This window comes from Argiope bruennichi, chromosome 8 (assembly GCF_947563725.1).
Source record: "Argiope bruennichi chromosome 8, qqArgBrue1.1, whole genome shotgun sequence".
NCBI lineage: Eukaryota > Metazoa > Arthropoda > Arachnida > Araneae > Araneidae > Argiope > Argiope bruennichi.
The window spans coordinates 2344936-2417024 of NC_079158.1; the positions used below are offsets into that span (position 1 = coordinate 2344936).

Sequence of the window (72089 nt, forward strand, 5' to 3'; positions counted from 1 at the left end):
TGCCACATCATTTGTGTAACTACAGATGGCAGAATTGGCCAAAAGTAATAAATTAACGGTCTTGGGAAGGCCGTATCTGAGGTTTCACAATCACTTGAACACACATTTAATTCTTCAACTCTACTATCTATTATTTCTAAACATCTCCTGGACACTGCTGATTATTTAGATGGTTCTCTTATAGAATTCTCTTTGGACGGGAGTTCTTTTAATGTTAGTTGCTTTTTAAATATAAATATTACATTCCTTGAATCCTCAAAGACAGAAATTGATGTTGATGTGAAATTCAGTGAGAAGAGTGGAGGGATACTCCATTCTCGTCATTTGTTTTTCTCAGATAATGATAGTAATTCAGAGACACTTAAAACTAAAATTCTTCATCTGCCATCTCAGCATTTGTGTGCAACTTAATGCTTCATTCACTGCGGTTTTTTCAAGAAAAACAGTAATTATAAGATATGCAATGCACTTTAGATCAAACAGTGTTTTCTGGCATGTATAAATGATGTCTTTATTTATTTATGAAAACACTAGAGTTATTTGGGGACGGACCTCATAATATAGAACTGTGGTCAAATGATAAGGATGACATCTGAGCTGATATCCTCTATTAAAACTTCCACATCATCAAGAGAACATTTGGCCCCGACAGATTTAACGTGCACAAGACACGCTCATACAACGGTTTTTCGATGAAATTGGTCTTGAACCTGGAATCCTCGAGTCCCAAACAGGAAACCTTACCATCAAGCCATCACGACTTTCATTACAGTGGGTGCATTTCACCCATTGAGGTAGACTATATGTCGTTTAATCAGTCCTATATGCACTTCCAATCTTCACTGAGATCGAATAATGATTTTGTGATACTCTAAAGCCAAAATATAAACATCAAGCCATCATAATCTCGATGTTTATATTATTATACAAAAAATTGCTTTAATCCTATTGACACAAAGTAAAATTTTCGGTGGAACTAAACCATTTTACCAGGAAATATTCTTATAAATCAAGAAAAATCAAACCTGTATTAAAAAATGAAACCTCATCAATTTACTTGGTCTCCATGAAATAAACTAAAAATCGAATTCAATCTTAACTCATAAATCAGTAACAACTGTTCTTGAAAGATATTTTGATTTAATTCTTTCAATCGATTTATGGATCAGTTTATTGACAGGTCTAAATTTTTTTTCTTAACAGCTTAAATATAAATCCTTTTATTCTGAAAAAATACTGATATGACATCGCATTTTTTTCATTTGCTGTTAGTTTCATATAATTCACAAATTGTCAAACTTAACGATTTAGAGGAAATTTTCTAAAAAGAGGAAATTTCCAAACTAACATTAGTTTCTCTTTAGAAATAAAATTATTTTTATTTATACACGATTGGCAATTATCATTAAATATTTTCTAAATTGATAAACTTGTATTCTGTATAAAAGAAAATTTCAATGGTTATATAATAAACAAATTTAATAAAAATAATTTTTATAAACCAACACTAATGAAAAGTTATACAATTTAGTACACTAATAACAAAGTAATTTTTTAAAGTACATTAATAAAAAAAAATTATTATTGTACTGAATTGTAGATTTTTATATTTTTATTAGTTATTCTTTTTCCAACATCAAATCCATGTATATAAAAAGTAAAATCAAATATTTTATGGATGTTCAACTAAAATGTATTAAAATTATCAGTTTGTCTATAATTTAATTCTTGGTATATTAAAGTAATGTAATGTCGTCGACATAAAATGTAGTATTCCAGGACATAAAATGTAGTATTCATAGTATATAGGAAGAAAATGGAAAATTATTGAAAAATGACGACTTTATAATCGGCAAAAAGTCAGTTAAATAATTAGTGGGAATGTCATTTTTCTATGTCATTAATTAACACTTAGAAATAGCTTGTTCCATAACAAAAACATACACAGTGGTGGCCAAAATTGTGGACACTTTTCAAAATTTTTAAGTTTTTTAACTTTGTATGCTTATATAAAATATAACGTTCCACAAAATGCAAACTCTTATATCTCATTTTAAAGAGAATTTATTACTGATTTCAATACAAAAAGCAAAATTCAAATATTTACAATACAAAAAAGTTGAGCGGCAATAATTATCAAGATACATTAGATGTTGATGACTGCAGTGAGTTATCAGTACTTAGTAGGGTAGCCTTTATTTTTTATTACAGCTCCACACTGTTTTATTGAGCTGACAAGAGGTTTAAGCTCTTCCTTCGTTATTGCATGATGTCAGGAAAAAATTATACACTCAATTAATTCTGTTTTATTTAATGAATGCTTCATATGTACAAGAGTTTTCAAACGGTGCCATAATTTCTCAATAATTTTGATTTCAGGTCGGTTTCCTGGCCATGAGGATAATTCATTGCTCTCTGTACTAAACCACGCTTTCGATATATTTGCTGTGTGGCAAGAAGTTGAATTCTGCTGAAAAATAAATGATGTGTTGTTGGGAAAGAGATCACCGACGAAAGGTATAAGTTTTGGCTCTAGAATAGTGTCAATGCATTTTCTTGCATTTAATGTCCCATAGATAATATGAAAGAGACCACTACCGTCTGCTGACATGCATGACCAAGTCATAACACTAATTGAGTTCTTCATAGGTGTTTGAATGCAGTCAGGATGTAGCTCTTCGCCTATTCTACGTCCTACATATTTTCACTACCGAATAACAATATTTTTGTTTCATCACTCCGTATAACTTGAGATCAATGATCATTGGTACAATTAATGCGTTCCTTTTCCCACTGTAATCTTTTTATACGCTGCTATGAATTGAGATAATTTTTTTCATTGAATTCTACCTCTTAGTTCAAAATCAAATAATCTCCCGATTGTTCTTGAACTGACATAAATGCCAGCATCATTCAATTGACTTCTGATCGCCGCTGATGGCTATCTTGGAGACAGTCATTTTATTCTTCTATCATCAGCAGATGCGGTGCACCTTTTTCAGCCATTTCCTGCTTTGTTTTTAATTGAATTTGTCTCCTGATATCGTAAGCAAAACTTTCGGACTCCTGATATAGTCACTGATCCACCCACATGTCTTGCAATTTCAGCATAGAAAAGACCACTTTCATGTAATACAATAATCTTAGTTCTCTTTCTAGGTGTCCAATTTATTTGATGTCATCACTTCTTAACTAAATATTATAAATATTTACAAAAATTATAACTATATATTATAAAGTTTAACAAAATTTCTAACTTGCAATTTGATTACATAAAAAACAATCTTATACAGAAAAAAGCACAATAATGACTTGTTCCAACATTAAACATGATGTCAGCTTTTGCCAGCAGTTATTAACATTTGATTGGTTCCCGGAACGAGAACAGTGATTTGTCAGGAAAGTTAGAAATTACAATCCATTTCATCACTGTGTTTGTTATTCAGATTAAAGTAAGAATAACTTTTTCTGCTTTCTGTATTGGAATTAGCATTAAATTCCCTATAAAATGGTATGTAAGAGTTGGCATTTTGTGAAATGTAACATTTTCATTAAGCATACAAAGTTAAAATACATAGCCATTTTCAAAAGTGTCCACAATTTTGGCCACCACTGCACATCAGTTAAAGCATATATTCTTTTATATATTTTTAAGCTTTTCGCGATTAATTAGTTAATACGACCAAAAAAACATTCTCGCGCTCTCGCGCGCGAGCGCGCGCGTGTGTGTGTGTGTGTGTGTGTGTGTGTGTGTGTTTGTGTGTTTGTGTGTGTGTGTGTGTGTGTGTGTGTGTGTACGCTGATAAAATCGTTTATCCTGAAGATCACTTGGTCATCTTGTCCATCATTATTCTAGTCGAAGTTGCAACTAATAACATCTTATAGAAATGTGAATACGGCAAAATAACAATTAATGGGCGGCACATTTGATAGAAACGGATACTTCCATCAATTTCAGCATATTTGTGCCTTAACAAAGAACCGTTGAAACGTGAGCGTCAAAGCTGTCACTAAATTCAGTCGAGCATTATTAACTTTGTGTTGAATATTGGTTTGAAACCATTCAATTTAGTGTCGAAAATGTAAGCATACTATATGGAGCGTAATATATGTTACAGGCATTGTTGCTGCCATTAGCATCATCTGTCGCCAAATATTTAATATACGTATGCCATCTCAATATTAGTCCTCACATCAATCCTGAATTTGCTTGTGTCTTAGAATGGAATAATAATGGTTGAATTGTTCGATTCATATGAGGCCAAATATCGTCGTCTATTCCCTAAGTAAAAGTGTTTGCTTGGGATACATAAAGAACTTTTTAAGTTTGATGTAACCCATTCCCATCACATTGTGCAATATTGGTTTAAAATTTTATGAAATAATATATACTTTAAAGAAGTATATATACTTGTTTTATACTTCTTTATGTTAAGCATTTTTTTCTTTTTTCTAGTGTCGAATTTACAGAAATTTGAAAAAATATCAGATCACATAAACCTTTTTAAATGACAGTGAAGTGGTATTAGGAAAAGATTTCATATGAAAGTGAGGAGAAATATCTGAATTGAAAGATTTTGATGAATTATTTGAGATAATCGTCAACCAAAAAGTAGGTACTCCCACCCTGCTGTATCATCCAGGGTGTCTCCATTATTATGTAGCTCGTACGTTCATCGCCCACAAAAATGTTTCGACCCAACAACGGAATGGAGATAATTCAACACTACATCATTTTTATATCCACCTAGGAAGAGCGAATATCTTACCTATATGGAACTTCCTCATTTCCGTATCTGAGATGTTCCCAGTGTGACTTTATTTGGGATATCTTTACTAAAAGTGACGGTTATAAAATTTTCATTAATAAATAATGCGTGATTTTTTTTTTCAAAATAGAATCTATTTAAACTAAAATTTGCAAAAAAAAAAAAATATTTCAAAAATGTAGGTTTATTATATACTATTAATATCAGAAGCAAAACCAAACATTCTATAAAAACAAACTATTTGGGAAAATTGATCACGTTTCAAAGAAATTAAATATTATTGTTTTTCTCATGAAGTCATATCAAAAATTTATTGAATGTGCAAAAAAAAAAAAAAAAAAAAAAAAAAAAAGCCCTTTGAAAAAAAAAAAATGCTTATAATCTAAAATTTCTACGTGAAGTTTCTTTATAAAATTCGCATTTCACTATATTCGCATAATAAAATATTATATTTATGTAATTTGAATTATAATAAATATAATTTAAAACAAAATTGAACTTCGCCTGCATATGTCTAATCCATAGATGGTGGAATTTCTTTTTCTTTTAAAACATGATTCCAGAAAGAGAATGTTATACTGAAAATTCCTCGTAAAAATGTTGACTGGAATATTTTCCGGAAAAAATTACTGTGTATAGTGTATTTTTAGCGCTTCAATGGGAGAGGCAGGAGAAAATTAAATTTCTGGCACTACTGAAAAGAAAAATCGACACCATTTACCTAGATGTCACGACATGTCTGAACAAACAAAAGCTGAGCTGTCTCCAGCTTTATTTGAAAGTCATGAAGGTAGGAGAAATCCTGTCACGTTCTTCCAATAGGCTGATTGACGTTGGTAAAAAGTTAAGTTGCATCACAAGGAACTAAGACTTACTAAAATCGTTGGCAATGGTCAAATGCTGAACTGAATAAATAACTTCTTTTTAATCCAAGGATAACCTAACAATACCATTAAATAAATAAGTCATAATAGTTTTCTATATCTTTTATAGTGTCATGTTTTATTTTTCAAGTTATTACACTTTTTTTCAATGAGATATTTCTTTTTTTGTGGGGGGAGGGGAAGGAAGGATATGATTTATATATGGGAATAAACTTGTAATACTTATAATACATGACGATTTAGTAATACTGAATTGTTGACCAAAACTTAAATGGGTTGAAAATTCTTTGTTTAAATATTTTAGATACTGGGTTAGATAATTTAAATTCCTGATCTTTAAATAGGGAACTAAATAAATAATTCCTTTTTAATCCATGGATAATATCATGATACCATTAAAGAAGTCAGCCATATTAGTTTTCTTTATTTTTTATAGTGTCATGATTTTTTACAAGTTCTTAAACTTTTTTCAATGAGATATTTGGGGGGGGGGGTTGTGTGGGGGACGAGAATAGGATATGATTTATATGTGGGACTGAACTGGTAATACTTTTAATTGCAAGAGGGTTTAGTAATACTGAATCGGTGACCATATATGGTATACATGGTTTAATATATATATATATATATATTTGTATTTTAGATACTATATTAGAAAGTTTAATCTTATGATCTTTACAGTTAAAATTTTTCACCATTTGATTTGAATATTATTAAAATAAGGTAAGAAAATTTTGCTGGTAAATTAGATAATGAATGTAATAATAAGCAAAATATAACAAATAAAACTATAAAAATTTACTGAAAACAATTTCTAAGGAATAATAATAATTGTTATTAAATCATTAGAGATAAATGAATTCCTTTACATCCATGGTGTGATGATAACTCCTTTTCTAGATACCTTGCTCTTTTTCTTCCATTTTTAATTTTAAAAGATAAATTCTTCATTACTAGCTTTTTTCAATTTATTTATAAATAGCCTTTTTTCAGGTATAAAAACTTTTAGTTATTTTTTTAATTATATCTTCAATGAAAAGAAAGAATTGTGACCATAATTTTATCAGAATATATTGAATTCACTTAATTTGAAAGAAAAATAAAAAAACATAATGAGAAAACAACAATGCACAAAACGAGTAAATTATTTAATGTTAATTAAAGTGCCTGTCTTATATAAACATTCCTGTGTTCTAATAATTTGATTTAATCATTATAACTAATTGATGTTCATATATTCATTTCTTCATCCCAAAAGCGCTAATTATTTTCTTTCATTTCTTTTAAGGGAATGCTAATTTCCTTTTGATGGTTCTTATCCATCAGAATATTTAATTAAATATATTTAGGTTGTAAATTATCAAATTTATTGTAACATGACTCCTAAGATTTTTTAAAACTTAATATTAATTAAATGTTTGTGTTCTTAATTGAAGACGAAAAATAATGAAACTCTATCTAAATGAAAAATAGTTCATTGGGCTTGGGTTCATAACAAATTTAACAAAAAATAACAAATGGAGATTTCATTATTGTTGTAGAATATTTGTATCTCCTACTAAATAAAAAAAGATACAAAACATTTCAACTGCATATTTTTTAAGAAAATTGCCTTTTTTTACCCCCATTTACTTTGTTTTGTGTCCTTTGTCTCTCAGAGTTTCAAATTTTTCGACCTGAAATTCAGAAAATATTTTGATTTTTACATTTTTCTTCAAATTTGTTTTGTAATAAAAAGGTTTTGAATGATCTTTTTTCTGTTTAAAAGTGTATTTGATTTGTATTTTGCAAATTTATTTATTTTTACAAAAGAATTAACTGTTGAAAATTTATATTTATTGACCAAACAGAGAATGAAAATAGTCTTTAGTGACATAAAAAAGATCCATTAGTGAGAACTAAATTAATCAACTTTTTTATGCTTCGTCAAAACTTCAATAATTTGTATGTCCTTACCGGCCTATTTATCCTAAGTGTGCTTTAAAGATTGACATAGAAAATTTCTGACTGTTTTTATTTCATATATTTTACAATGCTTTATATAATTGCTATGACATTCTTACGATAATGCACTTCGTGGTTATATTTTGCTTAAAAGTGATTTGTATACTTATTTATCTTCATAAAAAAAGATGACTGTTAAAAGTTTCTATTTTTATCGAATAAAGAGAAAGTATAATTTAGCTTAAACATAGTTTACCGCATGTATACATCTAAAATTTTCTTATTAGATTGTAAAATATATCACTTATTAAATTTTACTTAGAAATATATGATTAAATTTGCCACTTACAACAACTATATAAGTTTTTAATCAAATGAAAGCACTAAATCCGTTAACCTCTCTTGGAGAAGAAACTGCTGTTCATCTAACATATAACCTGGAGGTGATCGAAATTGTGTCTTTCAAAATAAAAGACTTCTTTCTCAAAGAGAAAAAACTGACACTTTGTTCTCAAACCTTTTGTCTAAAAATTTTCGCTTGTCATGAAAAGACGACAAAATGAAAACTTCTAAAGCTTTTGTCACTCGCATAGATGACAAAGTTCAACTGAAAACCATCAAAAATGAGAAAACGAATACAGTGCTTGTCTCTTGTTCTTAAAGATGTCATTTAGAGACTAGTGTTTGATCATATTAAAATAATGCGAGGAAATTATTTCTAAAACAAAATATAATCATTTTAATTGATGTAAATATTTCTGAAGACTGTTACATCTGGAAAGATTTTTTTTTCCTTCACATGATTAAAACTAGCAATTTACGTTCTTATTTCTATTATAGTCTATTATCCTATATTTTTTTTTATAAAATCAGTTTTAACTTTAGTTTTCATTATCTATATATAGAAAGATAGAGAAACTTAATTTAAAAAAAGAAAAAGTAGAATTTCAGGCAAAGTGATCCACGGCGTGAAAGGGCCATGTACATTCAATCACAATGTTGCCTACATTGTTAGTTGTCTTGTTTCAGTCAATTTTCAAATGCAGTTAAGAGGAAAAGGGCCAATTCTTAAATGAGCTTCCTTAATATTTTTTTTTAAAGTTTAAGCACAATTAGGGTTTAAAGCTGTGGCACTTGACAACTTTTCTTTTCTGATTTTGTATAGGATAATTTAGAAACATACATGTCGTAAAAAAATTTCAAGTAGCCGTTTTTGTTGCCGTTCTGCTTGACAAATTGAGTTTTATTATTAGCTATTTCAAACTTATTTGTCAGTATTTGCACTTCTTTTATTCGTTAGTCCATAGCTCATCTTTACTAATATGTTTACAAACACTTCTACCTAAAACTTTTCGTTTTCAAAAAGATATTTTTCCTGTGTTTATAGCATTATATTTAAATTTCTCTTAACTTCTTAAAACCTGTCAAATGCCTAGTTAATATTGCAAAAATTTAAACATTTTTATACGACTCAATTAAAATTTTCTTTTTTTTTCTTTTGAAATCACAGATTTACTTCTCATTTTATAGCTTTATGTCACTATTTTAACCTCTTTATTCCTTTCATTCAATGACATTATATTATAATCTGCAAAAAATACAGTAGTTTCTATTCTTTTTTTTTTTTTTTTTTTTTTTTTTTTTGCATCAGTGTTCCATGATTCAAGATGTACTTATGATTCATAGTGCAGATGTGATAGTTTTATATTTTTCAATCTGGTAATCTTTAATATGACATTTTTAATGTGGAAACCTTTGTAGTTCGAATTTACAAATCGCATGCAATCTTACTTATTAACTTATATTGTACATAAAAGAATAAGTGAGAATCTTAAATCAATTATTGAAATTGACAAATAAGAAATATATAATTCTCCAAACATTTTATACTTTTATATAAAAACAATTTAACTATTAAATTGCTTAAAGCACTTGAATGTTAAATGTTGACTAATTTTTTTTCAGACGAAACACATTAATCAAACTGGTGGCCGCTTCGTAAATGTTTTGATATGATCAGTGACAGAACCACATTGTAGTCTTAAGCCTAGCCAATGATTATTACTAATAGAGGGTTAGCAAAAAAAAAAAAAAAAATTATGCGCAATTAATGATTTTCCTTAGTGCTGCATTCTTCAAAGGAAATTCTGTTGAACTATCGAATTTATTCGCTTTTGAATTCTGAATAATTCTATTAATATGTTCAAGACTCTTTCTGCTCAAATAAATATAGGCAAAATCATTGCAAATTTTATAAACCTCTACAATTTTAATGCAAAGACTATACGGCAGAGTTCATTCATTTAACTTATTGCATTCTCTAATCATCACTTTCACATATCCGCGAACAGATAAAAAGTTCTGCCGCTGATAATTTTTTACAGTAAAAAATCTGCTATAGATTTAAAATTTTGACTGTAAAAAAAAACCCCGCTCAACAGTAAAATTGTTGGTTTTATTCCATTTTTATGATCTTCTATTGTCTTCTTTTTATTATTCAAAAAGTTCTGAAAGAAGAGAATTTTCTAACAATCTCGAGACTGAACATTTTTGACAAATATAAAATTTAATAGAAGAAATTAAGAGTTTCTGAAATTCAAAAGTCTTTGAGGAAGAAAAGGAATTCAATCTTTCAGTTCAACCCTCTATTGTATTATTTATTGATATTTTCCAAATGAAGTAACTTTTGTTTATCTAAAATAAAGAAAAGACCCAACACCGACCCTGAACCAAACCCGTACAGTAATTCGAATTCATATATTCATATAATTTCTGTTTCAATAATGATTCATTATTATTAGAAATATCAATTATTATTATTATTAGATTTCTATATAAAAAACATATTGTTTTCAGGCTTATTAATCAATGAGAAATCAGTGTCGTATCAAAGGTAATCGACATTCGAAGGATTATATAATCCCCCCCCCCGTTGTTATTAGAACTTTAATAAGAATATGGCACCTCCTGGAACATAGCACCACTTTTTCGCATTTTCATGACATTTCATTTTAAAAAGCGCGCTAATGTTTAGTTTCCATATTTCCTCATAAAACTAACACCCAGGACATCTATAGCCCACTTGCACTCTGATCACTACGTCTCTGCTCAAAATACGATTTTAAATCGTATTACAAATTTACATTTGCACACTAGACCTCAGTTAGTCAGCAACCATGAACATTTTAATATTTCATTACATTTAAGATTTAAGTAGAGCCACACAGTTTAATTTCTGATTTGTTTTAATTTAATACAAATACAAAATAATACAAGTTGTAATCATTATAATAAGTCTGTATGAACGGAATTTATATTAAGTTCTTTTTTTAAATTTAAAGTTAAAGTTTTTAAAAAAGTTAAGGGTTGTTTTTTTTTGTTTCAGAAATTTTTAAGAAATTTAATGTATACATACCGTATATAGACTACTACATTGTAACAAAATCCCTACATTTTGTTTCTAATAGTGACCGATCGTCTTTGTAGACAAACTAAGAAGTACCTAAGATTTTTTATTACTCACCACCAAACGCAATGACTAAATTCCATGATGCTAAAGAGAAAGTGTCCGCCTAAATGAAACAGTAGAATAGCTTCAAAGTGCGACAAAGACGGTCGGCTCCTTGAACAACTTTAATTAAATGAGCACCTATTCATTTCGTCTATTTACTTCCATGGATCTACAGCCTCTTGTTTTGTGAGACAGAGAATAAAGCTACAGCCTCTGGAGACCACCTGTTATAGGTCAGTCTGAGCTGTATTGTCTAGATCCTGTGAAGGAAATCGAAGTAATTGGGAGAGAAGTGCAAAGCGGGTGGAAGATTAATGGCACATTGTAATAGTAGATAGTAGTAGTCTGTTGTTTTAAAAAGCTTAAAACAAGATTACTTAATCTTAGTCTATCTTCGAAACAAATTTCCTATCAAATCACAGCTATTTTTATTGGAAATTTTATATCACTGATCAAAAAGAGATCAAAGTTTGTAATATGTGAGCATAAGTTTTTTTATTTAATTTATTAAATAAACTGAAGGGTTTTTATGGAAGTATTATTTACTAACATTTTATTCAGGTGTCCACTTTAATTGTGACCAAATAGTTAATTTCTAAAGAAAAAATTACATGCATCCAATCGGAAAAATTTTCTAATGATGTAAAAAAAATTCTAATTTACGTTGTTTGAATCAATAAATTTAATTTTGAAAAATTATGATCTACATTTCTACAATTCCTTTGCTCTTTTCATCATAATTCGAAAAATATTCAGTACTTGTTTATTATTTATAGCTCGCAAATTCATTTGTAGATTTTTAGATTTTATCTCAAAGTTGCCAAGTTTCCTAATATATAATGTAAACAATTTTGACTATTTAGTTCGCTTGGCGATGAAACTTGTAGGTATTAAATATAAAAAAACCCAAATATTCTTGTCTCAATAACATATTGCTCCTTTTATAAATTTCTACTTTTCTTGAATTATAATTAAGTGAGTTTTTATTTCATTATTTCAGACCAATCAACGGCTGCCTCGAGGAAACGCATTAGTTTATATGTGAGTTTTTCTAGAAACTTCTATTGAAATGGTTTAAAAATCGATTAAAATATTTGTATTCCTTAACATTTATAAAACATTATTATTAAAAATAACAAATATTTATTATAATTTTAAGACAGAATTACTGAATTACGAAATATGCAATCCAAAATAATCCTCGGCTAATATTTTTTAGTTCTTTTGTTTTTTATCTGTCCACCAAATTCATAAAAACTATCGAAATTATCACCCCCTTCCGTACCATTGATTTTTTCAAAGCATTTTTTTTTGTTTGTTTACAACATTATTTTTCGTCTATATTTTTTACTTCTGTTACTTGGTGTTGTTAAGCAGCGAGAAGAATCCAAATTCGTTAATTTAAATTTGAGTACTTTTTATATTACTAACACTCGAAGGGACAAAAAGCGATGCAAATGGTGAGAATATAAGTGGGATGACATTATATCTTTCTTCATAAAATTCTTGTAGTTGAAATCCAATCCAATAACATAAACTCAAAAGAATTCAGTGTTTCTCTGTCTCTCTCAGAAAATCAATTCAGTTACTCATCTAAGTTTCACTTTTAAAAAAAATCATTTTGTATTAACATGCCTTGAGGAATCCTTATCTTAAATTTAGTCTGGACCAATTCTTATAGCTCTGATGTTCTTTATAAACTAAATTCTATTCAACTGCATAGCTACTAGCAATGCATGTCGATCTTAAATATTGGTTTTCTTCTTCTTTGGTCTGAAAAACAGAATCAACAACTGTTCTAATACCCGGTGTTGAAGAAAACAGCCAGAAGGCGATCTGGTGCTCTTAAATATTTAAATCAATGCTTCAACTATTTTTGGCTCAATTTTCCATGATTCCCGAGGGAAAACTTTTGAATTCCTTGTATAATCTTTTGAATAATCCAAGATTTACCAGGAAACTCTTAATTTTAAGTTCCAAGTATAACTAGGTGTTACTAAGAATACTTTTTAATAAAAGGTTTCGGAAATGCAGGACTCATTTTCTGGACCTTATTTAAAATAATTATTTCCTTCTTTCACTAAAAAATTCATAATTTCCTGATTCTTACTAATTTTTATTATATAAAATGAATTTTTTTACGTATTGTGCATAAAATAATTTATTTATTGTATACAAAGTAGAGATGAAACAAATTACTTGGATATTTATTCAATAAATTTTGATAGAATGAATGCCGAAATAATTTACCAAAATATAGTTGATTACTATATATTTTTTTAATAGTTTTATTCGCATAAAATACATTGCAAACATTGGTGCAAACGATTAAGTAATATATATATATATATATAAACAGACTCGTAAAAATTCGTCATCAAGCATCCAATTTTGTTGATATTTTAAGTTAACATTCACTTACGCTTATACTTTAATTAAGAATGACTAAGACAGATTTTCATTAGTGGTAAATTATAAAATTTTTAATACTTTTTACAGCTTTCTACTTAGTGCATGAAAACTTAAAATCTAAGAAAGGAAACATTTGAAAGAACTTACCTGGTTCCGCATGAATTAATAACAAAAGATTTTAAATTCATTTTTTTAAAAACGGAGCTTTGCTTCTTGGCTATTATCTAAAGGTGTAGTTTTCTACAGATACTTCAACTATTCATTGGTTAAGTGCTTTTGAAAATCCTTCTCCAACCAGAACAAAAGAATTTTAACACGAAGAATTATCCTCATCCTGTCAAAACACTCGAGGTAATATGAACAACCATCTCGAAATTATCATGAATCTGTATGAAGCAACATGAAAACGATTACGTTTTTCTAAGAGCTATCATTAGTCACGACCCATCTTTTCACACTAAAGACACCTACAGTTACTGAAATAGAAGTGTTTCAATTTAAAACAATTATTATAATTTAAAAGAAGCGATTACCTGAAAAATTCTCATTCACTTGCTCATCGACCCTCCAGGAAATGGTTGTGTTCTCGTTTCCTTTAACACCTTCACGAAGTTAATGTGGTCGCTATAACAAAACTCGTACTCAAAAAGTCTTGAGTATGCTTACATATGAATTTAATTCTACCATTAGATTGAAAATTTGTAATTAGATAATTAATGTATAGAGATATTTTAACATCAACTTTACAGCTTTACATTTTTAGTTGTACAGTTTTAACTTCACCTTTACAGCAAGCACATTTTCCCAATTCTCATATTTTAAACTTTAAGGAATAAATTTTTATGAATTTTTAAAACTAACTTTTAAGGCATTTAATTAAAGTAGATTCATATTTTTAGGCTATTACTCTGATATGTATATTGTTATTTCAAATATCAGGATACTGGGCCAATAAAACGATACCTCATTTTTTCAAAATACTTATAATCCAGAATAAAAATAAGGGACCCCTAAACTAATCCCAAAAGAATTAAGTGTATTATAGATGTTTGCACTAGATATTGTAAGGAATGAAAAGATTCGAGTGAAAAAAATGCACGAATAATTAATCCATTTTATACTTTTGCTTTGTTACTATTCAAAGAAGCAGTTACTTTTTTAAAAAGAAGTTTCCTTAAATAAAAAATCGGAAGATGTTTGATTTCATTGTTACTATTTCAATTAGGTATCATCATTGAGTTTTCCTATTTGAATTAATGTTGTTTCAAGACTTCCTAAAATATTTCTTTTTCTAAAACGATAAATTTTTTTTAAGATTAAGTTTTATTTCTTAACAAAGAATTTTTTTTGAAAGTTTGATTCGAAAGAATTTGAAAGTAATTAAAAATGCCTTAAGCCCTTTTAATATTCAAGACATGTTCCAATAAATATTTGTTTTCTATACTCTCTAGATTAGCTATTTCACAGGTTAAAATCTTTACATTTCAATGATAAAAATTCTGCTAGCAATATGAGTGATTCCACACTTATTATTCAACTTCAAAATAATAGATTCTGTCTTAAAATTGAGTCTGCTTTCATAAAATGGAAAAAACATCAAGATGTTTTCATTTTATTAGTATTAAATCTGTATTTATGTACTACAAAATAATAGAGGTATTACAAGAATAACTACGTTTTTCACAGTTTATTTCTTATGATATTTTTATTAAACTATCATCTTACTTTATTTTTTTTATATTATATAGATTACTTGAGTAAAAGAAAAACTTTTGTGTCATGGAAATGTACATTTTCATTCTACATCCGTCTTAATAAATTATCATTCATTATATGCCTTACGCAATGAATGATATTATTTTTAATTGAATAATGTATATTTTGGTTTGGTTAGAACATTAAAGAAAATCTATAGCATCCGATAATTTTCTGCAATATCAAAGATTTCAAATAGAAGATACAGAATCTCTTACTTGATTCGGAATTCAATCATATATAAAAGTATTATTGTACTTTTTATTAAAATTGTATGGACAAATTTAAACATTTCAGTACATTGAATTTATTTTACACATAATCATTTGAAAAATAAAAAATAAAATTCTTTTTTCAAATGATTACGCATTTCGTTGTGTTTTTATCAAGGTTTGTATCCGTTTGTAGGTATTTTTATCAAGAAATCATGAAATATTTTGATAAACAAGAAAACAAAATAAGTAAAAAAAAAAACAAAAAAACCCTGCAAATTATCTTCATATAGTGAATAAGTTCTGTAGTGAAAATTGTTTTAATACATGAAACATAGATAGTTTTATAGAAAAAAAGTGATAATTTTTAAATTGGAAATAGATCCATGTGTTACAGAAAGATACAAGCAGATAATTTTTTATGCCATTTCATGTTGATTTCATTGCATTCGCGCATTTTTTTACAATATATATGTCACATACAAAGTATATATTATATAACAAATCATCTAATTAAAAAAATTTTTAGTTAATATATCTTTATTGAATAAAAAGTTTTGTTTTCACAATTAATATATTTTAAAGAATTTTTCTTGTTTGCTTAAAACTTTGTATAATAAAATATAAACATCGATCTAATAATTTCTTTTTATTCTTTGCAAACATTTAAAAAATATAAGTATTAATCTTAAAAACGGCTGAAAATTTTAAAAAATATGTAAACATTCTAGATACGAACAAAAACTTATGTTTGTTTGTTTTTTAACTTATTTCTTTTCTTAGAACTTATTTCTAAACTAACGGATTTTTTATTCATATTTGTTTCCTTATTCTCCTTACTTTAGATCACTGAGGAACTATTTTTAGAATAAGAATCACCTTTATGGATTTTTTTATTCAACCTTTACGTCAGAAGAAAATCGTCTTTCGTCTTAAGAAACTCGTAGCTTATATGAAAAGATAACTGTAACTCAAGACAAACATTAAAGTCTCATTTATCTCATCTGATGGATTTTTCCAAGTTCAAGTTCCACCTTTTCTCGAAAGCTAAATATTCGACAGGTTATCTTTAAGTTGTGACACAATGTACACAAAGAAGAAAAAATCTGTAACTTAGTCTTCAGAAATGTGAAAAAATGAATTTATGCATTATTATTAAAATAAAATTGTAATATAATGATAGATGTCCTTATTAAAATAAAAAAATGGATAAAGAATTTTATTCCGGAAGTATACTTTTTTATTTGGTGTACATAAAACAGCATGATATAATTTTATGTGAAATAATTTAAATTTAAAAATAATAATAACTTCTATCTTTTTTGAGCAACACGCCCATAATTGTTTGTCGTTTAATGCTTTGTTTGAACATTCTAATATTTCATCTCTTTTTACTTTTCAGAAATTGAATATTCTGATATTACATCTTTTTTTTTACTTTTCAGAAATCGAAAAATCTGATATTTCATCTTTTTTTTACTTTTTAGAAATTAAACATTCTGATATTTCATCTTTTTTTATTTTTCAGAAATTGGACATTCTGATATTTCATCTTTTTTTTTTTTTTTTTTTTTTTTTTTACTTTTTAGAAACTGAACATTCTTATAATGCATCTTTTTTTTTTACTTTTTAGAAATTGAACATTCTTATAATACATCTTTTTTTTTACTTTCGTTTAAATGACATCTATTGTAGAATTTGAAAAAAAAATTGGAAGAATGTATCTTCATCTCTTCTGAAATAATTATAAGATATTTAACATACTAATGTGTTTAATATGAAAACATGTTGTTTGTTTTTCTCTAATGGAGACTTAAAGCACATAATGCATTTACGAAATAGCAATTTTATGAACAAAAGACACAATTATCTAATGGCACGTTTTTGAATACATTTCCTTTCGTGTCAGCTTTGCTGTATTTTCAAACCCTGCATGCGATATGTACTCCATTAAAATGTTAACGAATTTTAGAAATTGTGTTGCTTGACAAGTAGTTTTTGGAATGAAGAATTACACTGAGCAATGTAATCCATACTTTACTAAAAATGAAAACTACTTTTAATTGTTAAAGATGAAAAATTAAAAGTTCCACTTAAAAAAAGTATTATTTATTTCATATTTATTTTCAGAAATATCGAACAAGAATTTTAATCCAATAAATAAATCAACTGTACAGCAGAAGATGATTAGCTCTTCTCCTGCCTTTCTTAGGATTTCTTTTGACACTGCCATAGAGACTGAAGGCAAATGAATATAAGTTTTGTTTCTAAACGACGTTGCGATAGTATATTATTTTGTTGTTGAACTTCATTATTACATAACTCATTTGAACCAGACGATAGTAGCAAATTTAATTTGCATGTTGAATTAATACCCTCTTTTGACATTGGCATAAAGATTGCAGACAAGGGAATATAAATGCACTAGAACTATTCTTAAGAAAGTGGGCATCCGAAAATAAAAATGCTTTTGAAATTATTTAACGTTTTAAGACCATGTATTTTATCTATAATTTACTATAGTTTAACTATCTTAGTATACTATCTTATTATAATTTAGTATAGTATAAATTTAGTTTGCATGTTAAATAAATGCACTCTTTTGAGACTAGCATAGGGAATGAAGGTAAGGGAATATAAATCCTATTTCTAAACAATGTTGTAATAGTATATTGTCTTATTGCTGAACATCATAATAACAAAATTCGTTTAAAACAGATGATAGTAGGAAATTTAGTTTGCTTGTGAAATGAATGCTTTCTTTGGCATTGGCATTGGGGCTGCAGCTAAGGGGATATAAATACACTAGCACTAATCTTAAGAAAGAAAGCATACAAAACACAAAAATGCTTCTGTAATTATTTCACATTTTAAGATCAAATATTATGTGGAATTATCAAGTATGTATGGGACGATTGAAATCATTTTAATCTTGATTTCATTTATCTTTAGCTATTTCATATAGCGGCATCGCTCAAAATTAATATTTATTTATGTATAATATTCTTATTTTAAAAATTAAATGTATATAATATATACAGTCTTTTTTATCCTCGAGGCCGTTTTAGCGCGAACAAAGCAGCATTTTGATACCTTTTTGTTAGGCGTTTTGTTTGAATTCCTTACCTCCAACTTAAAAAGATTACACACACATTTTAGCGTATAAAACTTTTATATTCACGCACTTTATTAATCTTTAAACCTACACGTGGTATTTCAAATTTAGTTTTTTTTTTTTTAATTTTTAAAGAAGAATGATAGTTATCGCCACGCATCGAATTTTCGAACCAGATAAAGCTGTCACCTCTCGAGTTGCGGCATTAAATCATGTGCCGAGTGAGAGTCGCCTTTCGTGGACAAAGCATGAATACACAACATGGCTGGATTGAGGCCTCAGATCTTGATCACATATAATCTATTAAATTTGTATGGTATCTCAATCCTTTTCTTTCTTTCAATTCTTTTAGACTCAATTAAATAACTATCTTAATCCAATTTTAAAACATAACATGAAAACTTCAAAAAAATAGTGAAAGATTAGATCATATTCTTGCTGCTACTGTAATTCAAAATCATCTGTGTTAAATTTTCAAATTAATAGTTTTTTTTAAAAAATGACCCTGAAAGTACAACACTGCATTGATTACATTTTAAATATTAAGATGGTATTAAATCATTCCTTGTATGGTAATTTCTTTTGAAATTATTGCAGATAAATAAAAATTTCTAATTAAATGAATATTTAAATATCTTCGACTAAAATATTGACGGTATTCTTTCTTTTGATTTAATGAATATGGGGAAATTAAGTTGCCACCTATCCTATCGCTTAGAAGGAGAGGAAGCTATGCATGTGTACAAGTTCTAGAATCATTTAAATTAAAATAAACCGCTACCTAGCCATGATTATAGGTAATCTGATAAAATATCTCTTTTGAAACGCCGATTCGCATAAAAATATTAATTTTGAAGTTTAAAAAATTTCCCAATTAATTTCTTTGTTTTTCTTCACATTAAAACTTAATCAGTGAACAACCAAGTTGCAGAGGGATGGCAGAAGATAAAAATGCTTCAGTTGCCACTGATATCCCAAAATTCATTTGGATGCTTATAATGCTTTGTTGGTCACATTCGCTGGATCAAAGTCCTTAAAAGACTGTGCAACTTCTTTGATTAACAACAAAAATTGGTAATTGCGATTTCAAAAGTTATCCACTATTTGAATAAATAATTATATCCTTCCTGAAGTACGATATCATATCCCATAATGAAATCAGTTGAATTTTAAAGGTTAGTGTAAAAGGCTTACATGAAGAAATGGTTGATGTAAGGGGATGACAAACTGCACTCAAATTTATGTTAGCTGTTACTGGAGAAACTAAAAATTAGGAATTGTTTCATAGTGCAATCCTTGAAAGAAACAATTTTTTTAATGTTCTACGACTTAATATTACTATATACAGAACATCTATTCGAATCTATGTTCAATGGAAGTTCGACAGATTGGCAATTGAAGAGAGAATCCAATTCTTATAATAAAAAATTTCTCCACAATACAGGGCTATTATAAATAAATATCCCAACTTTGCAGAGTTATTAAAAGAAAAGGAAAGGAAATAAAGTGTAATTTTTGATTGAAAACAGCATTACAAGTAGCCATGGAAAAGTAAATTTAACACAGTCATAAATATTCATTACAAGCCCCATCTAAAAGAACTATTAAGAAAAGATAACTCGTGCCCTATTTTTTCAGCATCCGATATGATGCTTTGAAAGCCTGTCGAGTGGTATGTTTTAAGTTCAGCGTCTGTAGGTGGTGATGAAATAGATGTTAAATGTAGTCCAATAAAATAAAAATTCTAATATTTCAATACAAGCATATATACATATGCTCGAAGCTTCACATCAGGCAAACAAAAAAAATGCAAGACTAGTTATAAGTATCAAATGCGAGTCAACATAAGTGTCGAATTTAATCTTTCAACATTCAGTTATTTTTGATGAACAAACTATTGAATATTTTCATTCAATAACCTTCCAAAGTTAGAATATTTATGATCGCTTTGTAGTAATTGTAGAAAAGATCCTATTTGAAAACTAGTACAAAAAGAAGTTCGGGCTTGAATTGGCGATATATACAAGTATTTATTCTTCCTTCATTAGAATTCTTTATCTAAATAAAATTAAGTAATTTTATTGTGGAAGTTGCTATTCAAACGAAAAAATAAAGATTGGAACTTCAGAGTAAAAAGATGCAATTCACAACTTGCACGTTTTAAAAGATTCAGTTAATGATCTCAAATATGTATTCACTTGCGATTATAGAAAGGAAGATGAAAGGAATAACGATGTTTTATTTTATAGATTGGAATCAAGATGAATTAACATAACGTTAGATGATATTCTAAGAGGAAATTTGAATTTCTATTTGCCTTCGAACTCGCGCAATTCTACTTTGTTTGCGGAAAATTACCATTCTCAAGCATTTTTTTCATTCAATTCCAGAAAAATGAATTTAGAGAGATTTATATTTCAATATAAATCCCATGACTTTAAAAATAGACTAGAAACAAGTTTCATTAAATCTAGAAATGTACACATTAAATTGTCTTGCTCAAATGAGTAAAAATTGCTTTTACTGCTGTGTGCAACTGAAGCGAATGAAAATTCAGTACATAAATTGCTCGAGTTTAGAGTTTCCAAATTCTGCCAAATAACTCAAGCGTAATTCATAAGAAATAATTTCAAGTATTTGAATACAAAATACGAAAGCTTTATTTGCTAAATTTCTATACAGATATATGCAATGCAATGGTTAACAAGATTATTGCAGCAGTGAATGTAATGCATTTAAAATAAAAATTTAGTATATACTAAAGTAAAATATCAAAAGCAATTTTACATTAACTAGGCATACATGCATTCAGGCAGTTTAAGTAAAACATTCAATTTTTATTCATATGCTCCAACTTAAAATTAAATAGCACATGTATGAATTTTTAATGAAAAACTAACATTTCCATCGATGATTAATAAAAACATAGCATGAACGGAGGGAAAAAAAATCACAACACATCTTTACAAATTACTACATAATGGATAACGGAATTTTTTTTATTTAGAATTTTTAAATGTATAATGCATATTTAAGATTTTATTAATATTTAACATTATACCATAATATTTAACATTTCATTAAATTAGGAAGAATGTTTCGTGCAAATTTTATTCAGTAGAAACTTATAATTCAAAATTCCTAACTTTCCCCTAATCATAATTGGAAAACGAAAATTAAAAATTAAACTATACCATTTACCATTCATTTCATCCATTCGCTATTCTAGAAATAAAACGATATTCCGACAATCTATCCCCATACAATTTCTCTTAAAAAAGCATTCTGATCACCATGGTGATCAGGCACGGTGATCAAATGCTTTTGAAGAGGACAAGAATATTTCCATTGGTTGGCCGGCCGAACCAGTCAAAATATCCTTTGTCCGCGGATAAAGATTTACAGAAAATTTAGAGCCAAAATGTAAAATATATTTAAAATTCACGATTTAAAATTTTCTATTGATATTGCTAAATTTTATTTTAAATTTAATAAAAAGATTAGTTTTTAAAAATATTTATAAATGGATGCAATGAATAGACAAAGGTAAAATCTCTGAAACTTAAACTAAATTAATTCTTTGCATATATTTTTAAAATTTTAACTTAAGAACAATTAAAGGCTAGAAATTAAGATGAAGATAATGCATGCAAAATAAATCTTGCAATATAAAAATTGTTCTCAAACATTCAAATTAGAAATTTGTTTAAAGACATTTCATATTCAATTAATACTTCTATGCAATTATAATTTATTTTTCAAAACTCGGGATTCTTTCATGTGTTCCAATACAAGATAACTGCAATATTTTCAACCTTATTTCAAACGATTAGAAAAACCAATATATTTGTTAACAATGCATCTTCCTACATCGTATACATAAGACAGAAACATTTTTCCTTTAAGGAATATTCCATACATTAATCAAACACAAGTACATATTAAACGCCACATATTAATAAACTTGTAGATTGAAGCTCCGATTATCGAGATTTCGAGATTGATAACTAAGGGAAATTTAATGAAATTCATTTACATAATTGATACTAGCATTACAGAGATCAAAATCCAAATTTCGTTATAGATACAGGAATGAAACACCTATTCGAATATGAAGGATTCTTTTATAATCGTCATTCAAAATCACAAAATGAAGATTTAGAAATAAACAAGGTCAAGAAATGGCTTCAGTTACAACGAAGTGGTTCAGTTTTCTTTATAAAATTGGTTTGTAAATGGAAAGAAATTCTGCCGATATAATAGAAAGATTACAGTAATGAAAATCCAAGATTTTTAAAGTTGTATAGTGGCAATCTGTCATGTCAAACAATTCTTATCAAATTTAGTAATAACAAATATGTTCTCAAATGCAATTTATATTATTATTTGCGAAAATTAAATCTAGGTTTTGTTACAAATTTGTTATACCGCTGTTTTTATAATATCCGTTTCTTCCATTGAGTCAATTAGTTCCGTTTGAAATTTGCTTCTGAACATATTGATAATATAAAAATTCAAATATAGTCTTCGTCCGTAATTGAACTGTGCAGCATCCGCACTCCAATATGCGCTTGATGAAGGGTCCAGGTATTGTCTTATTCCAGGATCACATCGACGAAGGCGTATTCTTAACAGACACCTGAAGGGAATATTAAATATTTTAAATCAATTCAATTTCAATACCAATTCCATTGAATGTCAAATATCATTAATATTTCTCATAAAGTGTAATCCAAGAATATGATTATAGTTGAATAAATTGCCTATTTAATCTTTTTAAAGTTCATACCAAGAATTAAATCCTAATAAAGCTATTTGCACTATTTTAATTGCACTTTTAGAATTTATCTAAATATTTAAGTTATTTATCATAGTAAAAAGCCTTTTCCTGAAAGTTTCGAGTATGTATTATTTAAGATAAACTGTGATGACTAATAACTTTGCTTAATGAAGGATTAATAAACGTTTCTTCGCCAACCACCCTTAAAATACTCTCCAAATGGACGTCTTATATACAGATACAATGAAATGTCGCTTGAAAAGCATTTAGTTTTCATTCTGTGGGCAGAAACCAAAATATTGGGATTTTCACATTAGACTCTTGAAAAAACAATGTAATTAATGCCCTTACCAAGATAATATATTATTAAAAATAAGGAATCATTGAGAAGAGGAAATTGAAAGCCAATAGCAAATAATTTTATGATCCTTGAAAATAAGTTAATCCGGAAATAAAAAGATTTAAAAGAAACGCAATTACCCAACATTTCACGTTCTGTCACTGTACGTGAAGCGGCTTATAGCAGAGCAACATTTTAGTGGTGAGGAGGACTTGCAGAAGGCTGTCACATGGTAGATTCATTCTCAATAGACCGATTTCTACAGACACTATAGTTGCAGAAGTTGATCTCGGAATGGCAAGCGTTTCAAATTCGACGATTCCCATATTGAGAAATAACTGGATATGCTGCTTCTGTTTTGCTGGATATTTACAGATGATTGTGGTTTGTCTCCTTGCAGCTTACTGGAAATTTGCCTTCTACAAGAATAAAAATGATTAGAAAATGTCATGTTCATGCTATTTAATTTGATTAAGAATTCGAATGTATACTTAGATTTCCCAATATTTTTACGTCATCAGTAGTGAGTATTTCATAGCATCCAGCTTAGTTGATGTCAGATCAGAGCATGTGTGGAGCCAAGAAAGCAGTATCTTCTGGTGATAAGTGATAAACCTGTAGTCAGCAAAAGATCATGACTATAGATCAAAACCTATTCGGAATTATGTTTAAAAAATATTAAGTTATAAGAGGTAATAAGTCAAATTATAAACCTATTTTACATTCGTAAAGTAGGTTATTTAATGATCAAATGTATGAATGAATATATCCTATATTCATTTCCGTATGACAATTACCGAAATTCTTGCAACATGCCGATATCGCTTCAGAATCATTCAGGTAACTTTCTTCTGTTGAGAAATAGCTGGAAAGCCCGCTTCTGTCTTAATAGAAGCTTCCACATAAATTATATGTAGTTTGCCTCCGCATGGCTTCAGAAAACTTGCTTTCTAGAAAAAAATATTTGAAAATGCCATGGCGTTTCGATTATTTCAAGTAATTAATAAGATTATGCATTGATTGTATTTCAAATAATTCAGTAACTGAAATTTAGCAATGCAAGTATATAGTCATTTTTGGCGACTATTTTATAATATGCAGCATAAATGGCGTCAATTCCAAAGCTATATGGAATCACGAAATCCTTATTACTTCATGGATGGATAACATGTCTTGATTCAGAAAAAGACATTTAATATAAGCAGTAGGTACTCCAAATTTTATATATCTATAAAAGCAAAATGATGTACATTGATTATTAAATTGCAACTTTACCAAATTCTATCTATATTTTGGTACGACTATTATCAGTTCTTGCAACTTACCGTTATCTCTACGATACCATTCCGAGAAAATAAATTTCTCGATCACCCAGATTGCTGGTAGAGAATTTGTCAGAAACTGAAGTAGTCGCTACAAATGAACATTGAAATATCGTCATTAAGAATTTTATTTAATCAGGTGTACATGCATTGACATAATTAAAAATAAAAAAAGCAAAGTACACAAGAATTCATTTCTTTTGAAGCTATCAAACGCTGGCAGCATTTTAAATATATTTGTAAAAAGATCTAAACTTGTTATTGATCATACTAATGTGTTGGTTCGAGAATCTTTCGTGAGCTATGCAAATGTTTAAAAACATAAGTTTTGCATTCAATTAAAATACAGTCGATAACTGTCTAATGAAGATCGCTGTACAGTTTCTCCACCAATCTTCATTAAATGCTCTTCAAATAAAAGCCATCATAAAGCGATAAAATTAAATTTCGTTTGAAAAACATTCATTTATTTTATGTAAGAATCCAACTGAAATTTTGTTCATTGAGGTATTGAGACACTCGGGAAAGCGTTTTATACTTATTAGTTGCATATATATTATATATAATTAGGAGTAATAGGATTAAAAATGGATTTTTTACAAATTAACAGTAAAATGCTTATTCAGAAAATCAGATCCTCTATATCCAAAAGCTTTATGAAACAAAATTACCTGGAAATATTTCTTGTTCTATTTCTGCACATTAAAAAGGTTTCTGGCCTGGCAACATTTTACTTGTGACGAGGAGACATGCAAAAGGCTGTCGCATGTTGATTCCATGCTCTGGCGATTGATTTGTTCGGTCCCTCTACTCACGAAAGATGATCTCGGGATGGCACGCGTTTCAGTTCCTCTGCTTTTCTATTTTCAGAAATAGCTAGAAATTATGCATCCGTTTTAATAGATGTTGACGAGTAATTATGGTTTGCCTCCTTGCAGTTCAATGTTTTCTGGAAAATCAAATAAAATGGTTAGAGAATGTCATTTTTGTGATTTCAATATTATAAATAAGAAACGAAAGGATACTTGATTTTCCAACATTTCAATGTCATCTGCAGTGAGCATTTCACAACATACATCGCAATAGATGTCGGTTCATAATAAGTGTGGTAACGGAGACAGCAATCTCACTTTTAGTGTAAATGGGGACCCTTTATTGAACAAAAGGTTACTATGCATCAAAATCTAATCCAACCTACATATAAATATTATAAAAAATACAAAGTTTAATTATATAATAACCTACTTCACATTCGTCAAGTTATTTAATAATGAAATGAATAATTATATTCTATATTCATTTTGATATGATAATTATCAAAATTCTTGCAACTTACCTCAATTATTCCGAAGGATATCAGTAACACTAACCAAGTCTTATTACGTTGATAAATAATTGTAAATTCTGCTTCTGTTTTGATAGATAGTTTCAAGTAGTAATGGTTTGCTTCCTAATTTAAGAGAAATTTTTTAGAAAAATATTTGTGAATACCATGGTCTTTTGGTTATTTCAGATAATTAATATAACTATTAATTCAGAAACTAACTATATACATGCGTTGCCAAAATGGGTCATTTTAGTGAGTATTCCATCACATTCAGCAAGAATGCCGTCAATTTTGGACATATGTGGAATCTCGAAAGTTAATTACTTCATGGGTGGATAGTACGTCTTTATTCAGAAAAACAAGTTTAATATAGACAGCATGTGTTCCAATTTGTATATACCTATAAAAATATAAAGTGTACATTGTTAGCTACAATTTAATAGTTAAAACCTCTATTTTGGCATGACAATTATAAATTTTTGTAGCTTATATTTATCTCTTCGATACTATATTGAGAAGTTTCCATATCATCCAGATTGCTGCCGAATATGTGTCGGATATTGAAGAGTCACTCTACAAATGGACATGGGCACATCTCCAATAACAGAAATCTTATTCCATTATTTAAATCGGATATACATGCAATAAACACAATAACATTTTTTGGAAGTTAACAGCAATTTAATTCCCAATTGATAATCAAACTACTCTCAGTATTTTAAATGCATTTGTAACATGTTAAAATAGTTTTATTTATCCTAGTGTTAGTTTCTCAATCTTACGAAGGGTATGCAAGCGTATTATTTTAATGACAAATGTTGCCATCAATTTATTAATCCTCCTTTTAACAATCATTGATTATACTGAAGATTACAGTACAGTTTTCCCTCCGAGCGCCATCAAATATCCTCCAAATAGAAACCAGCGTATAGTGATAAAATGAAGTTACGCTTGAAAAACATTCAATTTTCATTCTGTCAGACGACAGTTGAACTGTTGTGGTTTGACATATTTAGACGTTATAAAAACACTGCTTTGTGATCATAATGACCTACATATACACATCTCATTAGGACTAATATAGGATTGGAGATATTTTTTTTCAAACCAATAGTAAAATATTTCATTCATCCAGAAAAATTCTAGGAAAGGCAAAGACTTTAAAGAAAGAAATTTACCTGGAAAAATTTCTTGTCCTCTTTTAGCACTTCAAATGGTTCCATCCAAGGTAGGCAACATTTTCCTGGTGAAGACATTCAGAAGGCCTTTGCATGCTGGCTCCATTTTCAGGCGATTCATTTATTTTATTCTTGCATTTGCAGAAGTTGATCTCAGAATGGCAAGAGATTAAATTTCAGATATTTACGTTGAGAAGTAGCTGGAAATGTTACATCCGTTTTGATAGACGTTTCCAGGTAATTGTGATTTGCAACTTTATTAGCTTATGGGAACCTGCTTTCTAGAAAAATAGAACGATTAGAGAATGTCGTTTTTTGAAATTTTAGTATTATAATTAAGAAGCCTACTATACTTGTATTTCAATATGTTGATCATCTGTAGTGAGTATTTCTCAGCATCCAATATACTTGATGTCGGTTCAGTTCATGGGGGGGGGACCAAGGAACCCTTTTTCATGGCGATTGGTATTCAGCAAAAAGGTCATTACTATAGGTCGTCAATTTTCTAACCTATGCATACTTAATGTGCACATTAGTAATGTTGCAATTTAATTATCGGATTGAATGCTTATATTCTATAATCTGGCATGATAATTGTCAAAATTCGTTTAACTTACCGTTATCTTCTATAGCATTCTGAGAAAGTTTCCTAATCGTCCAATTGCAAGTAGAGAGAATTTGTGACAAACCGAAACAGCAGTCATTCCATAGACTAAGATTGAGGGATGTGTCATTGTTCCTATTATTAGCATCTAATGTATTCGACAATAAATTCACATAATTCGACAGAAACCTTCCGGTATAAGTGAAACATTTTAAGTTTAAGGTAACTCCAAGTTTGTTATATTTACTCGCCTAATTCACCTTTTGCTTGTACCAGCTACTACTAAACAGAAAAGTCGTAATGATGCTCTCTGTTGCAGCAGACAATACCAAGTATCGCCTATGTAATTGTGGCAATGTCACCGCTAAAAGGCCGCTTCTGCTAAATATCCAGACATTACGAACACTTCTTCCGTACTCAATCAGCATATCAAAAGTATAGATTTCTACAGAATTCTGAAAACTTGGAAACGATTCAAGAAATTACGTTAATCTTTCCAATACGGCATCTATTCAAGCTATGGTGGCGAATCTTACGAAATCAATTTCGGTTAGAATTTTTGAACTATAGTTTTTAAGCCGAATTTATTCTTATGAAATCGTCTGCTCATTTTTAAGGCGACTGTTTCTATCGTTAATAAGTTAAAAAAATACAAAATTTTATAACTTATTCACTCAGTTTGTTATGAACAAGTTTACTCTTAAATAAAATATATTCAAGACAACAATATTTTCCTCAAGTTTTTTTAGCATATCTATTCCTTCTCATAATGCGTTTAGCATATCTAAATAGAAAACTATAAAGATTGATTCAAAATTGTTCAAATCGTTCAATTGAAATGAATAATTTCATTTTGAAACACTTAATTTATCCCGAATGCTTCATCCAACACATTTCTTAAAATTCAATCCTAGCTCTATTTTTGCCGATTTCTCCAGATCATTCAATTGCAATTTAAATATGTTCATATTAAAAATAAATTTGCATTTAAATTTTTTTGTTTACTTGCAACATGAAAAATAAAAACAAAATAAGTTCAAAACTAGCGAAATATTTCATCAAGTAGGCTGAACTATTTTATTAAAAAGATAGTCGCATCTTAAATATTTGTACATTTTTTTATGGCAGATTGAGATAGAATAGAGCCAGACTCTGAGATAACGGATGAATTGTTACTTCAACTATAAGAATGATGAATAGGATGATTCAATTGCATGGAATAGCAAAACATTGAGGCTGACTGGATTAAAACTTACATTATAGGCAGTAGAGGGAAATTCTCTCCGAGAGTAAAAGAAAGACCAGAAAGTGCGAATGACTTCAGAACATTTCGAAAAAATTGTATAGAAATAGGTCATGGAAATGCAATTAGTAAATTTCTGAATATTAAAAATTCCTAATTAATTTTTGAAGGAAATAAAACATTAACTTTTTAATTAAAGATTTAGAAGTTTTGAAATGAATCTATGGTTAATTCTTAATCAACTACCCTTTTTATAAGGTCTGGTTAAGCAAACGTATTCGAAGAAATTAGATATTTAAAGATTCCTATTAGACATTTCATAGAATTTAAATTTAAAAGTTGGGAAGGATTTTTTTTATTAAGCTCTACCACGAAGAAAATATAAGGAATATCACCAGTAAAGTCGCAAGAATTTTATAAAAATTTTATTTTATTCAATCCACTGAAGGATTAAGTGCTGTGTGTGTTCTTCTCATACTATAAAGAAATTTCGAATTATCCGTCGGAATCAAAATGAATTACGAAAGTTGACTAATATGATTCCAATTCAGATTGATTCTATGAAACACCGTCACAAAAAGGACCTCGACAATTAAATCTATTTAATTAAAAACTTCCTCACAGTTTCCAAAACCTATAAATTAGTGAAATTCAAATACAAAAGTGCGTTTAATATTAACAAAAGTAAAATTTTTATTATTTAAAATTCAGTTAATTTTAAAACTGAGTAGACATTCTGTTCTTCCATTATTCCCAATGGCTACTGGCGTTTTCAATTCTTAACCGATGCCCCATTGTTTCGTCCTTTTTTCCTTCCAAGACCAAAATATTCTTCACGAAGATTAATTTTCTAAGTTGCTTTCCTTTAAAATTCTAATTTCCAGAAATTAATTCAATAATTCTTACAAAATCTCGCACACAAATTTCCTACACCGCCTCCATACGACGACTCCACAGTCTCGTACACACGATTCCACATTTCTCGCACTCATTACCCACGCCACCAAACAACGACACGATTCCACAGTTCTCGCACTCATTACCCACGCCACCAAACAACGACACGATTCCACAGTTCTCCCACTCATTACCCACGCCACCAAACAACGACACGATTCCACAGTTCTCCCACTCATTACCCACGCCACCAAACAACGACACGATTCCACAGTTCTCCCACTCATTACCCACGCCACCAAACAACGACACGATTCCACAGTTCTCGCACTCATTACCCACGCCACCAAACAACGACACGATTCCACAGTTCTCGCACTCATTACCCACGCCACCAAACAACGACACGATTCCACAGTTCTCGCACTCATTACCCACGCCACCAAACAACGACACGATTCCACAGTTCTCGCACTCATTACCCACGCCACCAAACAACGACACGATTCCACAGTTCTCGCACTCATTACCCACGCCACCAAACAACGACACGATTCCACAGTTCTCGCACTCGTTACCCACGCCACCAAACCCGACACGATTCCACAGCTCACGCACACCCAACAAAAAGCTCAGAATCCTCGCATTCATCACCTAAGCCACCAAACCTAACACGATTTCACATTTCTCACGCCGGCACCCCCACACAACCAGTCCTCGGCTTTCACATGCATTTCTCACTCATAATTGCATACAATATCCAATTACGCGATAAGCGATTATCAGACATTTTTGCTACCAGGCCCACACCACAACTTTTGAGTATGAGCAATTAATCCACAGCGCTTTCGCACCACATTACAATAGAGTCGGGACTAGCATTGTACTTGCCTACTATGATCTCGCACGGTTTCTGTTTCACATACAACTATCTCTTAAGTATATTGATTTAACTCCATCCATCGCATGTCAATATATATCAATGCAATATTTCCCATTCACATAATGCACCTCTCAATCTGAGGATAAAATGCATCCTACAGCCCAAGTTCGAAAAATATTTCTATGAACATTTTATGCCCAAATCGATTACATAAAATGTTCAAAAACCAAGGGTCGATATTCCTAGTTTTGATGAGATATCGAGTTAAAGCAGGCTAATAGTAATGCAGGATTTGCGATTTATTCAACAGCCATAATTTTGTAGATTCCATGCAAAAACTTCCTACATTCTGCTTAACTTACCAATTTATAAATTTAAAACATTCCCATAATCGGGACAAATACTGACAGCTGTCAAAACCGGGCATGCACTTTGATAGCTCCGTTGGTTACGATAAGAATGCATTATGAATAGAAGATGGATTAAGTTTAATTTGTATCAAGTCTAAATACGATTTCTAAATGTGAAAGCGATATTTGGATGCACGAATCTAGTTTTATTGCATCTTTAGTTTCTATGATTTGATATTAAAAAATTACCAAAAAGTGAATACAAGATCAAATATATTTTCTCTAAATTTCAACAAATTAAGTTTATAGTTAACCTAAGGGAGCTGATTTCAAATCAGACACTGTTAAATTGAAATACACTTCGATTGAAATGTTAAATTGCTCATGTAATAGCATATCATAAAATTGGCCGTTTGGATACATAAAGATAGATATTCATTAAGTCAGCAGTAAGTATACGGCACTAGTAAAATATAGAATGTTAATATAATATAGATTTGTTCGATTAATGGGAACCAATACGTAGGACTTTAAACCATTTCACATATAAGAAGACTCACATGCACATCGAATGAATTTTTAACTCAGAGTTTACAGGCAGAATTGATAACCGAATAAAAAATTCTGAACAATTTCTCGATAAAAAATTAATTGATGAGCCAAACATTTATTTTGAATGCATAACTGCGATGCACGAAAGATACTTCGTTGAACATCAAACATTTGTAAACGAATTTCTGCATTTTTCAGAAGAGTTCTAAATAATGTTATCCATCATTTGGAGTTACAATGGAAGCAATCATTTCAAAAATATATTAGCAGCCAAAAATGTTGATTATATTAAATATCATTTCTAATGTGCAGATTTTGATAATCCAATTTTTATCATTTTAATCGATACATTTTAAACTTGGTATAAATCACAAGTTTACGATATCATAGCACCTTTTGAATCTTTGTCCATAATTTGTAAAGACTTCGGGTTCCAAGGTTACGCTTGATGAAACTTCAGAATCGTCCAGTTTTGTTGCAATCACTTCGGTCTAAACATTTTAAAAGACACCTAAAATGAGAAAAAAAAATTAAAATAGAATACATCTATCAATGATATGAAATAGTAGAGAAAAGAGCTTTAGATTCAGGAAAACAAGTTGCTCAAGAATTTTTAAAGATCATAAAATTATGAAACCATTTTTCCCACTGGATCTTGAGTGGTGCAATCTATTAACCCTTCGCTCACAATGTTTGACAAGTTCCTCTATTAACAGTATTTAGAATTTAAAACAAAAATGTTCTCCAAACGGACTTTATAATAAAAAAAAAATGAAGCTTTGCATTAAAAAAAATACGATTTTAGTTATGGATTGTTATATTTTAACTTTTATTTATTATAAATTTACAAGTGAGAAATTATAGTAACAAAATAATTTTAATGGAATGCGTGATAACTAGTTATTACGCAAACGAAATATGAAAAATTACGCATTTTGAATTACTAAGAGTAATATGTGATTTCTACAGAGAGAAAGTTTTATAGATTGCTCCATTCTCAAGGAGTCGATATCTATATAAAGAAGTCGATCTCCGAGTATGACAAGAATTTCAATTCCGATTGATCTTGTGCCTAATTGTAACGTAAAATGCTGCATCCATTTTAATAAAGTATTTTTTAGCTTCATTACTTTATTAGACCTTCGGGAAATTTGCTGTTTTGAACGAACAAAATAAATTTGTATCCAAATATCCATGTTGTTTTAGAAAATTTACAATTCAAAAACTTACCATGCCCTTGAATTCCTGATGTTTTGATGTCATTGACAGATAATTACGCACATTCAACATCCTTAGTGTAAATTGCCGAGGTACGCAGAACCAAGAAAACAGTTGTCCTTGTGGTGGACGAAAAGTCTTCATTCAGTAAGATGCACTTGTATAGGTCCCAAGTTATTCAATCTATGAATATAATAAAACTAATATTTTTAAGTTTAAATTACGCATGAATGAAGACAAATGATTATACCCTGTCTTCATTTCAGTATAACAATCACCAAAATTCTCGAACGCCGTTATTCGTTTCAGTACCATTCTGAGAAAATATGTCCTGATCAACAAAATTATTACAATTGACTTGTCAGGAGCTGATTAGTCACTCTACAGAGGGAAAATGGCGATTTACTTTTATGTAAATATCATTACAATGTATCGTCTACAATGTTGCTACTTTACTCTCAAATGGAGGTGAATTTGCTTTATTGAATATGAACGTTGAATTTCACTTGATTTAAAAGAATTGAATCCCAGAAGCTTTCTGCTGTTAGTAAAACCGTGTAAAGGGAAGATAACTCCACGTTCCTATGGACATTACACAACTTGGTTAAACTCATTGTTTTGGCGTTTAAAAGTAATTTTAGAGGAGCATGTTCAAGGTAGAGAGCCCAAGTATTCCTCAAAAACTGTCCTCGTCGTCTTTGTCCATTAGTAGAAGACAACTTAAGAAACAATCGTAGTTTTTCATCTACCGCACTAAATCATATATAGTCTATACAGTTTGGGTTTCTAAACAGTGAGACGATTTGCGAGACTAAACAGTGAAAATGCGAGTATTTCTCCCGTTCTCAATCAACGTACCAGATGTTGAGATACGAATGCATTTTAAAAAGGTTTTAAAACTTAATAGATAAGAGAATTGTCAGAAGTGATGAATTTCCAAATGAGTAAGAATGCCTGCATAATAAGAAAAGAGAAATATACTAGAACTTAAACATCTCTTCAATAAAATTATTTAAAAAAATTACAGGCGAATTAAAAATTTTAATTATCCTATACATAATTTTTAAAATTTAATCTTATTCATCGTCCTAGTTAAAATTGCTGATTTTTTTAGACCCATTTAAAGAAGTTCGTGAAAGCAGAAAATATCCCATGTCCATTTTGTTTACCGAGAACGAATCTGGTTTCAAATGTAGGTAAGTAAATAAAATTGCAGTTCTTTTCAAAAGACTTGCTTTTGCTCCATAACTATATTTCTCCAACTATTGATTTAATACCCTCTCCTGTTGAATCAAGATTCGTGAATTTTATTCATGTTGTACTCAAATGTATCACTTGCATCCTTTTAATAAGTCGAATTCAAAATTTGAGCAAAATCGAGTGAAGAAAGTTGTAGACCATATCAAATTAGGGCGACCATATATTAAATCGTCTTTAATTACATTTTGAACTTGATACTCAACTACCAGGTTTTACAAACTATTAACTGGATTTTGGATATTTCTCCAATTTACTTTATAAGCTACGAATTCCAGAATACGCTTGATAAAAGGTGCAAGATGATAGTCATGTCGTTATATTCACTTCTACGTGTTAGCAGGTATCTGAAAAAATTTAATATTTCAATTAGAACAAATATGAATAGATCTATGAAGAATGATAAAATGCAAAGCGCAAAATTAAATTTTGCTTTTTAAACTTGAGAAAATAATTCTAAAATAAGAATTGAAATTAAATTACATTATTTAATCAGACAAATATGCATTCAACTCCCTAGTTAAATTAAAAAAAAAATCCACTTCTCTGCTGGTAATCACACTTACTGGTGTTTAAATATATTTTTAAAACAATTTATCTAACATGTCTTGCTGAAGTGTTGGCTTCTAAATGTTTCTTGGACTGTCCAAGTATTTATTTTAATTACAAAAGTTGAAATTAAGTCAATAATCCTCCATTTAATATTCTGTTATTCTCAATATTAAATTAAAATACTCACTGCCATCTGTCGTCAGCTGTCGTTCAAATTCAGACCATCATGTAGTGACAAAATGAAATTTCGTTTGAAAAACATTCCACTTTCATTCTGTAAGAGAGTAAGTGGAATTTTGTGGATTGTCATAGTTAGATGGTTGAAAAAAATTGTTTTGTGATCTTAATGAACTAGATGTACATCTCATTAGAACTAATATAGGATTTAAAAAAAGCTTTAATAAAACAAACTATAAAATATTTCATTCGTTCAGTCAGAAAATAAGTTTGCCGAAAGTAAAAGAATCAAAATTACCTGGAAACATGTCTTATTTCAATACAGTAGAAAGTTCTTGGCAGGACAAAAGTTTCATTTTGAGAACGACGACTTGCAAAAAGCTTTCATATGCTGGCTGTTTCGTAGGCGATTGATTTATTTAATCCTTACTTGTACAGAATTTGACCGAATGGCACGTGCTGCAGTACCACCGATTACAGCATTGAGAAATTGCTGGATATGCTGCTTCTGTTTTGATAAAGGTTTACAAATAATAATGTTCTTCCCCTTACAGATAAGGGGAAATTTGCCTTCTATAAGACAAAAAAAAAAGCGATTAAAGAATGTTATTTCTACAATTTTAGTATTATAAAAAAGGAACCGACTATACTTGGATTTAATATTTTGATGTCATCTGTAGCGAGTATTTCATAACATCCAGCTCAGTAGATGCCAGTTCAGAACACGTGTGGAACCGAGAAAGCAGTCTCACTTCTGGTGGAGTGTGGTAAGGCTTTATTCAGCAAGAGATGGCTATAGATCAAAACTTATTCCAATCTATACAATACTTAATATAAAAATAGAAAATCGGTTAAATTATTAATCTACATTACGAATGTATTAAGTTATTAAATAAAATGAATAATATCCTATAATCATTTTGGTATGACAATTATCAAAATTTTTGCAACTTACCGATATCGCTTCGGAATCAATGAGGAAACTTTCCAAGCCTTATTCTTGTGTTGAGAAATAGCTGGAAATATTGTTTTTGCTTTGATAGATGTTTCCAGGTAATTACGGATTGCCTCCGTATAGCTTAAGGAGAACTTTCTTTCTAAAAATAGATTTGAAAATGCTATGTCTGTTGGGCTATTTCAAGTAATTAAATAATTTTAAAATTTATTAATTATATTTGAAATAATTTAGGAACTGACTGCATACTTCCATTGCCAAAATAAGTAGTCATTTTTAGCTAGAGTTTCACCACATTCAGCATAAATGGATTCGATTCAGGACATATGTGGATTCATGAAAGCCGTCTTACTTTAGGTGTAAATAGGAAGTCTTCACTCAGAAAAAGAGCAATTATATAAGCAGTAGGTTTTCCAACTTGTATATACCTATAAAAATACAAAAAATGTAAATTAAACAAAGTTACAGTTTAATAATCAAATCCTGTATTCATTTTTGTATGGCAATTATCAATTCTTACTACTTACTAATACCATTATGAGAAAATATTTGCCATCATACAGATTGCTGATAGAGAATCTGACAGAAACTGAAGTAGTCACTCTGCAAATATGACACTTACACATCGCCTATGAAAATATAAAATTTTATATTATTAAATCAGATATACTTGCATTCAACCCAAATACAATTTTTTTTTAAGTTAACAGCAATTTAATTCTCTATTGATAATGTAACTACTCGCAGTATTTTAAATGCATTTGTAAATCTATTTTAACATGTTATTGATATTACTAAAGTGTTATTTCCTTAATGGTAGTAAGTTTATGCAAGTGTATTTTAAAGACATAAAAGGAGGATTGATAAATTAATTCAACAATCATTGATTATACTTAGGATTACAGTACTGTTTCTCCGTCAAGCGCCGTTAAACGTCCTCCAAACAGAGAGCACTATATAGTGACAAGATGAAATTTTATTCGAAAAACATTCAATTTCCTTCTGTAAGAGTGCAAATAATGTTTTCTGGATTGAAGTATTTTGACGTTAAAAACATTGCTTTGTGATCTTAATGAACATCTCATTAGGAGTAAAAAGGCTTGAAAATTGTTTAAGAAGCAATAATAAAATGTTTCATTCTCCGAGAAAATAAATTTCCGGGAAGCGAAAGACTAACAGTATTACCTGGAAACATTTCTTGTCTTGTTTTAGCACTAAGTGGTTCGTTACTTGCCTGGCAACATTTTCCTGGGGAGGACGGCTACATGCAGAAGGCTCTCGCATGCTGGCTCCATTCTGTGGCGTCTGATTTATTCGGCCCTTTACAGAAATTGATGTCAGAATGGCCCGTTTTTCGATTCAGCCGATTCTTATGTTGAGAAAGAGATGGGAATGCTGCATATGTTTCGATAGATGTTTCTAAGTAATAATGTTTTCTCTCCTTATAACTTGCAACTCATTCGACTAGAAGAATAAATAAAATGATTACAGGATGTCGTGTTTTCGCAATTTTAGTATTATAATCAAGGAACTAAATGGATACTTAGATTTAATATTTTGATGCCATCTTTAGCGAACTTTTCACAGCATCCAGCGTAGTTCATGTCAGCTCGGAACACGAGAGAGAACCAAGGAAGCAATCTCACTTCTGCTGGCGAGTCGCAAGCCTTTAGTCGGCAAAAGGTTGTTAGTGTTCTAACCTATATATACTTAAGTGTCCACATTAGTAAGGTTACAATTATTTAATAATCACATTGAATGATTGTATTCTATATTTTGGCATGATAATTAACAAGATTCTTTTAACTTACCATTATCTATCATTCTGATGTAGTTTCTTGGTCATCCAAATTGCTAGTTGATAGAATTTGTGACAAAAACTGAAAAAAAGTCATTCCATAGACGAGAGTTGGGGAGGGTACCATTGTTCCTATTAATAGCATCAAATACATTTAATAATGTATTCACATGATTCGACAGAAATGTTCTGGTGCAATGAAAGCAGTTTAAATTTAAGCAACTTCAAGTTCCTGCTATTTTCACCACCAGAGTTTACATTTATTCTCTTCCCAGCTACTATTAATGAACAGACAAACCAATGATGTTCTTCTGTAGCAAGGGACATACCAAGTATTTCCTATATAATTCTGACAGTTATCGTTGCCAAAGAGCCACTAGTATGGAATATCAAGAAATTACGAATATTTCTGTTATTCTCAATCATCATACCAGAAGAGCAGATTTACACTGAATTTTGAAAGATTTCAAATGAATTGAAACATCTTCACGCAGAATACAGTTATAAGATGAAAACTTCCCAAATCAATACGTGCTTCTACAATAAGTGAAATTCCCTGCTGTTAAAATTGGATATTTGATGCATGATTTCTTTTCAAGTAATCTTTACAGACCAATTTCTGTTAGAATTTAATTGAACTAAATTGTTTGGTTTTGAACTGGACTGGATTGTTTGAGTGTTTTTGAATTCCAGTTTTTACACTAATTTTATTCTTTGTCTTAATGGAACTCGCTGGTCTTTTTTGTAATAGACGACTTGGCTATCTGTGCAGAAATTTTATTTCCCAATGACTACATCTTGCTTATTATAAATACATTTGATTTTAAATTCGGCCTTTAAGATCAGTATTTCACTTTTTACATGTATACCCGATCCTTAAGATTTTATTTCATTACCATCGCTTAGAACTAAAGACAAACAAAAATCCATTTTTTTTTTAAATCGGCCCCAATTGTTTAATCTAATTCAATTACATTTGCAAAAATTCTCTAGCTCCTTTTGTCAACTTTATCCATTCATTCATTAAAAAATTTAAATTCGCATTCAATATTTCATCGTTAAAACTTCTAAGATTTGATGTATTACAATTCGAAAACGGGTTATATAGAATTAAAAATATTGTTTATAAATTCGGTACGAGTAGCAATTTAAATATTTGCTAAATGTACTAAATCACTAATTTTTTGACATAGTTACTATATCAAAAACGACTTGTATGTTTTGCACCTCAAATATTCGTTTCTTATTATGGCTGATGGATTTGCGAAACTGAATCGAACTAGTCTTCAGGGAATATCAAACAAAATGTTCCTTCAACTAGGGGAATGGCAAACATATGAAAAGCCAAAACAACGAAGCAAGGCTAACTTTATTACAGGTTAGAGGAATCCATGAAATTCAAATGAAACAAATAATGATTAAAAATCACGAAGAGATTAAATATTTGGAGAAATTAAATTTGGATAAAATATGCATCATAAACACGTAACTGTAGCAGTATTGGACGACAAGAGTAGCGAGTTAGAATTCAAAAAGTAATTAAAAGTGAACATTAACACTGGGGTTCAGAGGGGATTTTGAAAATTAAATTGTTAAGAGACTGCTAATTTTTCTATTTCCATCTTCAGTAGGAGTGGTGAATGTAATGCTAAGTTAGTAATTTTCTTTTTATGAACTAGTATTTCTTATTCAGGTTCAGTCACGAAGATGATAAAATGAAACAAAAGGGGTTCTTGCCAGTCAAGCAAATTTTTTTTTATCTGAAGATGTACTTTAATTCATTCTTCCCATCATAAACTGCGAGTCGTTAAAATGCATGCCCTTTCTTTCCATATCATGAAGAAATTTAAGAATATTCTGCCATCAACATAAAATGGCATTTGATTAGACAAATCTAATCGCGAGGAATTCTATTACAAAATGAAAAGTTCAAGCTTCATTCTGGTTTGAAAGTCGAGTGCACGGTGGGAATGTGGTTACATAAACACAATTTTATCGGATAAAAATACAGAATTGGTGAGACTGCAAAAGAAAATATTCTTAAGAGATTAATAACCTCATTTTAAATCTTCGAACCGGTTAATTCCGATATATATTCCGTTTCTCATTTTACTTTTTCAATGAAACGTTTCGAACGATGTTCCTGAATTCTGACTTTCCCAGCATTAAAATATTTCCAACGAAGAAAATCGTTGTAATCAGCCTTAGATGAATGACATAAGCAATTCTTTCGCACAAAATTCTATACTTAGTTCTCTCACTTAGTATTTTACACTTCCCCCATTTTCTTTCACACTCACACACACTATCCATACAGCTATAAATCCACAATTCTCACATTTCCCACATCGCCAACATAAAAACAGTTACAATTCTCGCACCCATAAACTTATCCACGCCATCAACCCCACCACGAGTCTGCAGCTCTCTCTTTCATGCATTACCCACGCCGTCACCACCACTACGAGTCTGCAGCTCTCTCTTTCATACATTACCCACGCCGTCACCACCACTACGAATCTGCAGCTCTCTCTTTCATACATTACCCACGCCGTCACCACCACCACCACTACGAATCTGCAGCTCTCTCTTTCATACATTACCCACGCCGTCACCACCACCACTACGAATCTGCAGCTCTCTCTTTCATACATTACCCACGCCGTCACCACCACCACTACGAATCTGCAGCTCTCTCTTTCATACATTACCCACGCCGTCACCACCACCACTACGAATCTGCAGCTTTCAGGTGTACATCACAATGGCTTAATTCAACATCGAACCAAACATCTAGTTGAAAATGGTACGCAAAAGCTCGTAAATTACGATCCTAGTGCTGTTTTCCCATTTAGAAAATGGAATGCCGAGTTGATGCAGGATAGTAGACACGCAATTTGCTCAAGAACATAACTGCTAAAATTCCTTACAATCACCTGTTACATTTTGTACAGCTTAGTCTACAAATTTATCAGTATTAAAAAATTTCCTCTAAACATCGTACCTAACAATTCAAAGACTGACAGCTCGTAATTTTGAGATGACTTTGCTTCTTTGATAATTCATTTTAACTCAACGAAAAGACAAATTAGACGTTGGATTAAGTATTATTTGTATCGAATAATGTAAAACTTGTTTCATATGAAGGATGAATTAGTGAATAGGAATTAAAAAATTGAACATTGATATTTCGATGCAAGAGGACTCGAGGGCACATTATGGGACATTTCCTTTACGTTATTACGGTTTTCTGTCTTAAATTACAATTAGATTATTCAAACTTCCTATAGCAGAAACGATACCAAATGCATTTTCTTAAATTTCAATCAATAAAGACTCGAAATTTAATGATAAGGGAATTGACTTCATAGCGGGAATGGTTTAAATAATATTAGAGCCGAAATGTTACGGTAGTTCATTAAGCAATAACATGTAAAGAATTTTCGAGTTCAATAATTAAGATAAATACTGCGAAAATGGCCATTAAATAGTACTAAGTAAAGAGTGCTGACATGCATACTAATAAATGTTAACATAATTTATGTTTAACTCAAACCGGAATGAATTACCTTAATTTTAATAGCATTAAAATTTCAAACCAAGAGAATGGCTGAAAGACATTTTAAAGCAATACATGACTAATTATTTCAAACAGCAAGGAAATTTTGTTTAGGTTAATGAGCGGCAATTTAAATATGCCTAATAGATAGCATGTATGGAATGGTTAAGTTCAATTCTTTACCTATCGTTAGTATTAAACAACTAACCAACGCCTTATAAAACGATAGAAAATTAGAATTCCAACGATACTTTCTTATATTCATTTGCCTCATCTAGAGTATTAGAGAGAAATTTACTTAAGAATTAGTCAAAAGTTAATTTCAATACTACTGTCATTTCCGAAAGCAAATCAAAAGTTTTTTTTTTTTTTAATTTCTTGCCAATAATAATTGCTATGGTTTCATTATCATTCATATGTCATCTATAGTTTTACAAATATATTCTTAAGTATTTAACAGTTTTAAATATATATTCAAGAATTTTATTTCTCCATCTATAATGCAAAAATTTAAGACTTCATTATTTAGGTGGTTTTTCATATGCTTACCATTTACTTTGTTCGAAAAACATTTTATCTTTCATCCTAAAAAAAAAAATTCTTTGATTCAAACATCAAATATATATATTTTTAGGTGCAATTCATACAGTCGCCTTTTGAAAAAGTAATTGAATCTACCCGCAGAATAAACAAAATTTTTTTTCAAGAACTTAATTTATGTAATCCGTGATTTTCCATAACAATTCGCAAGCAAAAATTTGAAAAGCAGCACGCACACTGAATGTCATGAATAAATCGATTCTATTTGAATAAATTGAAGCCATAAAAAGGCTGGATTCCGTGGAAACAAAGTATTGTAAATAAGTTAGATAGGAAACTTCAGATGAATTAGACATATCCCGAAATGAAGTGACAGAACTTTATTAAAGTTCTTAGAAGAATATTATAATCAATACTAATTAAATGAGCTAGTTCACTAATCAAATATTGGCAATGGACTTTACTTCTGAACCAAGAATATAAATAAAAAATTCCAACTTAATTTTAGATTTATTCTGAAAAATCTACCACCACGATTTAAATATTGATATTAGTAAAATGCTTTTTAATTTCTAGGGAATTTCACTTATCGCAGAGTTAACTGCCTCTACGATTTCAATTTCATAACTAGACTCAGTTTTCCATTTAAGAATTAGTAACTTATTGGAATGAAGAATCTGAACCTCTGGTTTCTGAATGAGCAAGGAAGAAGTATTCTAATCATCAAATATCCTACAGAGGTAGTTTCCGGACAGCTAGATACCACAATTATATAGACATATACCTGGTTAGTTCAATACAACAGAAGGAAATCCACATGAAAATACTTTCCTCCGTTAACCATAAGTGACATGGCTTGTAGAAATAGTGATTAGTATTACTTTTTGATGTCAGCTTGAACTGGAACAGGATTTTCAATTCCAAACTTGGAAGAATGCCACTTGCTGGAACGATGGTTTCAACTTATGCACGATTCATCACGTAGCAAGTGTTGGACATAATGATGCAGATGCCGCTTCTACTTTCGAATACAAATTATCGTAAGCAGAAGAGCTGTCAAAGATTATGGTTAATCGTTGCGCAGATAATTAATGGTCAATATTTGAGTTAACACAACATTTAAAAAATGATTTAAGGAAATTTGAAAAATATTTTAATTTAATTATAAGAATATATTAAGTATCCGTATGTACAGAAGTACAAAAAAATTGCTTTGAATGAGAAAAATCTGGAATTTTAACAATTATGAATCATATTTAACACTAACTCTTTGCAATTTTTACGATTTTTTTTATAGTTGAGCAGCAGCTTAGATGGTAAAAGTCAAGTTTAATTTGATTTAATCTTAATTTAGTTGAATTATTTAATTTTATATTAATATTCTATTTGAAAGTAGATAACGTATCTGATAAATTTGTACTGCAATCAGAATACAAAAGCGTCATACGAGCTGATGCACCTTCCTTAACCAAGTAACTTTTGCACTAATGGAAGAATGATAAATTACGAACTAAAAATAATTTCATTAATACGGGTGATTCAACAACTACTAATTGAATTCAGAACAATTAAATATTCTATATTAGAGTAAATTCACAAAGCAAACATTAGAATGTCATGAAAATATGCAAGCATTTTATTTTACAGAAATGCTCTCGAATTACATTTTACATTGTGCCATAAAAATGTGCTTACATTAACATCTTGCTAAGTCAAGAGAAAAAAATGGTCCATTGAGATAAAAGTAACAATGCAACACAGAATGGAAATTGATACATAAACGTTTTTAAAACTTCAGCTTAATAGTCTGAAGCTAAGAAAAGCATGGGTTATTGAAATAAGAAAAGCGCATATCTTGCATTGCATTGTGGTTCTCTTATGTATTCAAAGCAATATTGTTAAACTAACATACTTTCCATAAATTGCGAGGTATAATCGTGCCATTATGCACAAAACGCAACGCTATTCAGACAAGCGATTGGACCCGTCTCTATGAAGACAAATTTTACTCTTTTTAGAGGAGCAGTCTCTGACAAATAAAGTCCCCCCTCCAAAACTTTAAATGATAAATCTGAATTTTCGGGTGTATTAAAATAATTGGAAGTTAATGCCCTCAATAATTTTAGAACATTTTGCATAAAAATACAGGAACTAAAGTATTAACTTTTTGCTTATATCAATTTTATTATGAATTTTCTTTCATTTCAGTTTTTCAAATTTAATTTTAAGAAATCATAATATTTTACACTCATTAAAAAATAAATTCTTTAAGTTCATGAAGTCATTCTCTTGTTTCCACTTTTAAATCTATAAAAATGACAAACTTTGGATAGGCATCAAAGAATAACTTTTACATTTATTGAAAACGGGCTGGTTTTTCTGTAAAATTACTGCATAGAAGGCAATGACTGAGGTAACACGACTAGACGAAGACAATACAGACGATTCAATTCCGAAATACTGTGATACAATTTTTTGAATAAAGGTTCAAAATTTTAAGAGAGTTTTTCCCAAAACAATGAGGCAAATAATCATTAGGGATTGAAAGTGTTTGAAATGAATAAAGCAAATTAAAAAATACAACTTCAGGTAGTATTTGCTAGTAATAACCGACAAGAAATATAATGAAAATAGAAAGCGACTTCAAATAAACAATTCTAAAAGGAATACATTGTAATGCAAAAAAAATATTAGGTTACCAATTCTATAAAGGAAGAATTTTTTTGGCAGAAAAGAATTTTAATGTAAAGTTCGTAATACACAATGCATTGTAAAATTTAACTTTTGAAAAGTTATGTTTACAATAAGACAAATTTGTACAATTAAATGCTTAAATTCAACTATTTTTATGCAGAGTGACTTGCAGTTTTAATTACCAAACCATTAAGATAAATCAAAAAACATTCAAGACAGTCGTAGCACACTTTTTGAAAAGGCTATATTGTTGAAATATTAAATACTTTACGTATTTCTACGTATTCTATCTTCGTCAATCTGAAAACCTGAAAGTAAACGAACTAAGTATTTTTTGGAAACACTTTATAGGAAACTTTACTTATTGGTTAGATCTACTTTTCTAAGCAAAAGAGAAGTTTTAAATTATCATAGGTTTCATTTATGAAACATTCATACACAAACTTAAAGTCCATTCTAATCAAATTATTTAAAATTTCCTCTGATGTAAAGTTTTGAAAAATAGTCAGATTTAGTAGAAGTGGCCGAACGAAATACCGTCACATCGTGACGAAATATTATAACTTGCATTCATTTTTCAATAATGAAAACATCCATTATAACTTCTTTCAACGATTCTCATAGTTTTTATTTCCATAATTATAAATGAAATTTTTTTTGAAGTTGCAATAAACCTTTTTCAAATAAGATTTCATTATCTTTTTATTACTATAAATAAATGAATTTTATGAATTCCAATTCTTAAATACTTGAACTATAAATATAGATTAATAATTATGGAGCTTTTATTGCAATGGTCATTCCGATACATTTCCCCGTCAGAATATACAATTCTTGTTATTGGACATACAGCTATGGTTTGGAACAATTACAATAAATAGAAATGACTGCCTACTAAAAAGTTTTTTTCTTTTATCAATGACAATGCCGAGTTAATTCGATATTTTCAAGTTGGGTAGTCTCAAGCAGATGAATTTGAGTTCGTCATCCTCAGATTTTCCAATATAAGAGTATCATTTTTGCTACTTTTATTGTGCAGAATAAAATACAATCATTTATAACTATCCTAATAAGTGAGTGCTATATTGAAAGTTCAGATGAACTGAAAGGCTCTTTAGCTAAATTTCAGACGTTTCTAAAATCAACATTATAACACTCAGAATGAAAGAGCAAAGAGAACGGAACTAAGCTAACATATAAATCAGATAAAGTGTTTAGAATATGTGTAATATCGATTGCCTGAAACATTAAATTTCTTTTCTTCTTGACAATTAAATAAATCTGAATCCATCATTGAAGTAATTACCCCATTAATGAAGTGCTTAGATAATAGGAAAGAAGTTTTTGAATAAACTATGGGTTATCGAGTATTGTGCATACTTTTGCTCCAGATACTGTTTTTAACCATAAATAATTCAAAATTCTTTAAAATAGAAGCAGATGGTCACATGCAGCTATGAAAAATTTGTAGTTATGAAGTAAATTATTTGTAGTAATCAGTCACAAAACTTTGTGGTAATCTTGCTACGTAAAATAACAGTTCAATCAATAATGGTTTCATTTGTAGTTATTCAAATGTCAATCTCTGTAGACAAGAAATTGTTGCTTCCGATTTAAAGTGTTTTATGAACTATTCTCCGTTTTTGCCGAGCTTTGATAACAATAAAATCTTACGTGTCGGAAGTGAAAATTCACATTATATTCCATCAAATAGATAAAATTTTAATTTTAGAGAATTTCTGTAATATACTTCAGTACAAATTTTACTATTTTCAGCACAAAATTCTTTAAAATAAGCAGAATTCCCATGAGTTAATAAAAAAAGTGACTTTGCTTTCAGAATTGATTTTTTAATTTATTGACCAAAATATTACATTTAAAATATTTGTTTGACAATTAATTTTAATATAAAAAAATCATTCTGTTCGCTCAGCCAAAACAAAGTTCACAAAAACAAATAATTTATGTTTCAGATTTTATATTTGAATGCTTTAACAAAGAATTCCCAAAGCGGTAACAAAAACTTTTCTTTCAGAGTTAAAAATTTATTTATTCTTCTAGCGAACGAAGATGTCATGTGTATAAAATTGATCTTTCGCCAGTTACATGGATTAGGGAACACATTTAAAAAAAGAATGTCCGAGTTTAAAATAGTTGCAACATTCCGATTTTTCAAAAAAAAAAAAAAAAAAAAAAAAAAAGACATTTAATGTAAACGGATATTTTAGCAAGAAAAAATATTCTACAATAGACGTAAAACGACAAAACAGTTTATATTCATTATTAGACTTAAACTAATTTGAAACAACAGAACTTACCATCAAAATACTAAGAAGTTGCTTAATAACGCAAAAGATACTAAATTATAAAATATATCTATCCCAGCACAATTCAAAATATTCAAGGTTTAACAAAAATCATTTAAAAAAATTATTCTAGCATGCAAAGAACTACAAAACGAAAACTGATCAATCTTTTGAAACTTTTAAATAGTAAAGATATTGACGTGTTTTATAAATCCTTCTCTTCTTCCAAAGATCTATGCAAGGTGGCTCTGCAGCTAGCTTGGATATTTCTTTTAAATAAAGAACAGTTTTCCAAATTTGAACCCGGAAGAAGCACGCATAAAGTATATGAATGTTGCTTAAAAACCAATAATTATTGCTATAAATTTAAAAATAAATCTGCCAGCTTTGGTTGAATATTAGGAAAATGTGATAAAAAGATTATTTATCTTTCATTCAACAAATGTCATTATTTGAGGAATTTTTACTTTAAGAACTGTAAAAAAAAGAAATGGTTCCGATGCATAGAGGTCAATGAAACAACATACTGACATCTGATTTTTTTAAATGTTTGCTTATCCTCTCTGAAACTTTTGAATAGACTTCTTAAGATTCTCAGAGTATATGTTTTGAGTTAGGAACATATTTTAAAAGTATAAGGCGAATTGAATTTTTTTTAAATAATTTAACCACTCATTTCATCATATCTTTATATCACTGAGTTGTTACTAATATCCCTTTTTTTGATGAAGATAGCATTAATCTGAAATAATTTAGATCATTTCATATTTTTCAACTTAGTATTTTAGATTCTATCATTTTTTATATGGGATGGACCTTGTAATTTTGAGCTCCGATGATGAGCGTAATCCCTCTTGTAGTCCTCTCTCTCCAAAATTCTGCATATTTGCAATAGCTATTTAGCGTTCACTCGGCCTGCATTAACGATGAATCTTTAGTAGAATCGAATTTCGAAACTGGATCCTTCCAATTCCGTGGGAGAGACCCTACCACTAGGCCACCGTAGTCCCCTAAGGAAGTCATGCAGGAATATTTGCGAAGGTTAGCTGAAATTAGAAACGAAATATTTTCATCTTGTTTCTTCATTAACATCTATGTTGCTTACCGTTTTTTTTTTTGTTTTTTTTTTGATACCCTTGACATAAAATTCCGGTTGATAATATTTAAAGTAATCATCTTATTTACATTAGGAGCACAGACCACCTTTATTTCGTCTTTCGCTAGTTTTGGTAGATTTATTTTTAAATTTGCGCAATAATTGTTGTTCATTTAATAAAATTTATATTTCTTGTGGATGCACCTTCCGGGTTCGAATTCGAATAACATTTTTTGTAATTTTTTAAAATTCCTCGTTCTTGCTGCAGAGCCGCTTTTTATAAATCTTTGGAAGAAGAGAACAATTTATGAACACTTTCTACCTCATACAACTTGATAAAGTCTCAGAAAATGATTAGTTTTTTTTATTTTGTGATTCTTTGCATGGTGAAGTATATTCGCTTTAACGTTCAGATATAACCCTCCTTATGATGGATTGTGCGCATATTGAAGCCGAAGTCGCAGCAAGTGACACTCTCCCATGTTGCTTATTTAAAATCCAATACTAGTTCCTCGATGTCGTGACAAAACGCCATCACGCCATATTAGGTCTTTAAGGATGACGGCTAAAATTTTGGATATTGTCGTCTGTCGCACTGGACTTCACTGGGTATGTCTATTTATTGTGGTATTTTAGCTGCTCGGAGGCTGTTTATGCGGAATATTCGTACATCATGGATATTTCTTCATTGTTTAATCGGAATATTAGAGTTCAAAAATTAACGCGTTAAGATCCTTCGTTTAGTTCAAAATATCATATAATTCAAACATTCATTCTCGTATAGGAATAAGAATTATAAAACTAGAATGACCTTGCAATAAAAAAAATCCTTAAAATTAAAATTTCTTTCCTTGATTTAGAGTATTCTCTCAATTTGAATTAATGTAATTTTCCAAAATGAATCTCAAACTAAAATTCAGTTTTATTTTTAGCAACGCCTTCTATTTCTCAGCGCTAACTGAGTGAAAAGTCCATCCATTAAATATTATATTTGTCCAAAGTATTTAACTTAATTTCGCGTATAATTTCAACTCGGGATATTACTAATGCATCTCTAATGCTTCAATTGACTTGTTTATAATTTTTCTAGTTTAGCTTTCCCCGAGCTTAGTTTTTCAAATGCAATAGAAACCTTCAGTATATGTCGTTATTCAAAGCTTCATTTATGAATTGGTGAATTACAGGTCACTTAAAATCTTAATTGAACTCGTAACCTACTTAAGTTTATTATCAGTTTATTCATTATTTTATTAAAACGCGATATAAATTTTACCGGAAGAAAAATCTATAATTTCAGAATATTTTATTGAATTTGTAACTGCGCATAATTAGCATATCAATTAATGAAGCGACAAATTGTTACTAGAAATGTTCAGTAGGCTTGTCTGGTTCTTAAAATAGTTTTTTATTTTATTGTAATCTTGATATTCTTATTCTATATAGCTTCTTAATTATTTGGGACACTTGCTATTTAATTATATACTTGAGGCATTGAAGCCTTTATGATTTTTGCATGTAAAGTTAATACATTAAATTGCATATACTCTTAATTGTGGAGTTAAAAATTCATTTATTCGATGCGCGTGCGAGTCTTGTTTGTGAAGTGGTTTAATGTCCTATGTATTAGTTCCCCTTAATCGAACAAATCTATTGTATTAAAATTCTATATTTTAATAGTGCCCTATACTTATTGCTGATTTAGTGAATATCTATTTTCTTTCTGTATCCAAACGGTGAATTTTATGATATGCTATTACATAATTTAACATTTCAATCGAAGTGTATTTCAATTTAACAGTTTCTGATTTGAAATCAGCTCCCTTAGGTTAACTATAAACTTAATTTGTTGAAATTTAGAGAAAATATATTTGATCTTGTATTCACTTTTTGGTAATTTTTTAATATCAAATCATAGAAACTAAAGATGCAATAAAACTAGATTCGTGCATCCAAATATCGCTTTCACATTTAGAAATCGTATTTAGACTTGATACAAATTAAACGTAATCCACCTTTTCAGAATGCACCTTTATTGTAACCAACGGAGCTATCAAAGTGCATGACCCGGTTTTGACAGCTGTCAGTATTTGTCCCGATTATGGGAATGTTTTAAATTTATAAATTGGTAAGTTAAGCAGAATGTAGGAAGTTTTTGCATGGAATCTACAAAATTATGGCTGTTGAATAAATCGCAAATCCTGCATTACTATTAGCCTGCTTTAACTCGATATCTCATCAAAACTAGGAATATCGACCCTTGGTTTTTGAACATTTTATGTAATCGATTTGGGCATAAAATGTTCATAGAAATATTTTTCGAACTTGGGCTGTAGGATGCATTTTATCCTCAGATTGAGAGGTGCATTATGTGAATGGGAAATATTGCATTGATATATATTGACATGCGATGGATGGAGTTAAATCAATATACTTAAGAGATAGTTGTATGTGAAACAGAAACCGTGCGAGATCATAGTAGGCAAGTACAATGCTAGTCCCGACTCTATTGTAATGTGGTGCGAAAGCGCTGTGGATTAATTGCTCATACTCAAAAGTTGTGGTGTGGGCCTGGTAGAAAAAATGTCTGATAATCGCTTATCGCGTAATTGGATATTGTATGCAATTATGAGTGAGAAATGCATGTGAAAGCCGAGGACTGGTTGTGTGGGGGTGCCGGCGTGAGAAATGTGAAATCGTGTTAGGTTTGGTGGCTTAGGTAATGAATGCGAGGATTCTGAGCTTTTTGTTGGGTGTGCGTGAGCTGTGGAATCGTGTCGTTGTTTGGTGGCGTGGGTAATGAGTGCGAGAACTGTGGAATCGTGTCGTTGTTTGGTGGCGTGGGTAATGAGTGGGAGAACTGTGGAATCGTGTCGTTGTTTGGTGGCGTGGGTAATGAGTGGGAGAACTGTGGAATCGTGTCGTTGTTTGGTGGCGTGGGTAATGAGTGCGAGAAATGTGGAATCGTGTCGTTGTTTGGTGGCGTGGGTAATGAGTGCGAGAAATGTGGAATCGTGTGTACGAGACTGTGGAGTCGTCGTATGGAGGCGGTGTAGGAAATTTGTGTGCGAAATGAATTCTGATTGTAGTGTGGCCAGTGTGTGTGCTTATGAGATGGAGTCATCGTGGTGACAATGTGGCCTGTGTGTGTGATTTTGTAAGAATTATTGAATTAATTTCTGGAAATTAGAATTTTAAAGGAAAGCAACTTAGAAAATTAATCTTCGTGAAGAATATTTTGGTCTTGGAAGGAAAAAAGGACGAAACAATGGGGCATCGGTTAAGAATTTAAAACGCCAGTAGCCATTGGGAATAATGGAAGAACAGAATGTCTACTCAGTTTTAAAATTAACTGAATTTTAAATAATAAAAACTTTACTTTTGTTAATATTAAACGCACTTTTGTATTTGAATTTCACTAATTTATAGGTTTTGGAAACTGTGAGGAATTTTTTAATTAAATAGATTTAATTGTCGAGGTCCTTTTTGTGACGGTGTTTCATAGAATCAATCTGAATTGGAATCATATTAGTCAACTTTCGTAATTCATTTTGTGTCCGACGGATAATTCGAAATTTCTTTATAGTATGAGAAGAACACACACAGCACTTAATCCTTCAGTGGATTGAATAAAATAAAATTTTTATAAAATTCTTGCGACTTTACTGGTGATATTCCTTATATTTTCTTCGTGGTAGAGCTTAATAAAAAAAATCATTCCCAACTCTTAAATTTAAATTCTATGAAATGTCTAATAGGAATCTTTAAATATCTAATTTCTTCGAATACGTTTGCTTAACCAGACCTTATAAAAAGGGTAGTTGATTAAGAATTAACCATAGATTCATTTCAAAACTTCTAAATCTTTAATTAAAAAGTTAATGTTTTATTTTCTTCAAAAATTAATTAGGAATTTTTAATATTCAGAAATTTACTAATTGCATTTCCATGACCTATTTCTATACAATTTTTTCGAAATGTTCTGAAGTCATTCGCACTTTCTGGTCTTTCTTTTACTCTCGGAGAGAATTTCCCTCTACTGCCTATAATGTAAGTTTTAATCCAGTCAGCCTCAATGTTTTGCTATTCCATGAAATTGAATCATCCTATTCATCATTCTTATAGTTGAAGTAACAATTCATCCGTTATCTCACAGAGTCTGGCTCTATTCTATCTCAATCTGCCATAAAAAAATGTAACTCGGCAATAAGTTTTAAGTATTGTGTAAATCTGGTTTTAAAAGCACAATGCTAAGAATATTAATAGATTCTGCGCATGTGCGGGAACTTGATTCTTAAAATTCCGATAAAATATAGAAATATTTTAAATTTATAATATTGTTTTGAAATATATGATTTGGAATGATTCATAGTAACTGTATGAATAATGAAAAATAAAGATAAAATTTATTTAAAAAAAAGAAAAATTATAAATTATTTGTCGATCTCGAAATTCGAACAGAAGACCAGCAAAATACAATGACACACCCTGCCGATCTAGATACCAAGACTCGTACCTCGAGAGCTTCTGAAGTGTCAAAGATTCTCATTACGACTCGGCAATAAGTTTTAAGTATTGTGTAAATATGGTTTTAAAAGCACAATGCTAAGAATACTAGTAGATTCTGCGCATGTGCGGGATCTTGACTCTTAAAATTCCGATAAAATATAGAAATATTTTAAATTTATAATATTGTTTTGAAATATATGATTTGGAATGATTCATAGTAACTCTATGAATAATCGGGAAATAAAGATAAAATTTATTTAAAAAAAAGAAAAATTATAAAATCTTTGTCGATCTCGAGATTCGAACAGACCAGCAAAATACGACACACTCTGCCGATCTAGCCACAAAGACGCGTAAATCGAGAGCTTCTGAAGTCTCAAAGATTCTCATTACGACTCGGCAATAAGTTTTAAGTATTGTGTAAATCTGGTCTTAAAAGCACAATGCTAAGAATATTAATAGATTTTGCGCATGTGCGCGAACTTACCTCTTAAAATTCCGATAAAATATAGAAATATTTTAAATTTATAATATTGTTTTGAAATATATGATTTGGAATGATTCATAGTAACTCAATGAATAATGGAGAAATATAGATAAAATTTATTCAAAAAAAAGAAAAATTATAAAATCTTTGTCGATCTCGAGATTCGAACAGAAGACCAGCAAAATACAATGACACACCCTGCCGATCTAGCCACCGAAACGCGTACCTCGAGAGTTTCTGAAGGGTCAAAGATTCTCATTACGACTCGGCAATAAGTTTTAAGTATTGTGTAAATCTGGTTTTAAAAGCACAATGCTAAGAATATTAATAGATTCTGCGCATGTGCGGGAACTTGACTCTTAAAATTCCGATAAAATATAGAAATATTTTAAATTTATAATATTGTTTTGAAATATATGATTTGGAATGATTCATAGTAACTCTATGAATAATGGAGAAATAAAGATAAAATTTATTTAAAAAAAAGAAAAATTATAAAATCTTTGTAGATCTCGAGATTCGAACAGAAGACCAGCAAAATACAATGACACACAATGCCGATCTAGCCACCATGACGCGTACCTCGAGAGTTTCTGAAGGGTCAAAGATTCTCATTACGACTCGGCAATAAGTTTTAAGTATTGTGTAAATCTGGTTTTAAAAGCACAATGCTAAGAATATTAATAGATTCTGCGCATGTGCGGGAACTTGACTCTTAAAATTCCGATAAAATATAGAAATATTTTAAATTTATAATATTGTTTTGAAATATATGATTTGGAATGATTCATAGTAACTCTATGAATAATGGAGAAATAAAGATAAACGTTATTTAAAAAAAAGAAAAATTATAAAATCTTAGTCGATCTCGAGATTCGAACAGACCAGCAAAATACAACGACACACTCTGCCGATCTAGCCACAAAGACGCGTACCTCGAAAGCTTCTGAAGGGTCAAAGATTCTCATTACGACTCGGCAATAAGTTTTAAGTATTGTGTAAATCTGGTTTTAAAAGCACAATTCTAAGAATACTAGTAGATTCTGCGCATGTGCGGGAACTTGACTCTTAAAATTCCGATAAAATATAGAAATATTTTAAATTTATAATATTGTTTTGAAATATATGATTTGGAATGATTCATAGTAACTCAATGAATAATGGAGAAATATAGATAAAATTTATTTAAAAAAAAGAAAAATTATAAAATCTTTGTAGATCTCGAGATTCGAACAGAAGACCAGCAAAATACAATGACACACAATGCCGATCTAGCCACCATGACGCGTACCTCGAGAGTTTCTGAAGGGTCAAAGATTCTCATTACGACTCGGCAATAAGTTTTAAGTATTGTGTAAATCTGGTTTTAAAAGCACAATGCTAAGAATATTAATAGATTCTGCGCATGTGCGGGAACTTGACTCTTAAAATTCCGATAAAATATAGAAATATTTTAAATTTATAATATTGTTTTGAAATATATGATTTGGAATGATTCATAGTAACTCTATGAATAATGGAGAAATAAAGATAAACGTTATTTAAAAAAAAGAAAAATTATAAAATCTTAGTCGATCTCGAGATTCGAACAGACCAGCAAAATACAACGACACACTCTGCCGATCTAGCCACAAAGACGCGTACCTCGAGAGCTTCTGAAGGGTCAAAGATTCTCATTACGACTCGGCAATAAGTTTTAAGTATTGTGTAAATCTGGTTTTAAAAGCACAATTCTAAGAATACTAGTAGATTCTACGCATGTGCGGGAACTTGACTCTTAAAATTAAGATAAAATATAGAAATACTTTAAATTTATAATATTGTTTTGAAATATATGATTTGGAATGATTCATAGTAACTCAATGAATAATGGAGAAATATAGATAAAATTTATTTAAAAAAAAGAAAAATTATAAAATCTTTGTCGATCTCGAGATTCGAACAGAAGACCAGCAAAATACAATGACAAACCCTGCCGATCTAGCCACCACGACGCGTACCTCGAGAGCTTCTGAAGGGTCAAAGATTCTCATTACGACTCGGCAAAAAGTTTTAAGTATTGTGTAAATATGGTTTTAAAAGCACAATGCTAAGAATATTAATAGATTCTGCGCATGTGCGGGAACTTGACTCTTAAAATTCCTATAAAATATAGAAATATTTTAAATTTATATTATTGTTTTGAAATATATGATTTGGAATGATTCATAGTAACTCTATGAATAATGGAGATATAAAGATAAAATTTACTTAAAAAAAAGAAAAATTATAAAATCTTTGTCGATCTCGAGATTCGAACAGAAGACCAGCAAAATACAATGACACACCCTGCCGATCTAGCCACCAAGACGCGTACCTCGAGAGTTTCTGAAGGGTCAAAGATTCTCATTACGACTCGGCAATAAGTTTTAAGTATTGTGTAAATCTGGTTTTAAAAGCACAATGCTAAGAATATTAATAGATTCTGCGCATGTGCGGGAACTTGACTCTTAAAATTCCGATAAAATATAGAAATATTTTAAATTTATAATATTGTTTTGAAATATATGATTTGGAATGATTCATAGTAACTCTATGAATAATGGAGAAATAAAGATAAAATTTATTTAAAAAAAAGAAAAATTATAAAATCTTAGTCGATCTCGAGATTCGAACAGACCAGCAAAATACAACGACACACTCTGCCGATCTAGCCACAAAGACGCGTACCTCGAGAGCTTCTGAAGGGTCAAAGATTCTCATTACGACTCGGCAATAAGTTTTAAGTATTGTGTAAATCTGGTTTTAAAAGCACAATTCTAAGAATACTAGTAGATTCTGCGCATGTGCGGGAACTTGACTCTAAAAATTAAGATAAAATATAGAAATACTTTAAATTTATAATATTGTTTTGAAATATATGATTTGGAATGATTCATAGTAACTCTATGAATAATGGAGAAATAAAGATAAAATTTATTTAAAAAATAGAAAAATTATAAATTATTTGTAGATCTCGAGATTCGAACAGAAGACCAGCAAAATACAATGACACACCCTGCCGATCTAGCCACAAAGACGCGTACCTCGAGAGCTTCTGAAGGGTCAAAGATTCTCATTACGACTCGGAAATAAGTTTTAAGTATTGTGTAAATCTGGTTTTAAAAGCACAATGCTAAGAATATTAATTGATTCTGCGCTTGTGCGCGAAATTGACTCATAAAATTCCGATAAAATATAGAAATATTTTAAATTTATAATATGGTTTTGAAATATATGATTTGGAATGATTCATAGTAACTCAATGAATAATGGAGAAATATAGATAAAATTTATTTAAAAAAAAGAAAAATTATAAAATCTTTGTCGATCTCGAGATTCGAACAGAAGACCAGCAAAATACAATGACACACCCTGCCGATCTAGCCACCAAGACGCGTACCTCGAGAGTTTCGGAAGGGTCAAAGATTCTCATTACGACTCGGCCATAAGTTTTAAGTATTGTGTAAATCTGTTCTTAAAAGCACAATGCTAAGAATATTAATAGATTCTGCGCATGTGCGCGAACTTGACTCTTAAAATTCCGATAAAATATAGAAATATTTTAATTTTATAATATTGTTTTGAAATATATGATTTGGAATGATTCATAGTAACTCAATGAATAATGGAGAAATATAGATAAAATTTATTTAAAAAAAAGGAAAATTATAAACTCTTTGTCGATCTCGAGATTCGAACAGAAGACCAGCAAAATACAATGACACACCCTGCCGATCTAGCCACCAAGACGTGTACCTCGAGAGTTTCTGAAGGGTCAAAGATTCTCATTACGACTTGGCAATAAGTTTTAAGTATTGTGTAAATCTGGTTTTAAAAGCACAATGCTAAGAATATTAATAGATTCTGCGCATGTGCGCGAACTTGACTCTTAAAATTCCGATAAAATATAGAAATATTTTATATTTATAATATTGTTTTGAAATATATGATTTGGAATGATTCATAGTAACTCAATGAATAATGGAGAAATATAGATAAAATTTATTTAAAAAAAAGAAAAATTATAAACTCTTTGTCGATCTCGAGATTCGAACAGAAGACCAGCAAAATACAATGACACACCCTGCCGATCTAGCCACCAAGACGTGTACCTCGAGAGTTTCTGAAGGGTCAAAGATTCTCATTACGACTCGGCAAAAAGTTTTAAGTATTGTGTAAATCTGGTTTTAAAAGCACAATGCTAAGAATATTAATAGATTCTGCGCATGTGCGGGAACTTGACTCTTAAAATTCCTATAAAATAAAGAAATATTTTAAATTTATATTATTGTTTTGAAATATATGATTTGGAATGATTCATTGTAACTCTATGAATAATGGAGATATAAAGATAAAATTTATTTAAAAAAAAGAAAAATTATAAATTATTTGTCGATCTCGAGATTCGAACAGAAGACCAGCAAAATACAATGACACACCCTGCCGATCTAGCCACCAAGACGCGTACCTCGAGAGTTTCGGAAGGGTCAAAGATTCTCATTACGACTCGGCAATAAGTTTTAAGTATTGTGTAAATCTGGTTTTAAAAGCACAATGCTAAGAATATTAATAGATTCTGCGCATGTGCGGGAACTTGACTCTTAAAATTCCGATAAAATATAGAAATATTTTAAATTTATAATATTGTTTTGAAATATATGATTTGGAATGATTCATAGTAACTCTATGAATAATAGAGAAATAAATATAAAATTTATTTAAAAAAAAGAAAAATTATAAAATCCTAGTCGATCTCGAGATTCGAACAGACCAGCAAAATACAACGACACACTCTGCCGATCTAGAAACAAAGACGCGTACCTCGAGAGCTTCTGAAGGGTCAAAGATTCTCATTACGACTCGGCCATAAGTTTTAAGTATTGTGTAAATCTCGTCTTAAAAGCACAATACTAAGAATATTAATAGATTCTGCGCATGTGCGCGAACTTGACTCTTAAAATTCCGATAAAATATAGAAATATTTTAAATTTATAATATTGTTTTGAAATATATGATTTGGAATGATTCATAGTAACTCTATGAATAATGGAGAAATAAAGATAAAATTTATTTAAAAAAAAGAAAAATTATAAAATCTTAGTCGATCTCGAGATTCGAACAGACCAGCAAAATACAACGACACACTCTGCCGATCTAGCCACAAAGACGCGTACCTCGAGAGCTTCTGAAGGGTCAAAGATTCTCATTACGACTCGGCAATAAGTTTTAAGTATTGTGTAAATCTGGTTTTAAAAGCACAATTCTAAGAATACTAGTAGATTCTGCGCATGTGCGGGAACTTGACTCTAAAAATTAAGATAAAATATAGAAATACTTTAAATTTATAATATTGTTTTGAAATATATGATTTGGAATGATTCATAGTAACTCTATGAATAATGGAGAAATAAAGATAAAATTTATTTAAAAAATAGAAAAATTATAAATTATTTGTAGATCTCGAGATTCGAACAGAAGACCAGCAAAATACAATGACACACCCTGCCGATCTAGCCACAAAGACGCGTACCTCGAGAGCTTCTGAAGGGTCAAAGATTCTCATTACGACTCGGAAATAAGTTTTAAGTATTGTGTAAATCTGGTTTTAAAAGCACAATGCTAAGAATATTAATTGATTCTGCGCTTGTGCGCGAAATTGACTCATAAAATTCCGATAAAATATAGAAATATTTTAAATTTATAATATGGTTTTGAAATATATGATTTGGAATGATTCATAGTAACTCAATGAATAATGGAGAAATATAGATAAAATTTATTTAAAAAAAAAGAAAAATTATAAAATCTTTGTCGATCTCGAGATTCGAACAGAAGACCAGCAAAATACAATGACACACCCTGCCGATCTAGCCACCAAGACGCGTACCTCGAGAGTTTCGGAAGGGTCAAAGATTCTCATTACGACTCGGCCATAAGTTTTAAGTATTGTGTAAATCTGTTCTTAAAAGCACAATGCTAAGAATATTAATAGATTCTGCGCATGTGCGCGAACTTGACTCTTAAAATTCCGATAAAATATAGAAATATTTTAATTTTATAATATTGTTTTGAAATATATGATTTGGAATGATTCATAGTAACTCAATGAATAATGGAGAAATATAGATAAAATTTATTTAAAAAAAAGAAAAATTATAAACTCTTTGTCGATCTCGAGATTCGAACAGAAGACCAGCAAAATACAATGACACACCCTGCCGATCTAGCCACCAAGACGTGTACCTCGAGAGTTTCTGAAGGGTCAAAGATTCTCATTACGACTTGGCAATAAGTTTTAAGTATTGTGTAAATCTGGTTTTAAAAGCACAATGCTAAGAATATTAATAGATTCTGCGCATGTGCGCGAACTTGACTCTTAAAATTCCGATAAAATATAGAAATATTTTATATTTATAATATTGTTTTGAAATATATGATTTGGAATGATTCATAGTAACTCTATGAATAATGGAGAAATATAGATAAAATTTATTTAAAAAAAAGAAAAATTATAAAATCTTTGTCGATCTCTAGATTCGAACAGAAGACCAGCAAAATACAATGACAAACCCTGCCGATCTAGCCACCCCGACGCGTACCTCGAGAGCTTCTGAAGGGTCAAAGATTCTCATTACGACTCGGCAAAAAGTTTTAAGTATTGTGTAAATCTGGTTTTAAAAGCACAATGCTAAGAATATTAATAGATTCTGCGCATGTGCGGGAACTTGACTCTTAAAATTCCTATAAAATATAGAAATATTTTAAATTTATATTATTGTTTTGAAATATATGATTTGGAATGATTCATTGTAACTCTATGAATAATGGAGATATAAAGATAAAATTTATTTAAAAAAAAGAAAAATTATAAATTATTTGTCGATCTCGAGATTCGAACAGAAGACCAGCAAAATACAATGACACACCCTGCCGATCTAGCCACCAAGACGCGTACCTCGAGAGTTTCGGAAGGGTCAAAGATTCTCATTACGACTCGGCAATAAGTTTTAAGTATTGTGTAAATCTGGTTTTAAAAGCACAATGCTAAGAATATTAATAGATTCTGCGCATGTGCGGGAACTTGACTCTTAAAATTCCGATAAAATATAGAAATATTTTAAATTTATAATATTGTTTTGAAATATATGATTTGGAATGATTCATAGTAACTCTATGAATAATAGAGAAATAAATATAAAATTTATTTAAAAAAAAGAAAAATTATAAAATCCTAGTCGATCTCGAGATTCGAACAGACCAGCAAAATACAACGACACACTCTGCCGATCTAGAAACAAAGACGCGTACCTCGAGAGCTTCTGAAGGGTCAAAGATTCTCATTACGACTCGGCCATAAGTTTTAAGTATTGTGTAAATCTGGTCTTAAATGCACAATACTAAGAATATTAATAGATTCTGCGCATGTGCGCGAACTTGACTCTTAAAATTCCGATAAAATATAGAAATACTTTAAATTTATAATATTGTTTTGAAATATATGATTTGGAATGATTCATAGTAACTCTATGAATAATGGAGAAATAAAGATAAAATTTATTTAAAAAATAGAAAAATTATAAATTATTTGTAGATCTCGAGATTCGAACAGAAGACCAGCAAAATACAATGACACACCCTGCCGATCTAGCCACAAAGACGCGTACCTCGAGAGCTTCTGAAGGGTCAAAGATTCTCATTACGACTCGGAAATAAGTTTTAAGTATTGTGTAAATCTGGTTTTAAAAGCACAATGCTAAGAATATTAATTGATTCTGCGCTTGTGCGCGAAATTGACTCATAAAATTCCGATAAAATATAGAAATATTTTAAATTTATAATATGGTTTTGAAATATATGATTTGGAATGATTCATAGTAACTCAATGAATAATGGAGAAATATAGATAAAATTTATTTAAAAAAAAGAAAAATTATAAAATCTTTGTCGATCTCGAGATTCGAACAGAAGACCAGCAAAATACAATGACACACCCTGCCGATCTAGCCACCAAGACGCGTACCTCGAGAGTTTCGGAAGGGTCAAAGATTCTCATTACGACTCGGCCATAAGTTTTAAGTATTGTGTAAATCTGTTCTTAAAAGCACAATGCTAAGAATATTAATAGATTCTGCGCATGTGCGCGAACTTGACTCTTAAAATTCCGATAAAATATAGAAATATTTTAATTTTATAATATTGTTTTGAAATATATGATTTGGAATGATTCATAGTAACTCAATGAATAATGGAGAAATATAGATAAAATTTATTTAAAAAAAAGAAAAATTATAAACTCTTTGTCGATCTCGAGATTCGAACAGAAGACCAGCAAAATACAATGACACACCCTGCCGATCTAGCCACCAAGACGTGTACCTCGAGAGTTTCTGAAGGGTCAAAGATTCTCATTACGACTTGGCAATAAGTTTTAAGTATTGTGTAAATCTGGTTTTAAAAGCACAATGCTAAGAATATTAATAGATTCTGCGCATGTGCGCGAACTTGACTCTTAAAATTCCGATAAAATATAGAAATATTTTATATTTATAATATTGTTTTGAAATATATGATTTGGAATGATTCATAGTAACTCTATGAATAATGGAGAAATATAGATAAAATTTATTTAAAAAAAAGAAAAATTATAAAATCTTTGTCGATCTCTAGATTCGAACAGAAGACCATCAAAATACAATGACAAACCCTGCCGATCTAGCCACCCCGACGCGTACCTCGAGAGCTTCTGAAGGGTCAAAGATTCTCATTACGACTCGGCAAAAAGTTTTAAGTATTGTGTAAATCTGGTTTTAAAAGCACAATGCTAAGAATATTAATAGATTCTGCGCATGTGCTGGAACATGACTCTTAAAATTCCTATAAAATATAGAAATATTTTAAATTTATATTATTGTTTTGAAATATATGATTTGGAATGATTCATTGTAACTCTATGAATAATGGAGATATAAAGATAAAATTTATTTAAAAAAAAGAAAAATTATAAATTATTTGTCGATCTCGAGATTCGAACAGAAGACCAGCAAAATACAATGACACACCCTGCCGATCTAGCCACCAAGACGCGTACCTCGAGAGTTTCGGAAGGGTCAAAGATTCTCATTACGACTCGGCAATAAGTTTTAAGTATTGTGTAAATCTGGTTTTAAAAGCACAATGCTAAGAATATTAATAGATTCTGCGCATGTGCGGGAACTTGACTCTTAAAATTCCGATAAAATATAGAAATATTTTAAATTTATAATATTGTTTTGAAATATATGATTTGGAATGATTCATAGTAACTCTATGAATAATAGAGAAATAAATATAAAATTTATTTAAAAAAAAGAAAAATTATAAAATCCTAGTCGATCTCGAGATTCGAACAGACCAGCAAAATACAACGACACACTCTGCCGATCTAGAAACAAAGACGCGTACCTCGAGAGCTTCTGAAGGGTCAAAGATTCTCATTACGACTCGGCCATAAGTTTTAAGTATTGTGTAAATCTCGTCTTAAAAGCACAATACTAAGAATATTAATAGATTCTGCGCATGTGCGCGAACTTGACTCTTAAAATTCCGATAAAATATAGAAATATTTTAAATTTATAATATTGTTTTGAAATATATGATTTGGAATGATTCATAGTAACTCTATGAATAATGGAGAAATATAGATAAAATTTATTTAAAAAAAAGAAAAATTATAAAATCTTTGTCGATCTCGAGATTCGAACAGAAGACCAGCAAAATACGATGACACACCCTGCCGATCTAGCCACCAAGACGCGTACCTCGAGAGTTTCGGAAGGGTCAAAGATTCTCATTACGACTCGGCAAAAAGTTTTAAGTATTGTGTAAATCTGGTTTTAAAAGCAAAATGTTAATATTATTAATTGATTCTGCGCATGTGCGCGAACTTGACTCTTAAAATTCCGATAAAATATAGAAATATTTTAAATTTATAATATTGTTTTGAAATATATGATTTGGAATGATTCATAGTAACTCTATGAATAATGGAGAAATATAGATAAAATTTATTTAAAAAAAAAGAAAAATTATAAAATCTTTGTCGATCTCGAGATTCGAACAGAAGACCAGCAAAATACAATAACACACCCTGCCGATCTAGCCACCACGACGCGTACCTCGAGAGCTTCTGAAGGGTCAAAGATTCTCATTACGACTCGGCAAAAAGTTTTAAGTATTGTGTAAATCTGGTTTTAAAAGCACAATGCTAAGAATATTAATAGATTCTGCGCATGTGCTGGAACATGACTCTTAAAATTCCGATAAAATATAGAAATATTTTAAATTTATAATATTGTTTTGAAATATATGATTTGGAATGATTCATAGTAACTCTATGAATAATAGAGAAATATAGATAAAATTTATTTAAAAAAAAGAAAAATTATAAAATCTTTGTCGATCTCGAGATTCGAACAGAAGACCAGCAAAATACAATGACACACCCTGCCGATCTAGCCACCAAGACGCGTACCTCGAGAGTTTCGGAAGGGTCAAAGATTCTCATTACGACTCGGCAAAAAGTTTTAAGTATTGTGTAAATCTGGTTTTAAAAGCACAATGCTAAGAATATTAATAGATTCTGCGCATGTGCGGGAACTTGACTCTTAAAATTCCGATAAAATATAGAAATATTTTAAATTTATAATATTGTTTTGAAATATATGATTTGGAATGATTCATAGTAACTCTATGAATAATAGAGAAATAAATATAAAATTTATTTAAAAAAAAGAAAAATTATAAAATCTTAGTCGATCTCGAGATTCGAACGGAAGACCAGCAAAATACAATGACACACCCTGCCGATCTAGCCACCAAGACGCGTACCTCGAGAGCTTCTGATGGGTCAAAGATTCTCATTACGACTCGGCAAAAAGTTTTAAGTATTGTGTAAATCTGGTTTTAAAAGCAAAATGTTAAGATTATTAATTGATTCTGCGCATGTGCGCGAACTTGACTCTTAAAATTCCGATAAAATATAGAAATATTTTAAATTTATAATATTGTTTTGAAATATATGATTTTTAATGATTCATAGTAACTCTATGAATAATGGAGAAATATAGATAAAATTTATTTAAAAAAAAGAAAAATTATAAAATCTTTTTCGATCTCGAGATTCGAACAGAAGACCAGCAAAATACAATGACACACCCTGCCGATCTAGCCACCACGACGCGTACCTCGAGAGCTTCTGAAGGGTCAAAGATTCTCATTACGACTCGGCAAAAAGTTTTAAGTATTGTGTAAATCTGATTTTAAAAGCACAATGCTAAGAATATTAATAGATTCTGCGCATGTGCTGGAACATGACTCTTAAAATTCCGATAAAATACTGAAATATTTTAAATTTATAATATTGTTTTGAAATATATGATTTGGAATGATTCATAGTAACTCTATGAATAATAGAGAAATATAGATAAAATTTATTTAAAAAAAAGAAAAATTATAAAATCTTTGTCGATCTCGAGATTCGAACAGAAGACCAGCAAAATACAATGACACACCCTGCCGATCTAGCCACCAAGACGCGTACCTCGAGAGTTTCCGAAGGGTCAAAGATTCTCATTACGACTCGGCAAAAAGTTTTAAGTATTGTGTAAATCTGGTTTTAAAAGCACAATGCTAAGAATATTAATAGATTCTGCGCATGTGCGGGAACTTGACTCTTAAAATTCCGATAAAATATAGAAATATTTTAAATTTATAATATTGTTTTGAAATATATGATTTGGAATGATTCATAGTAACTCTATGAATAATAGAGAAATAAATATAAAATTTATTTAAAAAAAAGAAAAATTATAAAATCTTAGTCGATCTCGAGATTCGAACAGAAGACCAGCAAAATACAATGACACACCCTGCCGATCTAGCCACCAAGACTCGTACCTCGAGAGCTTCTGATGGGTCAAAGATTCTCATTACGACTCGGCAATAAGTTTTAAGTATTGTGTAAATCTGGTTTTAAAAGCAAAATGTTAAGATTATTAATTGATTCTGCGCATGTGCGCGAACTTGACTCTTAAAATTCCGATAAAATATAGAAATATTTTAAATTTATAATATTGTTTTGAAATATATGATTTTTAATGATTCATAGTAACTCTATGAATAATGGAGAAATATAAATAAAATTTATTTAAAAAAAAGAAAAATTATAAAATCTTTGTCGATCTCGAGATTCGAACAGAAGACCAGCAAAATACAATGACACACCCTGCCGATCTAGCCACCACGACGCGTACCTCGAGAGCTTCTGAAGGGTCAAAGATTCTCATTACGACTCGGCAAAAAGTTTTAAGCATTGTGTAAATCTGGTTTTAAAAGCACAATGCTAAGAATATTAATAGATTCTGCGCATGTGCTGGAACATGACTCTTAAAATTCCGATAAAATATAGAAATATTTTAAATTTATAATATTGTTTTGAAATATATGATTTGGAATGATTCATAGTAACTCTATGAATAATGAAGAAATATAGATAAAATTTATTTAAAAAAAAGAAAAATTATAAAATCTTTGTCGATCTCGAGATTCGAAAAAAAGACCAGCAAAATACAATGACACACCCTGCCGATCTAGCCACCAAGACGCGTACCTCGAGAGCTTCTGAAGGGTCAAAGATTCTCATTACGACTCGGCAAAAAGTTTTAAGTATTGTGTAAATCTGGTTTTAAAAGCACAATGCTAAGAATATTAATAGATTCTGCGCATGTGCTGGAACATGACTCTTAAAATTCCGATAAAATATAGAAATATTTTAAATTTATAATATTGTTTTGAAATATATGATTTGGAATGATTCATAGTAACTCTATGAATAATGGAGAAATATAGATAAAATTTATTTAAAAAAAAGAAAAATTATAAATCTTTGTCGATCTCGAGATTCGAACAGAAGACCAGCAAAATACAATGACACACCCTGCCGATCTAGCCACCAAGACGCGTACCTCGAGAGCTTCTGAAGGGTCAAACATTCTCATTACGACTCGGCAATAAGTTTTAAGTATTGTGTAAATCTGGTTTTAAAAGCACAATGCCAAGAATATTAATAGATTCTGCGCATGTGCGGGAACTTGACTCTTAAAATTCCGATAAAATATAGAAATATTTTATATTTATAATATTGTTTTGAAATATATGATTTGGAATGATTCATAGTAACTCTATGAATAATGGAGAAATATAGATAAAATTTATTTAAAAAAAAGAAAAATTATAAAATCTTTGTCGATCTCGAGATTCGAACAGAAGACCAGCAAAATACAATGACACACCCTGCCGATCTAGCCACCAAGACACGTACCTCGAGAGCTTCTGAAGGGTCAAAGATTCTCATTACGACTCGGCAAAAAGTTTTAAGTATTGTGTAAATCTGGTTTTAAAAGCACAATGCTAAGAATATAAATAGATTCTGCGCATGTGCGGGAACTTGACTCTTAAAATTCCGATAAAATATAGAAATATTTTAAATTTATATTATTGTTTGGAAATATATGATTTGGAATGATTCATAGTAACTCTATGAATAATAGAGATATAAAGATAAAATTTATTTAAAAAAAAGAAAAATTATAAATTATTTGTCGATCTCGAGATTCGAACAAAAGACCAGCAAAATACAATGACACACCCTGCCGATCTAGCCACCAAGACTCGTATCTCGAGAGCTTCTGAAGGGTCAAAGATTCTCATTACGACTCGGCAATAAGTTTTAAGTATTGTGTAAATCTGGTTTTAAAACACAATGCTAAGAATATTAATTGATTCTGCGCATGTGCGCGAACTTGACTCTTAAAATTCCGATAAAATATAGAAATATTTTAAATTTATAATATTGTTTTGAAATATATGATTTGGAATGATTCATAGTAACTCTATGAATAATAGAGAAATAAATATAAAATTTATTTAAAAAAAAGAAAAATTTTAAAATCTTAGTCGATCTCGAGATTCGAACAGACCAGCAAAATACAACGACACACTCTGCCGATCTAGCCACAAAGACGCGTACCTCGAGAGCTTCTGAAGGGTCAAAGATTCTCATTACGACTCGGCCATAAGTTTTAAGTATTGTGTAAATCTGGTCTTAAATGCACAATGCTAAGAATATTAATAGATTCTGCGCATGTGCTGGAACATGACTCTTAAAATTCCGATAAAATTTAGAAATATTTTAAATTTATAATATTGTTTTGAAATATATGATTTGGAATGATTCATAGTAACTCTATGAATAATGGAAAAATAAAGATAAAATTTATTTAAAAAAAAAGAAAAATTATAAATTTTTTGTCGATCTCGAGATTCGAACAGAAGACCAGCAAAATACAATGACACACCCTGCCGATCTAGCCACCAAGACTCGTATCTCGAGAGCTTCTGATGGGTCAAAGATTCTCATTACGACTCGGCAATAAGTTTTAAGTATTGTGTAAATCTGGTTTTAAAAGCAAAATGTTAAGATTATTAATTGATTCTGCGCATGTGCGCGAACTTGACTCTTAAACTTCCGATAAAATATAGAAATATTTTAAATTTATAATATTGTTTTGAAATATATGATTTGGAATGATTCATAGTAACTCAATGAATAATGGAGAAATATAGATAAAATTTATTTAAAAAAAAGAAAAATTATAAACTCTTTGTCGATCTCGAGATTCGAACAGAAGACCAGCAAAATACAATGACACACCCTGCCGATCTAGCCACCAAGACGCGTACCTCGAGAGTTTCGGAAGGGTCAAAGATTCTCATTACGACTCGGCAATAAGTTTTAAGTATTGTGTAAATCTGGTTTTAAAAGCACAATGCTAAGAATATTAATAGATTCTGCGCATGTGCGGGAACTTGACTCTTAAAATTCCGATAAAATATAGAAATATTTTAAATTTATAATATTGTTTTGAAATATATGATTTGGAATGATTCATAGTAACTCTATGAATAATAGAGAAATAAATATAAAATTTATTTAAAAAAAAGAAAAATTATAAAATCTTAGTCGATCTCGAGATTCGAACGGAAGACCAGCAAAATACAATGACACACCCTGCCGATCTAGCCACCAAGACGCGTACCTCGAGAGCTTCTGATGGGTCAAAGATTCTCATTACGACTCGGCAAAAAGTTTTAAGTATTGTGTAAATCTGGTTTTAAAAGCAAAATGTTAAGATTATTAATTGATTCTGCGCATGTGCGCGAACTTGACTCTTAAAATTCCGATAAAATATAGAAATATTTTAAATTTATAATATTGTTTTGAAATATATGATTTTTAATGATTCATAGTAACTCTATGAATAATGGAGAAATATAGATAAAATTTATTTAAAAAAAAGAAAAATTATAAAATCTTTGTCGATCTCGAGATTCGAACAGAAGACCAGCAAAATACAATGACACACCCTGCCGATCTAGCCACCACGACGCGTACCTCGAGAGCTTCTGAAGGGTCAAAGATTCTCATTACGACTCGGCAAAAAGTTTTAAGTATTGTGTAAATCTGATTTTAAAAGCACAATGCTAAGAATATTAATAGATTCTGCGCATGTGCTGGAACATGACTCTTAAAATTCCGATAAAATACTGAAATATTTTAAATTTATAATATTGTTTTGAAATATATGATTTGGAATGATTCATAGTAACTCTATGAATAATAGAGAAATATAGATAAAATTTATTTAAAAAAAAGAAAAATTATAAAATCTTTGTCGATCTCGAGATTCGAACAGAAGACCAGCAAAATACAATGACACACCCTGCCGATCTAGCCACCAAGACGCGTACCTCGAGAGTTTCCGAAGGGTCAAAGATTCTCATTACGACTCGGCAAAAAGTTTTAAGTATTGTGTAAATCTGGTTTTAAAAGCACAATGCTAAGAATATTAATAGATTCTGCGCATGTGCGGGAACTTGACTCTTAAAATTCCGATAAAATATAGAAATATTTTAAATTTATAATATTGTTTTGAAATATATGATTTGGAATGATTCATAGTAACTCTATGAATAATAGAGAAATAAATATAAAATTTATTTAAAAAAAAGAAAAATTATAAAATCTTAGTCGATCTCGAGATTCGAACAGAAGACCAGCAAAATACAATGACACACCCTGCCGATCTAGCCACCAAGACTCGTACCTCGAGAGCTTCTGATGGGTCAAAGATTCTCATTACGACTCGGCAATAAGTTTTAAGTATTGTGTAAATCTGGTTTTAAAAGCAAAATGTTAAGATTATTAATTGATTCTGCGCATGTGCGCGAACTTGACTCTTAAAATTCCGATAAAATATAGAAATATTTTAAATTTATAATATTGTTTTGAAATATATGATTTTTAATGATTCATAGTAACTCTATGAATAATGGAGAAATATAAATAAAATTTATTTAAAAAAAAGAAAAATTATAAAATCTTTGTCGATCTCGAGATTCGAACAGAAGACCAGCAAAATACAATGACACACCCTGCCGATCTAGCCACCACGACGCGTACCTCGAGAGCTTCTGAAGGGTCAAAGATTCTCATTACGACTCGGCAAAAAGTTTTAAGCATTGTGTAAATCTGGTTTTAAAAGCACAATGCTAAGAATATTAATAGATTCTGCGCATGTGCTGGAACATGACTCTTAAAATTCCGATAAAATATAGAAATATTTTAAATTTATAATATTGTTTTGAAATATATGATTTGGAATGATTCATAGTAACTCTATGAATAATGAAGAAATATAGATAAAATTTATTTAAAAAAAAGAAAAATTATAAAATCTTTGTCGATCTCGAGATTCGAAAAAAAGACCAGCAAAATACAATGACACACCCTGCCGATCTAGCCACCAAGACGCGTACCTCGAGAGCTTCTGAAGGGTCAAAGATTCTCATTACGACTCGGCAAAAAGTTTTAAGTATTGTGTAAATCTGGTTTTAAAAGCACAATGCTAAGAATATTAATAGATTCTGCGCATGTGCTGGAACATGACTCTTAAAATTCCGATAAAATATAGAAATATTTTAAATTTATAATATTGTTTTGAAATATATGATTTGGAATGATTCATAGTAACTCTATGAATAATGGAGAAATATAGATAAAATTTATTTAAAAAAAAGAAAAATTATAAATCTTTGTCGATCTCGAGATTCGAACAGAAGACCAGCAAAATACAATGACACACCCTGCCGATCTAGCCACCAAGACGCGTACCTCGAGAGCTTCTGAAGGGTCAAACATTCTCATTACGACTCGGCAATAAGTTTTAAGTATTGTGTAAATCTGGTTTTAAAAGCACAATGCCAAGAATATTAATAGATTCTGCGCATGTGCGGGAACTTGACTCTTAAAATTCCGATAAAATATAGAAATATTTTATATTTATAATATTGTTTTGAAATATATGATTTGGAATGATTCATAGTAACTCTATGAATAATGGAGAAATATAGATAAAATTTATTTAAAAAAAAGAAAAATTATAAAATCTTTGTCGATCTCGAGATTCGAACAGAAGACCAGCAAAATACAATGACACACCCTGCCGATCTAGCCACCAAGACACGTACCTCGAGAGCTTCTGAAGGGTCAAAGATTCTCATTACGACTCGGCAAAAAGTTTTAAGTATTGTGTAAATCTGGTTTTAAAAGCACAATGCTAAGAATATAAATAGATTCTGCGCATGTGCGGGAACTTGACTCTTAAAATTCCGATAAAATATAGAAATATTTTAAATTTATATTATTGTTTGGAAATATATGATTTGGAATGATTCATAGTAACTCTATGAATAATAGAGATATAAAGATAAAATTTATTTAAAAAAAAGAAAAATTATAAATTATTTGTCGATCTCGAGATTCGAACAAAAGACCAGCAAAATACAATGACACACCCTGCCGATCTAGCCACCAAGACTCGTATCTCGAGAGCTTCTGAAGGGTCAAAGATTCTCATTACGACTCGGCAATAAGTTTTAAGTATTGTGTAAATCTGGTTTTAAAACACAATGCTAAGAATATTAATTGATTCTGCGCATGTGCGCGAACTTGACTCTTAAAATTCCGATAAAATATAGAAATATTTTAAATTTATAATATTGTTTTGAAATATATGATTTGGAATGATTCATAGTAACTCTATGAATAATAGAGAAATAAATATAAAATTTATTTAAAAAAAAGAAAAATTTTAAAATCTTAGTCGATCTCGAGATTCGAACAGACCAGCAAAATACAACGACACACTCTGCCGATCTAGCCACAAAGACGCGTACCTCGAGAGCTTCTGAAGGGTCAAAGATTCTCATTACGACTCGGCCATAAGTTTTAAGTATTGTGTAAATCTGGTCTTAAATGCACAATGCTAAGAATATTAATAGATTCTGCGCATGTGCTGGAACATGACTCTTAAAATTCCGATAAAATTTAGAAATATTTTAAATTTATAATATTGTTTTGAAATATATGATTTGGAATGATTCATAGTAACTCTATGAATAATGGAAAAATAAAGATAAAATTTATTTAAAAAAAAAGAAAAATTATAAATTTTTTGTCGATCTCGAGATTCGAACAGAAGACCAGCAAAATACAATGACACACCCTGCCGATCTAGCCACCAAGACTCGTATCTCGAGAGCTTCTGATGGGTCAAAGATTCTCATTACGACTCGGCAATAAGTTTTAAGTATTGTGTAAATCTGGTTTTAAAAGCAAAATGTTAAGAATATTAATTGATTCTGCGCATGTGCGCGAACTTGACTCTTAAAATTCCGATAAAATATAG

The 72089-nt window shown here is 30.0% G+C and overlaps 4 long non-coding RNA genes across 9 annotated transcripts; all 4 read right to left on the reverse strand.

Annotated features, from left to right (window-relative positions):
* Positions 1–22648: 22648 nt before the first annotated feature.
* Positions 22649–26232, reverse strand: LOC129981427 (uncharacterized). 3 transcript variants are annotated; one of them, XR_008785313.1, is made up of 7 exons: positions 26083–26232; positions 25716–25993; positions 25048–25135; positions 24520–24672; positions 24236–24337; positions 23863–24141; positions 22649–23241 (listed from the first exon to the last, which is right to left on the reverse strand). It is a non-coding gene; the product is annotated as an uncharacterized LOC129981427 (long non-coding RNA). The 3 variants fall into 3 exon arrangements; XR_008785312.1 differs by having other exon boundaries at positions 25716–26232; XR_008785314.1 differs by having other exon boundaries at positions 24236–24374; positions 25716–26232.
* A 4724-nt stretch (positions 26233–30956) lies between these two features.
* LOC129981976 (uncharacterized) lies at positions 30957–35719 on the reverse strand. 2 transcript variants are annotated; one of them, XR_008785391.1, is made up of 5 exons: positions 35581–35719; positions 35293–35379; positions 34811–34900; positions 33309–33479; positions 30957–32589 (listed from the first exon to the last, which is right to left on the reverse strand). It is a non-coding gene; the product is annotated as an uncharacterized LOC129981976 (long non-coding RNA). The 2 variants fall into 2 exon arrangements; XR_008785390.1 differs by lacking the exon at positions 34811–34900.
* Positions 35720–35773: 54 nt separating this feature from the next.
* On the reverse strand, positions 35774–36552 carry LOC129981977 (uncharacterized). Of its 2 annotated transcripts, none has more exons than XR_008785392.1 (3): positions 36487–36552; positions 36238–36375; positions 35774–36109 (listed from the first exon to the last, which is right to left on the reverse strand). It is a non-coding gene; the product is annotated as an uncharacterized LOC129981977 (long non-coding RNA). The 2 variants fall into 2 exon arrangements; XR_008785393.1 differs by having other exon boundaries at positions 36238–36379; positions 36487–36544.
* On the reverse strand, positions 36551–47267 carry LOC129981978 (uncharacterized). Of its 2 annotated transcripts, XR_008785395.1 has the most exons (6): positions 47147–47267; positions 38049–38117; positions 37781–37946; positions 37423–37701; positions 36765–36866; positions 36551–36665 (listed from the first exon to the last, which is right to left on the reverse strand). It is a non-coding gene; the product is annotated as an uncharacterized LOC129981978 (long non-coding RNA). The 2 variants fall into 2 exon arrangements; XR_008785394.1 differs by having other exon boundaries at positions 37781–38117.
* Positions 47268–72089: the final 24822 nt, after the last annotated feature.